The 54,081-nt window shown below is 35.0% G+C and overlaps 3 protein-coding genes across 5 annotated transcripts; 2 read left to right on the forward strand and 1 right to left on the reverse strand.

Moving 5' to 3' along the window:
• The first annotated feature begins 2,003 nt into the window (after window positions 1–2,003).
• On the forward strand, window positions 2,004–23,921 carry LOC129242634 (uncharacterized). Of its 3 annotated transcripts, none has more exons than XM_054879390.1 (6): window positions 2,004–2,096; window positions 20,725–20,838; window positions 22,761–22,897; window positions 22,962–23,039; window positions 23,118–23,347; window positions 23,566–23,921. In XM_054879390.1, exons 2-6 carry the CDS (start codon window positions 20,726–20,728, stop codon window positions 23,806–23,808), a joined length of 801 nt encoding a protein of 266 aa, XP_054735365.1. In that variant the 5' UTR covers window positions 2,004–2,096; window position 20,725; the 3' UTR covers window positions 23,809–23,921. The 3 variants fall into 3 exon arrangements, with proteins under 3 accessions (XP_054735365.1, XP_054735366.1, XP_054735364.1); XM_054879391.1 differs by having other exon boundaries at window positions 2,093–2,111; XM_054879389.1 differs by lacking the exon at window positions 2,004–2,096 and adding an exon at window positions 2,130–2,321.
• Window positions 23,922–26,717: 2,796 nt separating this feature from the next.
• LOC129241609 (4-aminobutyrate aminotransferase, mitochondrial) lies at window positions 26,718–41,687 on the reverse strand. Its single transcript, XM_054878042.1, has 5 exons — window positions 41,452–41,687; window positions 41,186–41,304; window positions 32,349–32,520; window positions 29,388–29,550; window positions 26,718–28,046 (listed from the first exon to the last, which is right to left on the reverse strand). The coding sequence occupies exons 1-5, from the start codon at window positions 41,501–41,503 to the stop codon at window positions 27,077–27,079; spliced, it is 1,476 nt and encodes a 491-aa protein (XP_054734017.1). The 5' UTR covers window positions 41,504–41,687; the 3' UTR covers window positions 26,718–27,076.
• Window positions 41,688–49,545: 7,858 nt separating this feature from the next.
• On the forward strand, window positions 49,546–52,678 carry LOC129242790 (armadillo repeat-containing protein 8-like). The gene is made up of 8 exons (XM_054879637.1): window positions 49,546–49,855; window positions 50,370–50,579; window positions 50,646–50,877; window positions 50,945–51,182; window positions 51,242–51,457; window positions 51,524–51,595; window positions 51,646–52,200; window positions 52,270–52,678. Exons 1-8 carry the CDS (start codon window positions 49,627–49,629, stop codon window positions 52,510–52,512), a joined length of 1,995 nt encoding a protein of 664 aa, XP_054735612.1. The 5' UTR covers window positions 49,546–49,626; the 3' UTR covers window positions 52,513–52,678.
• Window positions 52,679–54,081: the final 1,403 nt, after the last annotated feature.

Genomic DNA, 54,081 nt, shown 5'->3' on the forward strand with positions numbered 1-54,081 from the left:
TCCAAATATTGCATTTACTCTTACAAAATTTATTTCAACTGATCTCAATTGTTTGCATATGAGGAGAAATATGTGGAAAATAATTTTTTCTATTGAGCATTAAGTAGGCAGCCTTAAGGTGAATTAGCTAATTATAGTCCCATGCGTATGCTCTGCATATACATACATTTACATATGCATATGTGCATTATTACACCTATACGAAATTTGTTTAACGCTACGAAGAAAATCTGGGAGAAGATACTCGCATGTGCAACAAGAGTATTTTTTTTTTTGTGAGATACGCAAGGTTCCTTTTGATACATGATTTTTTTGTAAAGCTTTGAACAATACCTCATTATTTTTTCATGACCAAATACATCAAATCTTAATGGAGTTTTCTTTTCTCGCCTTAGTGTTTTTTACGCCCTGTGAAAGCATTTCTATTTTATTGTAAATTTTTTCCATAACTATTTCGACGAACTTATGTATTCGGATAAAATTAAGATAAATTAGATTAACTGAACAACGCTCACCCTCACTTTTTGTGTAGGGTAGAAAATGTTCCACTTTAGTCCCCTGTTAGTGTACAAAAGTTTGTTGAATATGAATGAATATTGCATATATCGCACCCTAAATACAAAAGGGTCACAACTCAAAATGTACTTCTGCTCAAATATGAATGAGACGTTATCAATAAAACGATAGATAGAGAAGTACTCACGTATGGCTATAATGTACGTACAAGTAGATATTTGCAGAGGGCTTAACACTTTCCGTAAGGTTTACAAATTTCCAAATGTGTTTTGTTTTCAAAGCTGAAAGCTACAAAAAATTAGCATCGCATTAATATGGTGAACAAAATGGATCTGCCGTTAAGCGTATTTAAGATTTGTTCTCATCAGTTCATAAAGAATGTCACTACAACGCTTTTAGGTCAGAGCCTAAGCCATAATTTTACAGATCGAGTTCAAGCCAGCAAGTCACTTTGGATGCTTAAAATGCAATTCTAACGAACCTCTGGAATAAAAGTGATATGACCATCATGTCCCGCGCCCTGTGCAATATTTTATGTAATGTAATATGTTATGTAATTTAGAGATGAGTTTGATAGACTGACTCTCTTCAATATGCAGATTTTTGATGTACTATATAATTTCTGTGATTTGAGCAATATAACCGCAGTAACATTTTTTAGAAGGCTATGAAGAGTAAAATTATTAGATGTTTTTGAGAGAACTACTTACATGGAAAATACTTCTTTCATGAGCATCACGATGGAGCTATGCGTGCTTCGAGGGATATTTTCGCAGAAAACTCCGACCTAATCTAATATAAACTTACCTAACTTTACTCAATATTTATTTATTTGTAAAAATTTTACATGTTTTGAGATAACTACGGCTACAATATAGAAAATGTTACTTTCAAGAGCATAACAGTGAACTTTGTGTGCTTCGAATGATTATTCACACAAAAGTGCGCCCTCATCTAATACAAACTTACTTAGCTAAACTTAAAAATGTTTTTGAGATAACTACGACTACAATATGAAAAATGCTTTTTTCAGGGCCATCAGAATGGAACTTTTTGTGCTTCGAGTGTTTTTTTCACAGAAAAGTCGGACCTAACCTAACTTAATATTTATTTAATTAATTTGCATCCAGATTCTAGATGAAATGTTGAGTGCGATTATTTCATTTTACTTTAATACATATTTATTAATTTTTAAAACCTGTCTCAAATTCTGTAGGTACATACTTAACTACTCCTCGACATTTACCTAGGGTGTCTCAAGAATTCACGCACCCCAACAATTTCTGGTTTATTTATACAATATTAATGAATAAAAGAGGAAAAACGAATAGTGAAATTTTGTGTGTTACGCTTTAAATACGTGCGAAAATTCTATTACATATATACGTATGTATGTATGTATGTATTTTTGTACGTATGAATGTATACAAATATATAAGATGTGTGATGTGTGATTAATAAGAGTACGTTGTGATCTATTTTTGAAAGTTCTTCTCAGCTTTTCGAAACATATTGTATTGTATTTTTAAAATTAGTGTGTGATAAGTAACAGAAGAACTGTGAGGTGCAAATATTCTCAAGTAAGTTCAGGCAAGGCAAGTGTAGTTAGTGGAAAAAGAACTAATAGATCACTTGAAAGTGAAAAAATTACAATTTTGAAAGTGTGTTTTAGTTTTTGAAATTAACTACAAAAATTTCACACTTTAAAGTCATTCAACTGCAGAGGGTGTACCTGTAAAATTATTATATAATAGTGAAAGAGGAATTAAAAGATTTAACAAAAGTGTTGACGGAGGAAGTGTCAAGTAATTATATACAGATATTTTGAATTGGTTTGATTGATTTTTTCCAAAATTTTAGAATTTTTTAGAATTTAAGCGAATGGAAAGTAAAAAGTGTTGTAAGCACAAACATATGTATGTATGCATGTACATATGTATGTATCTCGATTCGTATTTGAAAAAAGAGGGCATTGTAATAATTTGAATCAAAAATATATGCATTTGTGTACACATTCTATATTCTAAGCGCATAAGTGGCATACATACGCACACACAAACGTACATATGTACCTTTATTACCGTGGGTAAATACGGTCTGAATACAAATCTGGATATTTGAGTGTATTTGTGGATGTGTGCATGTTTGTGTGTAAAATCATTAACTACAAATGGATTATGGCTGACATTTTTAAACTAATTATCATGCAAAGCATGTACTTGTTTTGCAAAAAACATAAAAGAAGACTAAAAAAAGAAAATAACGGACACATTCACCTTTTGTCAGCGAAACGAATTAAAATCATTCCGGTTTTTCACGTCAAGGAATATTTTCATACATATATACATATGTATGTATGTACATATATGTATATGTAGGTCGGTATGTGGACATATATGTCGGCATATGCAATTGTATACATACGCGCATATTTATATAGGTATGTATGTAAGTGTATGTATATTTTTGTGACCTCATAGTCATGCTGATTGAAAAAAAAAATGGCGTATGGAAAATTTAAAATTTTTGTTTTTCAAAATTCCTACGGTTTTCCCAAGACATATTGCTTTTAAACTAGCATGGCCATAAAGTCATAAAATGTACATACACATGTACATACATACTCGCACATACAAAAACTAGAAAATTAGTAATTGCATTCGTCTGCCAGTTTGTCTGCATGCGGGTACGAGTATAACAGTAGACTCAAAGCGGCGATACTTTGGTTACTAAATAAACCGTTAGCTATGTTTAGTAGGCGAAAATAATTGTAACAGGTGATTTTTTTTAGAAACAAACCTAAAGAAAAAAACAAAAAACTAGTCAGTTTTTTGGGATAATTAAACTACAATTTTTTAACATTTTAGGTTTCCTAATAAATTAGGACTTTTGGGTACATTGACTGCGTCTTGTGAAGACCGTCCGGGCATTTCAAATGTGTACTCGAAACACTTTTTCCAGCATAATATATATTATCTGATTTCTAAGTCTTCAACGATAGGCCGGTAGCTTAGCGCACCCCGACAAAAAAGTACTCCTAGACATAGTAGCCTAATAGAAAAGGTTATTTCAGGTAATTTCAATAAAGAAAGTAGTTTTTTCAGGTGATTCATTTGGCCGCCGTAGCCGAATTGGTTGATGCGGGACTATCGCATCTCCGTGCATGAAACAGCAAAATGATAGAAAAAGTTTTTTTGAAAAAAAAAAACGGTTGCCCCTCAGCAGGCAATGACAAACCTCCGAGTGTGTTTCTGCCATGAAAAAGTTCCTCATAAAAATCTCTGCCGTTCGGAGTCGGCTTGAAACTGTAGGTCCCTTCATTTGCGAAATTGCATCAAGACGTACGCCACAAATAGGAAGAGGAGCTCGGCCAAACTCCTGAAAGGAGTGTACACGCCAAGTATTTTTGATTCATTCACCAAAACTTCGTCCCAAAAGAGTGATCGTTGAACCGGTGTTTGCAGGGCACTACACCAAACAGTGGCTTTTACGGGATGAATGTAAGGTTTTTTCGAATGTTGCGTGAGGATTATCATATTATTTGTTGGCTGGACAACTCTGATCGGATCTTCTTCTGCTGCAGCATATGCCAATAATTGTCTCGGTTTCGTGCCTGCGTGCTCCATGTCCGAAATCCCAAACAACTTGCGTCTTCATCTACACCGTCAATCCATCCGAGCGGCGGGCGGCCCCTTCTTCCTTGTCTGTGGTACTTTCCAAACCGTATTTGTTAGTATGGGTAATCAGTATTAGCCCGTAATATATTCAGTCGGTTGAACATTTTTTTTTTCGAGATCATAGATCTTTCAAAGATCAGCACTTTCTGTTTATCCGCATCACTACTGTATAGCAAGGTTTGTAATAATAATTGAGCAGAGGAATCTTCGTTGTTCTGTCTAAAATTCAGCTCTTTAGGTGATTTCTCAAAGAGAAATAGCAGCGGTGCGCAATAAGGATACTGAGGCGAAATGCAGCAATTTCCCTATTAAAAATGTCTCTTCAATGAATACAATTTCATTTAAACCAAGCGTTTTGCGAAATTATTGCTCGCTTATAACAGCTCTGTTAGTCAAAACTTAAGGTTGAATTAGAGGTAACATATCATAACCACATAAATCTGCTGATCGAAGCAACCTATGGGCAACACTGTAATCGATTAGAAGAGGCATGCCATAATGCCGTAGTCATAACTATAACCGTACAGACCAATTGAGTTTTGGTTTTTTACCGTAACCATAACCAGCTGATTGTTGATTTGCTGCATTGTGGTATACAGTAGGTTCTGTTTTTATGCGACTTTTTTTTATGCGGTTTTGAAATAGTGCGGTTTTTTTTTTTAATTACAAAATGCATGTCGACCTATCGGGAATTGTACATATAAACAAGATTCTAAACCAGCTAAGCAAAAACTCATCACAGATTACATCAGAAATGCTAACCCTACAAGTATGGTACCGCCTGCATCACCATCCAGATCAGACGTGTACATTTCCTCAAGTGACGAAAGTGATTTTACGCCAAATCCTAAACGAACGCGCAACATGTGGGTATTGTCTGATTCTATTTCTGACTTAAATTTATTTTTCGATTCTGACGTTTCTTAAATAAAGATATAATTTTCAAAAATACAATATTTTGTTTATGCGATTTTATTTAATTATTTCAGATTCATGCGGTCTATGGAACGTATCTATAGTTATATATTAATATGGGACTAGTGCCCTTTTTTATGCGATTTTATTAAATTATTTCAGATTCATGCGGTTTTAGCACTTTTGAAACGTATCTATAGTTTTACTATAGAACTAGTATCTTTTTTTATGCTGTTTTTTTATGCTGTTTCTTGCGGAACGTATCTACCGCATAAAAGCAGAACCTACTGTATAGTGCAATTATATATTATTAATGAATGAACAATTACTTTCCTCGTCACTGCTGTTAACTTTTCCAGTTTCTGCAGTTTCGAAATAAACAAATAAATGACAAATTATGTAAATCTCAGCTGCTTATGGCTATGGTACTAATAATAGATAACAGTAAATATCGTTGTGATTAAGACTACGGTTAAGGTTATGCTGTTATGGTATGACACCGCTAGTCAAAGTAGGTGAGAAAGTTATATGGAGAAGAATTTAAAACCCACAGGTCTTTATACTTTCTAAGTTAAATACAATTTAGGTTAACCAGAAAAATGTGAGGCTGGTGTGTTATGTAAAATTATTCTTTATTAGAATAGCTAACAGAACTCTTGGTATTCACATGATAAACAGTTTGATAACGTAGTTGACATGTTGAGATAGTTGTGGTAGCGTTCACGTACCTAAAAAACTTGCAAATTAGGGGAAATTGAAAGAATAAATGGGGCATTTAATTAATTATATAATAACAATAATTTAAGCAGATAACCATGTTGTGTTTGCGTACTGTAAAATGCTACTCTTTGTGAGCGACAATGTGAATTACAATGTGTCAGAATTAAAAAATAATAATAATTGGCGCGGACACTTCTATTCGGTATTTGGCGGGGTTTCTCCTCATATTTGAGGTATGCGACTTGATTTTGTTCCACAAATGGAGAGACCTACAGTTTTAAGCTGACTCCGAACGGCAAATGGTTTTTTATGAGGCCTTAGGGGAAGCTTTGTCCCTCGGCAAGCTATGACAAACCTCACGTTGGTGTTCCATATACGGGGTTTTTAACCTGGTAGTCACGCACCAACCCATTCGGCTACGGCGGCCACACACTGTGTTAAAAAGTTTTCTTTTTGAGAGCGACAATAGGTCTGTTCATGTAAAAATGATCCAGTAACTTGCCAGTAACTTAATTTCCGAGAATTCGCTCTCAAAGAGAGGAATATCAAAGAAAGTACGCATAATCAGTAACAATTTACGTACAGCTGATTAAATTGTTGGCGGGCAAAATCACAAAAGTAAAAAAATTTCAGTTGTATTCAGTATTGAATAAAAAATATAAATATAAAGTAAATAAAATGCAAAATAATGACCCCCCATCGCATGATTCTCTTTTGTCCACAATAATTTGTTCCGCCGCAACATCGCTGTCATATGAAGACCATTCCATTAGCAATTGTATCGTTGTGGCCATCGCAGCTTTCTTCATATTTTTCTTTCTTCCTTGCTACATACGAGTATATTGCCAATAACCAAGAAGCACAAACCTAAAACTCAAAAGATACCTTCAATTCTTCCGATTTGTATTTCGGAAACTGCAGCAACGGTGACTAGAGGCTGTGATTGAGAAGCACATACCTCTATATCAATGGCCGATTCCTATTTAATATATGACTTCAAATAAGCTTTATAAATTTTATCTAAAATATATTTATTTATATTCTCCATTTTAATCACCATTTTTATTTAAATCTAGAACTTAGACTCAATTCGCAAATTTTAGTTCGTATTCATTTTTACATTGCGATCAGCTGTTTTTCTCACTTGCAAATTTTTACAAGTAAAAATGTATCCAGTAAAAAACTTGCAATTTCACCTACAAATGAAATGTCTTTTTGCTCTCTCACTTTCGCCTACTTTGCAGGTTTTTTAGATACATGAACACCAAAACGTGTTATTTTGTAATATTTTGTTATTTGTTACCAACTATTTGCATTAACAGCAATCGTGATGTGTACAAATTTTGCTGCTGGATGATTTTTATTGGGAAACTTAAAAGCGAGCAAATTTAATTAACGAAGTATAATGACAAAAATGCCAAAAACGTATGTTTCCATGGAAAAGCTGAATTGACAGATATTCCTAACGTGTGTTCTATAGGTATACAACAAAACACCCGATATGTATGTATATTATACATAAATGTGCCAGAGCCATTGCCCACAAATAAAGGTACACAAACACACTCTCTGCATACCGTGCATACCGTAAGATATGCACATACATACTATGTATGTACGTATAGTATTTTTGTAAATTGAGACATTTTTTTGAAACGCAACCAACAATCATTTTCTATTTTTATGCCCTTTTCATAAACGAAAATAAGTAAGATAAACCTTTTTTTGACGAGATTCTAGAAACACACATATCTATGTACATACATACGTACATACTAAATAAATATGCCAAGAGCGATTACGCGTACTAAACCTAAATGTGTATCTAAAATGTGTGCTTATGTTTTAATATATTATTTATAAGCAGACGTGTACACACACATACATACATATGTATATGTGTTTCACACTCTCTACAAAAAAATTTCAAAAATCTTAACTAAGTTGCTTATGATCATACGAGTGCATTAATACGTTACGTGACAGGTGTGTGATTGCCACAACCTCTGGGGAGGGCTGTAAGTCTTGTGGAATGCTATTACTCATATTTCTGAAACATGGGTTTGGACCCACTTGGAAACTCTAGCAAACTGTCAATAGATACATTTTCGATAGTTTCGTGCTCTATTGCGCTCATAAAAGTTCGATTAGTGTAGGCTTGACTTAGCTTAATTTAACTTAAATTTACTTAAATTTTACTTAACTTAACAAATTATCACCGTTTACCGTTTCATAAATTTCGAAGATACGGCAGGCCCAATTTCTCATGGCATTTATATTACGTAATGCCAAAACTTAAAAATCTAAAATTACAACTTCTTAAATTTATTGAGTTAAGTTATGTCTTAACTACCCCCTAAGATTTCCATCAACAGGTTGGGCAAAATATTAAGTTAAGTTACGTAAATTAAGTTTAGACTAACTGAGCTCTTAAGAATCTAAAATCCACAGATTCTTTAATTTCTTTAGTTAAGTTATGTTTTAACTAACCCCTAGCACGGGACAGCTAACATATTAAGTAAAGTTAAGTTAGGTAAATTAAGTCTACCTCTAGCAATGTTGCGTTCACAGATTTCAACCACTTTTACCCGGTATTCTAATTGTGTTTTCTTTCCTCGCATTAACCCATCTTCGGCCGCTACAAGAATTCGACATAATTTTTCCATTTCCTTTTTAGTCAGTGCTTATAGGCCAAAAACTGTCAAATATATTTAAAAAAAAATACAACATTTATGAAAAAAATTTAGCACACGAAGTCAATTTATTTCATTTTATTTCAAATACAAGTATTTTTTTGTTGTTTTATTGATAGAAAAGTCAGCTTACAAATTTTTAAGATAATCATCAAAACATTTAGTATGTAAATGAATATTGCATTTTTTGCAAGTAAAAATAGTATGTTTCTTGCAAAATTTACACCGCCGAAATTTGTTTTCAATGCTTTTCATGACGGCGTGTACCCTTTCATTGAGCCGAGGAAGGTTCGATGGACCTTCATCTCCATGTTCGTTTTCATACTCGTCCTCGTCCTTGTCATAATTCAATAATTCTGTTGTGACTTTGTAACGAAAATCAAATTGTGAGAGTGGTTTTATCTTTTCAATTTTTGCCATCATACAATGAAGCTTCCATGCATTGACCATTGCGTTACCAAGAGCATTTGCCCATATTGCCACCGCATTATCATGGAGATCCACATCACCCATTATACTCTTGAATAACTGTTGGCTGCGGGATAGTGATAGTTTGTTTTTTCTTCCGACAATATCTTTTAGTGCTAATAATTGGATTGACTGTGGAGTTATTATTTATAACATTGACTACAGCATTATCATTCCACCGAACAGTCAATATTTCTTGCTGATGATCAAGTAGTTGGTCAAATGTTCCTCGTATTTCTTTTTTTAAATTTCTCAAAGGAGAATCGCCCATTCTATTTTCGCGTATAGTACCAGTTGCAAGAAATCGACGTTCGTTCAGAAGGCACATTAGATGGTATGAAGAGAAAAAATTATCAAAGAAAATGATGTGGCACTCACGTTCAGATACGTTGGCAAGCAAGTCTAAGACTGTTTGTGCGCCTAGACCAATAGTTATATCGTGAGGGGTTGCTGCTCCCCCATACAATGAACTAGAAAATAAGTACCCACTTTCAGAGCATAAGCACCATGTTTTAAACCCAAATCGGATTGGCTTTCCCACATTTTGCAGGAGTGGCGTCCAAAGTATGGAATCATCTGTTCGACTATAGAGAGATTATGGCTAAAGACTTCAAGCTGCATAAACTTTTTGTTGAGAGCGTCAGTAATAGGACGAACCTTCGCAAAACGGTCTGCTGCGTTTAAATTCGTGTTATCAGCGAGATGGAAAAACTGCTTAATTTTTTTTAAACCGATTACGACTCACAGCCTGCTTCACAATTGGGGCCCCCATGTCCGGTCGAACAGACCAGTAGTGGTCCATGTGTGGCAAAGTATGGTAACCCGATAGGTACAATATTCCAATAAACCTACGTATTTCGATTGGCGTGATATTAATTGGAGCATTGTGTTGGTTTGCATACTCATTTGTGAAAGTGGTAATATTTGTGATAATATTATTATCAAAAAACAATGTAAAGAGATCATAGGGGGATTTTGAGCCTACAAAATGGTGCAATTATACCTATATACGTACACAAAAAGGATTGATTGCTTACCAATTTCAGAAAACATTTCTTCCAATTTCAGAAAACATTTCTTCCACAAAGATACTCACTTCCATCTCTTTCAATAAGAAAAAAATATTGCTAGATTTTGTTCTATCCTACATGACAGTTCCTGGCCAGCGGTCGATTTCTCGACCAGTAAAGTTTACGTCCATGAAACAGTAAAAATTATTGCAATATCGATATGTTATTTTTTGATTCTCTTAATTTCATCTTTTCTCTTCACAATAAATTAGTAACAATTATTTGTTTTTTTTTCATTATTTTTTCATCTGCACAAAAAACACGTAAAAATAGTGATAATTTCATTCTTTTACAAAAATCTGCCCTGAACCTTTTTTTCTTAAAAAATTATGCTCTAGAAATTAACTAAATTCCAAATTTAAAACTTGTACAATAAAAACTGATCATTAAATTGACATTTAGTTTCTGAGATATTGGAGTCCGAAGTTGGTGGTCGAAAAATCGACCAGCTGCCGAAAATGGGTTAATGTTGTATTCATTCTGCTCTGCGCCAGAGTTGTCAAATTTTCGTTGTTCTCTTCTGAAGTTGTTATACTCTCTGACCAGACAAATGTTTAGCATTTTCTCCCGTCTACAAAAAGTGAGGGTGGGCGTTGCTCAGATGATTTTTGTTTTCTATGTATTTACAAGAATTCGTTAAAATAGTAGTACGAAAGTTTTAATTGCTACAAAAAATGGAAATAAATGCTACAATAAATGTATACATATGTATTTTATTATAATATAAATATGTATAAAAGAATTAAGAAAAACATTTTTCTAATAGCGGTCAGCTCTCGGCACGCCATGGCAAACCTCCGAGTGTATTTCTGCCATGAAAAAGCTCCTCATAAAAATATCTGTCGTTCGGAGTCGGCTTGAAACTGTAGGTCCCTCCATTTGTGGTACAACATCAACACGCACACCACAAATAGGAGGAGGAGCTCGGCCAAATACCCAAAAAGGGTGTACGCGCCAATTATATATATATAAATATAAATATGTATAAAAAGTGGTAGTGTTGCACATTTCCGGTCCCATTTAATATGAAATACAAAACATTTACACAGGATGTATGGCAATATTTTCGTACTGTCGAGATATAATGAGGTGACATTTTTTTCGAGAAAAGAAAACACATTACAACGAAGACTTATACATAATTTATGTATCAGCGGACTGAGTAGACGTGTTTTTGAGTAGTTGCAGTTTAATCCGTATTTTTATTTAATCCACCGAGTGTTAGTTTGCTAAAAAACCACGTAAATCCTTTAAAAGCGGTTCTTTGTCCGGGTAAATCAAAATCTTAATAAAGTTTACATAACTACTTGAAATACTGCGAAAAAAAACCTTATTGTTTCACCTGTTAAATTGTTTGAATTTGCTAACATGCCAAAAATGTCAACACGAACAACGGCAGTGAACAAATTGTCACCATCCCCGCAAACGCCTTCAGTACAAAGTAAGTACCTTAGTACCGATGCATCAAGCTCTACTCTCAATGCGTGGTTTGCGAAAATTGAGAGTCGCCTAGAATCACAAAAGCAGAGCATCATTGAAGAGCTAACATTACGACTAAGAGAATCGGAAGAGCGAGTAATGGAGCGATTCAGTGAGTTGTCAGCGGATGTTATGAACTTGAAGTCGGCAGTTAAGCACATGGAAGAGCGCGTAAAAAAAACTGAACTGAAATGTGCCAATGTAGACAAATTGCGCAGCGAGGTATATGCACTCACCGAACAACTAAATGTATATGAGAATAACGCAATATCAACAGATGTGATTGTTAGTGGGTTGCCTATAAGGAAAGATGAGGACATAATAAATGATTTCTCCAAGCTGTGCCAAACGCTTCAAGTAAGACTAGCGCCCGTACGTTCTGCTTTCCGGTTACGACCAAACAATAAAAGCGTAGCTCCAATAATAATCAAATTGAGCTCTGCTGCAGATCGCTCTCAGCTGCTGAAAGCTGTTGCTAAATTCTGCAAAGATAAGAGACGAGCACTTTCTCTTAGTGATGTCGGTGTCGGTATTGAAGGGAAGCTATTTATCCACGAATGTCTTACGAGAAAAAATCGTGAACTAATGCGTTTGGCTATGCAATATAAAAAGCAAAAGCGTCTAACGTCAGTTTTCTCTGTTCGTGGGCAAGTGTTTATTAGAGCTCGACCCCAAACTGATGCTGTAATTATAACTGAAAAAACGAGTATAGAGAGCATTGCAACTGCTAATATGTAAAAACAAAAACATTTATGCGTTATATTATTAATGTTATGTATGCGTTAAATTTATTCTCTTATGTATCATTTATGTTTTCCAAACTCTTTGCTTTGCATTGTAATCATTGTTATTTTAGTATCATTTCTATTTTGTTCATCTCATTTGTACTTTTCATATTCCTGGCTTTACAATGTAATCTTTTTTATTTTGATCTCATTCCTATCTACCTCATTATCCCCTTGCCCTATTTAAATTCCTCCACCTTGCGTATACTCCCTACCATAAACTGTCAATGTGTAATGAAATAGCAAAACAAGTAGACAAAGAACATGCAAGAGGATTGCTTAAACTTATTTCTAATCGCTACAATGGGTTTAATGTCTGTCAGTTGAATGCGCGAAGTTTGAATGCTGAAAAAATTGACTATCTAAATTTTGTTTTTGATAATTTGAGCATTGACTTAATATGTATTACAGAGACATGGTTTAAAGACTATATTGATAATAATGTATATTCCCTGTGCGACTACACTATTATTAGATGTGATAGGACTACGAAGACTCGAGGAGGTGGCATTGCTTTATATTTTAAAAATAATTTTAAATGGAAAGAGATCTGTAGATCAAATCATTTTCAAGAAGTCGAATACATTTTTGTTGAATTTTATGATAACAATACCAAATGTCTTGTTGCATGCATTTACAACCCTAGCAATAGAAATGACCTCTCAGTGATATTTGATAAATTAGCGGAATTCCACATCTCCTATGAACATATTATTGTGTGTGGTGATTTAAATGTAGACCTTCTTTGTGATAATTTTTCTTCCAGGAGCTTGATAGATAGTTTCCAATCATTAGGAATTTCCTTAATCAATGAATATGCTACTCGCTTTGCACCCCACTGCAAGCCAAGTCTTTTGGATGTATTTTGCGTCAGTGACAGAGATTACGTCAGTCATATTGATCAGCTTCCTATGGCTGGAGTTTCCGACCACGAGTTGATATTCTTATCTTACAACATCCAGTTCAACAGACACAATCAAGTAAAGGAGATATTTTTTAGAGACTTTAAGCTTATTCAGCATGATCTCTTAAATAAGGAGGCTGCGGAGCTTAATTGGAATATGTGTCGGTTATTCACAACAGTGGATGAAAAACTGCAACATTTCAATGCTTTAGTCAGCCATCTATTTAATAGGTTTGTTCCGTTGCGTAAAGTTAAAGTCCACGGAAATAGGAAACCATGGTTTACGCGTGAGATATTGTCTTTAATTAGAGAGCGTAGTAAAGCATATAAGAAATGGAAAAATGATAGAAACACTCACTTGTGGCAAAAATATCGTGTAGCAAGAAATAAAGTAACTGCAATCACTAGAGATGCCAAAAGGGCATATCTACAATGGAAGCTCAATGATAGTTTACCTCCGAAAGTCCTATGGAAAAACCTTAAAACCTTAGGTGTCTCAGGAGAGAATAAGCACGTGTGCAGTTTGGACCCAGAAATCTTAAATACTCACTTTCTAGCATCTAACAGGGCTCCACTCGACATACCTGTAAAAGTTCCTCTACGAGAGCATGTTGATGACGGTGAGTTTGAATTTGTGTCTGCAACAGAGATGGATTTGATACAGTGTGTACATACTGTCAAATCTAATGCTATAGGGACCGACGGCATTTGCCTTAAATTTCTTAAAATTATTCTACCATTTGTAATACCATCACTTACGCACATAATTAACTTTTCAATCACCTCATCTACTTTTCCATATCTTTGGAAGACAGCAAATATAATACCTGTGCCAAAAACAAAATGCTCTACCGCTCCTCAGCACTTCAGACCAATAAGCATTTTACCTGCCCTATCGAAAGTATTTGAAAAATTTTTGGCGCGACAAATTACCTGCTACTTGGACAAGAATAATCTGCTGAGTAATTTCCAGTCGGGCTTCAGAAGTCTGCATAGTTGCTCCACAGCTATGCTTAAAATTTTTGAAGATGTTCGCTCTGCTTATGATAAAAACTACCTGACAGTGCTAGTATTACTCGATTTTTCAAAAGCATTTGATACTATTGATCACAATATCTTATTGCAAAAATTGTGCTATAGCTATAAGTTTGGAGCATTTTCTCTGCAACTAATAAAAAGTTACCTTTCGAATCGGCTACAACAAGTTAAGTGTGGTGATAACTACTCAAGTCTAAATCCAATTACGTCAGGTGTGCCGCAGGGCTCTATTTTAGGTCCAATTTTATTTTGCATTTTCATTAATGATATTGTTGAGTGTTGCCAAAATTCGTCGATTCATCTCTATGCTGATGACACCCAGATCTACCTGTCAAGGCCAATAGGTCTTATTGAAGATTTGATAGCAAGGCTTAATGAAGACCTCACACGTATTTCTAACTGGTCCAAATCTAACAACTTGAAATTAAATGAGTCAAAGACGAAGGCGATTGCTATTTCTCATTCAAAGTATGACCTTAACTCTTTGCCGCCAATATTACTTAATGAAGTAAATATTAACTTTGATGACATAGTAACTAACCTGGGTTTCAGAATAAATTCAAGACTATCATGCGTTGACCATGTAAACTTTGTTGTAAACAAGGTATATAATATTCTTAGAAAGCTATATTGTACTGCCTACTTACTGCCACGGCAAACTAAATTAAAACTTGTTAGATCACTCATTGTTCCTCATGTATCATACGCTGAATTAGTATATTGCAGGCTTGATAATAATTCGAAACAAAAATTGCAAATCGCTTTAAATAATGCAGCGCGTTTCGTGTTTGAAAAAAGGAAATATGACCATATATCTATCTACTCAAAACAGATTCTCGATCATAACCTCGACTCGTATCTCAAAATACGCTCTGTTTTGTTCCTGCATAAACTAATATACACACAAAAACCATTGTACCTGTATAAAAACATTAAACAATGCCAGTGCACCCGAACATTGAATCTAATTGTTCCGACTTACACTTACTTGGAATCAGAACGCATGTTCTTTGTCAGTGCCATTAAACTATGGAATTCTATACCAACTAGAATAAAGCTTATAAAACAAGCAAGGTGTTTTAAAACTGCAGTTTCTAATTACTTCTAACCTTTAATACCCCTTTCCTTCTCCCATTCCCACCATCTTTCTCTTCTTCTTACTTACTACTCTAAGTTTTAGTCTATAAGTTTAATAGTTAAAATAGTTTTAAATCTAAGTAGAATTTCTATGTATACCATCCTCGTATTCTAGAATTATAAGAAGATGTACTACCACAAGACTCTGTCTTACTATGTACAAAACAAATCAAATAAATTGAAATTGAAATAAATTGAAATTGAAAATAATTAAGAAATATGCGAAATATACCTATATGTATATGTATATATTATTCATATATACAATCGGCGTATACATCTTTCCGGGTTCTCCTTTAATCCGTGGTGAATGTCTTGATGTTGTTTCGCATCTCCAAACAGCAGTTTTGGTTTTTTAAAATATTCGATGAGGTTAACCGAGAGGTGAGCGCTATTAAAAAATATCTTTTCTATTATTTGTTGTTACATTAATCGCAATGACCCGTTAAACGGATATTTTTCTATTAAAAAAGGTAATAGAATATAGAATATAATATTGAGCATGGAAAATACTAACAAAGTCTTTGTTACTCTAGAATGACTTTGGCTTAAAAAATTTAAACTCTTTGTGTGACTCAAGAAGAGTTTTTTATGAAATTTTAAGGTGAAAAATTCCTTTTTTTCACGGTATGTTCTAAAAATTATTTTCTATTGTGCACTTTTGGTAGTTAGTGTGCAGTATAAGTATGTATGTAGGTATGTATATGTACATATATGTTACTTTATTTAAGAGGCTGACATTGTAATTACTCATACACACTTAAAATAAATTGCTTATCAGAACTTAACTAACGCCATATGTACATATGTATGTAAGAACTGCTTACGTCGGTATTTATGAATGGGGCAATATACTTGTACTATTTGTGTGCAAATATTTGCTCAAATGTGAATTAAAACAGAAAGGGTTTTCACAGGACCCAGATTAAAAAACAAACGAGTAAAGTGTAAGGCGCCTATCAGACGTTCAATATTCACTGAGAGTATTTTTGGATTGCAATAATTACACAGCCCCACAAAAAAAAAAAATTTAAGTCCCAGAAACTTGACCTCGGTTACTATATGTTTTTGGGGTCGCTGAATCCGAATCCGGGGTCAGTTTCACCCCATCAGGTCAATTTCAAGGTCAGTTCAAGGTCAAATCATCAAAATCTGTAAAAATGGACTCTAACCATACTGTCTTGGGGTTTTTGGGGTCGCTGAATCCGAATCCGGGGTCAGTTTCACCACACCAGGTCAATTTCACATATTGAACGTGTTGCATGGAATATTGATGGATAGTGATCCATATCGCCAAATTGAATTGCAGTACTGCCAATAAATATTTAGCGTGTTGCGAACTAAAATCCATCAATACGGATCGCGATCCAAATGTCACAATGTATGTATATTGAACGTCTGGCGTGCGCCTAAGATTTTATTAACAATTCCCATGAACAAAAAACAGTGACATATATATTGCTGCGACAGCAGCTTTGATGATGCATTAGGCATTTCAAACCCCCTCATCCGCAAACAAACAAAAAAAAAACAAAATACTTGAACCAAACAACTGTCATAAAAAGTGTAAAAACATTTGTAGCCTTTACGACAATCTCAGACAACTCAGACCATTTACAGTTTTTTCGCGCTTGTATTTGCAGATTATGGACACTATAGGGAATGAAATAATTACATATGTATGTAAAGGGTGTTTTTTTAGAGGTTAGGTTTTCAAGTTGGCACTACTTTTTTCGTAGATAGTCTTTTTGACAGCTGTCACTTGATTTATGCTCAGTTTGGTTTGCCATTTCATAATGAATAGACTTACACCTGAACAACGTTTGCAAATCGTGCAAATTTATTACGAAAATAATGGTTCGGTTCGCGCGGTTCGAAAATAATGGTTTTTGTTCAGCGATGAAGCTCACTTTTGGTTGAATGGGTATGTCAATAAGCAAAATTGTCGCATTTGGAGTGAACATAATCCACAAGCCATTGCTGAGACGCCGTTACATCCTCAAAAAGTCACTGTTTGGTGTGCTCTATGGGCAGAGGGAATCATTGGTCCATATTTCTTTAAAAATGAAGCCGGCCATAATGTTACAGTCAATGGAGAGCGCTATAGAGCCATGATTAATGACTTTTTCGTGCCTGAATTGGACGATGTTGATGTGGACGACCTTTGGTTCCATGAAGACGGCGCTACATGCCATACAGCCAACGCAACAATCGATTTATTGAAGGAAACTTTTGGTGAGCGCATTTTCTCGCGCCGTGGACCTGTGGCGTGGCCTCCAAGATCGTGCGATATAACACCGCTGGACTATTTCTTGTGCGGCTATGTGAAGTCGCTTGTCTACGCAGATAAGCCCGAGACGATTGACGTCTTGGAAGAGAATATTCGGCGCGTTATTGCTGACATACGGCCCCAATTGCTGCAAAAGGTGGTCGAAAATTGGGCCTCTCGGCTGGAATTTATTCGAGCCAGCCGCGGCGGCCACTTGCCCGAAATCATTTTTAAAACATAATGGCAAACCCTTACCTTTATAATAAAGTTAAATTCTTGGACATAACATTAAATTATATACGTTTTATTTCATCTTGAAAACCTAACCTCTAAAAAAAACACCCTTTATTTATGTAATAATAACCGTGTTTTTTCCACGCACATATGTATGGATCTACGCCTACTGCAAAAAAAACAAAAATTAAATATAAAAAAGGCACATCAACGATTGTCTATAATCCGTTCAATAAACCAAATTAATTTTTATTACGATCTGAAAAATGCAAGCGATAAGCGAAGTTTATATCTTAATTTCAGAATTCTCTAAGTGTGTTGCACGATACCAAAAATTGCAAAAATTCTAATAAATAAATACTTAATAATAAAATTTGGAAGCACCCATTTCAACCGCAACTATTTCATAAGCTTATTTAAAACTGGTCGCTTATTGTTTTAAAAAATAAGGTTCATATGCGCTTAAAAAACACAGTACAATCCTGGTAGAGTGAACTAATTCCAGCAAGGCATGTTCGCTCAATCAAAGTTGTTCATAGAACTCAAATCAGGAATTTAAAGGCGCTCAAATTCAATAAATACATTTTATTTAAAATCTCATATCATACTCGATTCAAAAATATTTATAACTAGCTTTAACCCGCGGCCCCGCACGCGTAGGAGTAGTTTTGAAGGATTTAGGATATGTATATACAAGAATTACAAACAATAATTTCATAGAAAATAATTTTTTATTAATAACCATAATATTACAATACCCGGCATCCGTTGCTATGCCTCGTTGATTAAAATCAAAACAGCCAATCACAAAAATATCAAGCAAAATTATTTTTATTAATTTTCTATCTCAAACCGTTTTTGAACTTTGCATTTGGGTCATAGTTGAACAGCTTATGCGGATTATGAAGTCTAGAGTGTTCTATAAATAGTGGGAAATAGGAAAAACTAAGATTTTTTAGATTAAATTTAAGCAAATATTCGATTATTAGTGACGAATGAGAGTGGTGGCGCGGCCTGGGGGCTGTGGGTAGGGAGTTCCATCATAAAAACATGCCTATAACCGTCATTGGGTGAAAATATGAATGTATAAAAATTGTTATGTCATTTGGTGTTGACGTTTCGTAGTGATGCGCAGACAACATACAGACATTCACCTTTATAGTATAGGTTTAAAATTTTTTTTTTCCCCAAAAAAGTCTTTGAAATGGGAATGTTTCCTTATTCTTTAAGATACTCATTTACACTTTTATCTCTAAAATTTCAAAGCGCAAGCACATTTTTCAGGAGAAATTGTGTCTCCTTCAACCCATTCGACAGCTTTGTCAAAAGCTATGACAGAATCTGTCGCCATTACTTGTTTTAAATGTTTCAATTGAATTATCGATGCTTGGTCATTCTACTCAGTACAAAATAAATTATGACTTCACTCTACAGAATACTCAATGAAAGAAATTTGGCAAATAATAAATTACAATTTGTGTACATACATACACATTTTATACGCGTAGTTCTAGACACAAATGTCCCTCTTATAGTTTTTGGATCCAATTAATATTCCATTCAGTTTTAGAGAATTTTCGTTTTCAAATTTTTTAATCAATCAGACTTTAGAATAGGCCTGATCAATTTCTAATGTTTTGTGTTAGGAGTTGTAAAGCCATTTGGGTTAAAAATTGGGAATTTTTAGCACAAGTTGTTTTCTTTTACAATTATACAGTAAATACCATACATAAATAATTGAAAAGTGACAAACTTTTTCCGCAGTCATCCTTTTTTACTGTATCTTTAAGACATTTTCCAGTTCTTGAATTCGTTTTTGCCTTAAGGGGGTCTTCTGGTCTCCAGCGAAAAAAAAATCGATTTTTTTTTGCATAATTTTGTTGTATGTGTATGCGAGAATACGCCACATTTTTTGGAAATCGCATTTTTTCACATTTTTCTGGGCACCGAAGTGTACCCTCCTCCGGCCGTTTTCATCATAAACTTTATCTTTAAACGCGTTTCCCCGAAAATCGTGTTTTTTAAGCATTTTGGTCACACTTTTCATAGTAGTTATACTCCGATTTCAATGGTTTTGGTCTTAAAAGGTTCAGAAAACTTACCGCTAAGTTTCCCCGTGTACGATTTTTGAAATTTTTTTTCATTACATTTTTATAACCTTTTAAAGTTCAAAAAATGAGCAAAAAAAAATTTTTTTTGCAAATTGTTGCATAACTTTTGAAAAAAATTAAAAAAAAAATCTGTCACGGGAAAACTTAACCAGGGCAACTCTGAAGACAACGCATATCTAATTTTTGCTTTCTGATTACCCAGGTGGAAAAACCGTGACCAAAATGGAGACCTGTTTCGTTTGGAGGTGGACGTCTTCAGCGCCATTTCAAGGTCGCGGGTGTTAATTTTTTTCAAAGTCAAAACCATTTTTTAAAAGCCAAGACATGTACCTTTAAAATAAAAAAAAAAATTTTTTTAATATTCACAGGCTTTGTCACAATCAATCCCCAAAAAAACCCTTCATTTCAGGGCCTCGAGACCAGAAGACCCCCTTAAACACTTTTTGATTCCCTATAAAGCTCAAGAGTTTTTTAACATCTTCCAAATTGTACCAAATATTCAATATCTTTGAAAATTGAAATAAACAAATGTTCGGAAAAAGTGCATTAAATCGTAGGAGCGATATTGACGGGCGAAAAGCTCGAAAAACAACTTAGCTGTTCTATATAACCTCAAAATAATATTAGAAATATTAAAATTAAGTATTCAAAACTTTTCAAGAAAGAAAAAGAAGAAAATTTTGATTGCTATTTTATAATGTTTTTCAGAATGTCCAGTTATCGCCCACGACGAACTCGCATTTATGGTGCCAACTACGATATCGGCGAAAGCTCTTACAAAAAATTGCTGGAAAGTTTAGATAGTAAAAGAGGAATCAGCAGGTAAATACGTCTATAAATTTATGCTAGTATGTATATATGTGCAGATTTAAAATTTGTAAGGCTAAAGCTCAAATAAAAAATCCCAATCCGAACAAGTCACTGGCAGACCAGACGGCAAACGAAGAGGCTTCGCGTTTTTGTACCTCAACACTCTACTTAACAAATCGTGCAAAGTATTTTGAAAGTTTCAATAGTAGCCGAATGTGTTGGTGTGTGACTATCATTCAGTAGGGCTCAGGTTCGATATCCCGTGCATGAAACACCAAATGATAAAAAACGTTTTTTCTAATAGCGGTCATCCCTCGGCAGGCAATGACAAACCTCCGAATATACAGGGTCCACCATATAACTTTAGGGAATTAAAAATACTATAAAAAAGAAACTACTCAATATTTTTCCAAACTGTTTTCTTTATTTTGAAGTACAATCCTTCCGGTTAATGATGGAACGCAACTTCATTCATATGGCTGCCTCGGCTAGCCATGCACCATCCCATACGATCGGTCCAATTTTTCAACACATTTATTACGATTGTATGCGGCAGTGCATCAATTGTTGCTGGTTTGTTGGCATAACACTGGTCTTTGACGGCACCCCAAAGATAATAATCCAACGGCGTCAAATCGCAGCTCCGAGGCGGCCAAACGATATCAGAATTTCGGCTGGTAATGCGATCTTCGAAGACAGTGCGCAAAAGATTGATCGTAGCATTCGCTGTGTGGCAAGTAGCGCCATCTTGTTGGAACCAAATGCCACCAATATCCTCCTCTTCAATTTCTCGGAACAAAAATTCGTTCAACATGGCGCGGTAACGCTCTCCATTGACGGTTACGGCCACTTCTCGCTCATTTTCGAAGAAAAATGGACCAATGATGCCTCTCGACCAAAATCCGCACCAAACAGTGACTCGTTGTGAATGCATCGGCTTTTCTTCGAGTGCGTGCGGGTTTTCTGAGCCCCAAATGCGGCAATTTTGCTTGTTAACATACCCGCCGAGATGGTGCTTTTCTTCTTCCCACATAAGAATAAAACTAATTTTCTGTCAAATCAGATGACAGCTAAGTGTTACCATTCTTCAAATAATACCTAGTTCAAATCCGTAACGATAGATGGCGGGCCCTGTATTTTTGCCAAATAAAAAAGCTCCTAATAAAAAACCATCTGCCATTCGGAGGCGGCATAAAACTGTAGGTCCTTCTATTTATGCAAAAACCTCAATACGCATACCGCAAAACAGGAGAAGAAGTTCGGTCAAAACACCCACCAAAGGGTTCTGGCGCCAATTATATATTTATATTTTAAATATCTCGCTGCAAACTTCTCAGAACAGATAACTACAAGAAGATGAAAAGAATGTAAATACAAAACAGCTGATAAAATATCGAATTCGTATCAGCTTTGCCACTCACTAACTCGGTTTATTCGGTATTCGAAATTGCGGGAAAAAACAAAGCATTTCAAAAATTAGAAAATATCGATCAAGACCCACTGAATTTTGGAAAAAAGCTCAGTGTGGATTTTATTTTGATAGTACTGATATTTTTATTGTAAAAAGGAGTAGAAATTCAAATTAAACAAATGACACAATTGTCGATAAATGGCCCTTTTGACGAAATTTTCGATGACATTTTGGCGCTTAGATTCTCGTCTTTTAGTTTAGGAACTGTTTTTGGATTCTTGACACACGATTATACCTTTCTCTTTCTACAAAAACCCACAAACGACAAAATTCAATGGCGTCAAATCGCATGATATTTGATCTGAGTTAATTTTTACTTCTCATACAGTTTGTTTTCCAATTTGAAGACGACAATAGACTGTAGTTTTCATTTTTATTTCCTCCTCGCCCTAAGTCTATCAAGGTTACATAATTCAATCTTAATCAATGTTTACTACAAATATAAGTTTTTCTCTTCTGCTAGGAGCACAGACATCCACGTTCCTTTAGCACGTGAAACGAGTTTGCCACCAAAAGTGACATTTTCCCAGGATGAAGACGATTTTGACCGTGAGAAATATAGAGCCTCACTAAGAGCCAAACTGCATTTGGACGATGACGGTAATATTACGGGAATACTGAACTATTTGTTTATGCTTATTTAAAAACGGAATGCTTATTTTAGATGCCGATGTTTTTGGCTCCACACTCAAACAATCGAAGCAGCGACTTTTGGCTAGAAATAGATTCTTAGAAGATGAAGGTATTTTTCAATTACTAAACATACGCACAATTTATTTTCTATACCTACATATATTTATTGACTAAAACTATTTTATAGATGAGGATATTTTAGGTTCCACCTACAAGCCATTGAAATTCAAAGGTTTAGACGAGTCTGCTGTAGAATCTTCGTTGAAATCCTCATTGAAATTCAGAGCTTCTGCAGAACCATTCGAATCGTCTTTCAAATCACTGAAATTGAATGGATCCGATGAGCCAGCATTCGGTGAGAGCATAAAACATAAAGCACTGAAAGCGAGGTCTATCTTGAATGACACGGATGATCAGGTATGACAAAGCCGTTATGGCTGTTATGGATTAATTTCATTGCACCTTGTATACACATTTAGAATAAATATTAAACTGGCGAAATTAGAATATAAATAATAATATATATGTGTGTCTATATGTAGCTATATGTAATATTTGTGAAAATGCATACATTTACATTAATTATAATTTTTTTATAAGAGCATTCACATGTTTGTTTCCCCATTATTTTTTAGGAGGCTAGCACATTCTCCTCAAGACGTATAAAGATTAGAAGTGAAAATGTCATAATGGGTGATACCAGTACCACAACTGAAGCTTCTTCACGCATGAAAGCAACCAAAGCTCGCCTCGCTGACCTCGACGCGGAAATGTCTTCGATAAATCAAAAACAAAGCGAACGGGAAAAGCGTAAACATAATTTAAGAAAATTATTAAATGAAAGCGAATCTGATACCTTTAAGGCCATAGAAATGTAATTGTTGTAATGTTGTGTTATATGAGTACGTACTAAAAAAAAAATAATTGTGGAAAATAAAGTGTTTAAGTAAATGTTAAAAAGATACCTATAACGAGGAAAGAAAAATAAAAACCGTTGTTTTTGTAGAGATTCATTTGGGAAAACTAAAAACGAATTAATAGCAAAATTAAAACTTAAAATGAAATCTATTTTACTCTATTATATTTTTAAAACTCGAAGCAAAACAAACGAATCAGGCCGATTCTGATAAAAACTCACTTTTTATGATGAGTGAAAATAATCTGCCCATTCTGTTGTATGGCGTAAAGACTTCAGGCGGCCCTTGGAATGTTCAAGAGAAAGTTTCTACGGAAGATGTTTGGATATTCGCAACAGATAAAACAATAAGCTTTATGGGCCTCACGGCGACATAGTCTTACGCGCCTCCGCTAGCTAGGTCATGTTGCCGAAAATGGATATGATACAAGCGGTCTGGCTCTGAAAGTACTCCAATGAAAGATAAACCTTTGTGTCAAAAAGATCAAGTGCAAACGGACTTGGTTTCATTTGGCGTGTTCAACTGGTGCCGAAGAAAAGACTGATGCGCTGTGTGAAACTCGGCCAAAAATTGCTTAGCAGTTATGGTACCAATCAAGAAAAAAACAATCTGCGTACGTATTTTAAAAGACAAATAGGGGACGATTTATATTAAAAAGTGATTCTTTCCTATTATATACCGTTGCCGACCAGTTTTCCCAATCCATTCTTCCCAAATTTTTTTTTCCAATGGTTACTTTTCCCAAACTTTTTCAGCCAAACTGTTTTTCCCAAGACTTTTTTCCCAAATACATTTTTTTCCAAAGAGCAAAAAATTATTTATTAATGATATAAAAATTATAAAATGTGTAAAAATTCTTTAGAGGAGTTCTACGCAAAAATACTGTGGATTGCGTAGCCGGAGTTGGACTGATGAGGGTTATTTTGTTGAAGCGCGGCCGAAGGCCGCCCACGCGAAAAGGAGTTCTACGCAAAAATACGGTTTGGGAAAAATAGGATTTTAATTGAATTGGGGAAAATGGTTTTGGGAAAATTGGTTTGGGAATTATTTAATTGGGAACAAAAGTTTTGGGAAAAATGACTTTTGGGAAAAATGGATTGGGAAAAGTGTACGGTAAGCCAAATATGATTGACGTACGATGTTATTTGCAAAAATTATAAATCTTCCAATAGGGTGATTATTATTTAGAAACTATTTTCATTCCATTACGCATGGATTTTTTTTTTTTTGTCATAATCAAGTCAGGGTGTATCATACATATCCTTGAGAGGTCCTTCAGTAAAGCTTCTTCTCCAGTTTGTGACTTACGTCTGGATGTCATGCTATGAATTGAAAACCCTTCACCTTTTTGCCGGCCCCGAATGGCAATTGGTTTTATATGAGAAGCACATATTGTCGTTATTGCAACAATAGTTGTTGGAATCTATCATATTGAGGTGTTTTCGTGCCCGTGTCCGTTAAAACAAAAGCAAAATTATGGAAAAATAAAATTATAATTAAGTCTGTTCATGTAAAAATTATCCAGTAACTTGCCAGAAACATAATTTCCGAGAATTCGCTCTCAAAGAGAAAAATATCAAAATAACTGCATGGCCGCAAAGTCAGTAACAAAATCACAAAAAAATATTTTTTTTTATTTGAGTTACCTCGTACTAAATTAAAAAAAAAAAATGATGCTGTCAGATGAAGAGCATTCCATCAATTGTATTGTTGCGGCAATCAGAGTTTTCTTCATATTTTCCTTGCTTCCGCCGATCATGTAATGCCATAAATTGTGTTACAAGTTAAGTCCGTTATAAATTTTAGCATAGATTTTGCTTATTAAAAACTTCTTCAACAGCGAAAATTGTCTGTGAAAAGAATATATTCATGGCCGTTGACCGCGTGCCACCGAAGAAGGGGATTCTGCGAATTCTTTTTCGAACGGTTTTATGGCTGCACTGATTCGAACGACGCGGGACGACCACTTCTTTCACTTCTGTCACTTCAGACGTTTAGAAAGAACGATTGATCGTGCGCTAAGCAAACATTCTCGAAATATTCAGTTTTTTCAGCAATTCCTAAATCTCGTCTACACTTTTACCACACTTAGACAAAGAGTAGACAATGCATACGAACAAAAGCAAAAATAACGGAACTTTTTTCTGCAAATTTATTCTCGCCGTATGCATTGTAAAATTTGTCACAGAATTTTTGGCAAGACTAAGTATATATGTATGTACATACTATATGCCAAATTAATTAATAACCAAGAGGCACAAACATAAAACACAAAAAGTTCCTGGAATGATTTCGATTTGTATTTTGGAAACTGCAGCAATTGCGATTGGAGGCTGTGGTTCAGAAATACAAACCTCTATATCATTGGCCGATTCCTATTTAATATATGACTTCAAATAAGCTTTAAAAATTTTACCTAAAATATATTTACTTATATTCTCCATTTTAATCACAATCTTTTTTTAAATTTATAACTTAAACTCAATTCGCAAATTTTAATTCGTGTTTATTTTTACTTTGCGCTCTGCTGTTTTTCTCACTTACAAATTCCTACAACTAAAAATTTATGCAGTAAAAACTGACAACTTCCCCTGAAAATGAAATGTTTTTTTTTGCTCTCTCACTTTCCCCTACTTTGTAAGTTTTTTGGATACATGAATACCAAAACTTGAACAGCCCTTTGGATTGCGCGAATAACTAAATTATAGAAAGGGAAAGTAAAATCAGCAAATCTGTTTTTCTTTTTCATTATGCCTAACTATTTGACTAATGCAGAAAGTCAATTTAGACTTGAGGTTTTGAATATGACGCCAGCTGCCTCGATATATCAAAAGCTGATTCAAAATGATTAAAAATAAAATAGAAACGAATTTACTCTGTTTTTTGTGTTTGAACATAAGGTTCGTTATTTATTGGAAGCAAAGTTTCAGAGCACAACTCAAGTGCTGTCTTTTAGTTACATATGATCCATTCTTTACCTTCACATTACGCCACTGAAATCACTTTTTTTTAATTAATATGACAACTTTCCTCAAACTCATCATATCGATTCATTCGAGATGATAAATTGCATCATGCTATCAAATACAAATTCATTTAAATATTTATCTTATTTTAAATTACTTTTGCGCAAATTTCTCTTGCTCGCTACAATTTGACTCGCGTCTAATATATTTACTCAATACTAAATGCAAAGAGAGGCAGCTTACAGCTAACATCGCTAATCAAATTACAATTCTCTCAATACGCTTCGGAATCCATCCAAAACGATATTTGCATGTTTTTCTTGGAATGTTAATGCTGGTCGGAAACGAATTGAGATCTCGCCACACCCACCAGTTTGTATGCCCTTCATTCTGAGTCTATTCACGATATAATCTCGTGCTTTACCATTCTGGCAGTTCACCGCCAAGAAGGTACCGCGTCCTCTTGTTGAATTTAGGATATGTGAATATTCTTTTTCCAAATCCAATAGTCCATCTTTCAATACTTTTCCAGCAATGTTAACATTTTTTAATAAGTTCTCTTCCTGTATGACATTAATGACTTCTTGCAAAAGCAGTAGCTTGCTTGGATCACCCATCCATGTATTGAATACTCGATAACCTTGTTGCGGCTTGAATTCCTCCTTGTGAAAGTAACCGCCTAATTGCATTTTTTTGCTGAATGTCACCACATCAGGTGGGCCATCCAAGTTAAAGTGTTCGTGGCACCAAATTTTACCGGTACAACCGCCGCCAGTTTGTACCTCATCAATCAACAAAGCGACACCGCGTTGTTTGCCAATTTTCTGCAGACCCTGAAAGAATTCAGGTGATGCCTCATTGTCACCACCCTCGCTCTGAATGGGCTCAACAATAATGCCTGCCACTGGAATGCCTTTTTTATTGTACTTTTCAATCAGTTCTTCGACTTCAGCCAAGCATCGTTGATCCTGCTCTTTGTTGTGGCGTTCATTTTCAGCCAATGGATATTGATATTGAGGAAATGAAGCAATTGGCCAATCGAATGAAGGCACATCGATTTTATGTATATATTTGGAGTGTGTGGTAGAGAGTGCGCCCAAAGTGCGCCCATGGAATGCGCCATTGAACGACAGAATACTCAATTTGGGTGCGCCTGGTGGTTGATTAATCATGCACGACTGCATTTCGGCATCTGTGAAGTCAACGTTTTCACCACGCTGATTGCGACGGTACCTTAAAAGAGGTATAATTGAATAAATTTGTTGATAAAGAATTGTAAAATTAAGAGTTTTTATTAATCATACTGAAAAGAATATTAAATTTTAGATATTTATAAAATAGGCAATACTGCTGTTTCCGTGGCGCCGCAATCTGACGACGGATTCTTATAGAACTCGACAAAAGAAAACGAAATGAAGAAGTAAAATTTTTTGATATCTCGCTTAGTTTTCAAGTAATTTAATGTTAAAGTTCCCTAATTTAGCGCAAAGTTGGTGTTGCCATACACCTGAAATAAAAACGAAGTTCGTATGCAGAGATGTTCAGTAGAAGGTTCATTGTAAAACTGCAGTATTTTTTGCTCTAATTTTAAGTTGAGAAATAATTTTGAAAATAAAAACATACAACTCATTCAAACTTAAAAACAATGATATTAAGCGTATCTCAAAAAATAATAAAGTAATTAAAATTAAATTAATTAACACAGTATTTTTGTGTAAAACTCCGTTTCGCGTGGGCGGCCTTCGGCCGCGCTTCAAAAAAATAGCCCTCATCAGTCCAACTCCGGCTACGCAATCCACAGTATTTTTGCGTAGAACACCTTTCCACGTGGGCGGCCTTCGGCCGCGCTCCAAAAAAATAACCCTCATCAGTCCAACTCCGGCTACGCAATCCACAGTATTTTTGCGTAGAACACCTTTCCATATTAAAACCATTGAACCCAAAATTAAAACATCATATGCATGTATGTAGTAAGGAGGCACAATAACCCCCATCCCCAACATTAACACTAAACTTAAATACTTAATTTTTGTTCATATTTTTATTTTATTTGCAGGCATCCGGCAACACCATACTGTTGTCATTCCAATCTTCTTCTTATTCGCGTTTAAAATTGGAAAGTGACTGCATGGACAAATGCATTTGCATTTTATTTTAATAAAAATAATTCGAATATAAGGATAAAAATAAGTAAAAACACGCGTGTGAGTGTATATTTCGTGAATTTTAGTGAAGTGTTAAAAAATATATAGTGTAATAGGCAAATTATAGTGAAGTTCCAAAGGGCATTTTGAGACCTTTTTTATTCAATATCTCGAAAACTAAGCGAAATATCAAAAAATTTTACGCCTTCATTTCATTTTCTTTTGTCGAGTTCTATAAGAATCCGTCGTCAGATTGCGGCGCCACGGAAACAGCAGAATCCCCATAAAATACAATATTTCTTTCGGTTTTTACGGGGCCCTAAAAATTATTTTAAATTTATTTTTTACTAAACATTTTTAACAGCGAAAAATTCTATACATAGAAAATTAGAGTAAAAACTAGTAATATTTTGCATCTGTTAAATCTTACCAAATAAAAATATTTTTGTAGGCATTTTCGTTTGAGCAGGATCCACACATCATTGTTGTCAAATTACTCAGACCTTTGGGTGCAATTTTAGTAAGAATTGAATTCAACTGTTCTGGCCATTCTTTTCCAGGAAATACACCCAGGGCAGGACGGTTGATTAAAGCTGGAAATAGCAATAATATGAGGTTTTATGGTTATCAAAATTTATTTGCTCTTTTATTAACACATGGCTAAACACTGACAAAGTGAAATAAGCGGTGAAAAAACATTATGTAATAAACTTGTGACGCACTCTACCTTAATACATTTAATTCAAGCACCTCTTTCTGGTAAGCAAATCAATTCCGCTTTGGGCTAGCTCCTACTCGTCATGTCGTTATGTATGTGCATAAACTTGATCTCAAAGAGAGAGTATCAACCAACATAAACAAATATTTGAGATCGAATACAAAACTCTCACATTTTCTACTATTCATCAAATATGACGTTGTCAAGATAGAATACGATGCCCTTTATTGTTAATAAAATTCTTAAGTTCACTTCGTCCACTGTATGTTTCGTAACCAACGAGGCAAATAATCAATTGCTATGGAAGTTCGGTCACTGTTACTTCACTGGCAGCCGCGCGTACATCTTCTTTTTGATGCAGTCTCTTTTCAGTCTCTTTCTCTAGCAATATTATGCGATGGTCTTCTCAATTTTTTGTATGACTTAATTCATTTTTTCGCTGATTGGTCTTCTAGAGTGACCTTCACTTCAACATCGAAATTTTCAGAACAAAAACGAGGAAGCATCAATATCGACCGTCAGCATCACAAAAATTGGGAAAAATATTCAGAATTTACAATAAAAGCAAATTACTTTTCCCTAAATTATAACATTACTCAATTTGATGGAAGAATTCATGAAGAATTTTTAATTTATTTTAATCTGGAAATATCTTCTATCAAACGCTCTTTCTGCTTACATACACATACACATACCGTGCGATATGTAATACGATATGGCTATACACCACACGAAAAAATTATAAGACCAACCAAATTTCTTATATTTTTTATTACCTACTTAGGACTAACAGTTTATGTTTTTAATATTTAAATTTTTAATGATAAATATTTTAAAAATTTTCAGAAATAAGCACACGTTTCAGGAAACTTAAATTAATTATTAAGAAAAGTAACAATAGTCGCACTTCTAAAGGTTTTAACGCTATCAAAATGGCTTCCAATTTTGCACATCAATTGAGATTGGGTTAAGGTCAAGGCTGCAGCCAGGCCATTCTAAAATTTGTATTTTTTTCGTTGCGAAAAACTCTTTTGTTGCTTTGGAAGCATGAGCGAATGCGTTGTCATGCGGGAAAATCGAATCATCATCGATATTAACGTAAAAAAAGTAATAAGAACTTAGTCTAGAAGTTCTATATACTGGACACTACTTTTTTTGTAAATATGAAACATATAGCTGTTTTGCCTTTGACCCTAATGGCCCAAAATATGACAGAACCCCCTCCGCAATTACGAGCCATTTTCTTCTTTTTCTTTCGTTTATCACGCTAATATATTTGGTCCATACAGATTGCATTTTTTTTTATCGGAAAAAATACTACTCTTTCAAAATTGGTAGATTTCTGCAAATGTCTCTGGCCTGTTGGTGCTGTGTTTAGGTATGCAAAACGCGTACCTAGACAAGAATCTGCTTGCAAAATTTGTTGCATACGAAGGGTAGTAACTTACAAATTAAAAATATGTTTAATTTCAGCAGGGCTATTTGATTTATTTATAGCTAAACGTTTGATTTCCCGAACATCTCTAGCGATAAATTTTGGGTTTCTACTAATTCTCTTGGTACATCTGTACTTTTCTTTCAAATGGAAGTAATGTAAAACTCCAGTTTTGCTTCTTTTTTATTTTGAAGCTATCTCTCGCATCGTAAGGCCTCTCTCTGCATGTTAAAATTTGTCTCTCCTCAAATTTAGACCAATCTTTTCCGCGCGGCACATTTTTTGTTTCTAAACCACAACAACCACATAAATATGAGAACGAGATAAAGCGATCAAAAGCACTTATAAAATAATAATTGACGTAATAACTTACATTGTAAACTTTTAAATTAAATGTAAACACTTTTGGTCTTATAATTATTTCGTTTTGCACAGAACAAGAATTAGCGCATTACAAAAATAGCAGCAATAAATGAGGAATAATTTCCGATATGAGATACCGTGTTAAACATACATTCAACAAAACGATATTGGAAGATTCTTTCTTAAATATCATCATAGATAATCATCTTGGTATTATAATTTTGTCGTGCGGTATCCTAGCAGATTCTGAATTTGCATAATATAATATTATAAAATAAAAGCCCACTACGGCATAGCTCTAATACTAATTTCGAGAACTCAAAATTTTTCAGAGAATCTGTATTTCATTAATAGAAAGTTAATATAATATATAGTTTAATATTGATACAAGTATAATGAATGTTATTTTTTGTTTATAAATACTTGAACTTGGGAATTTTTTGGTATAAAGAATTTATTTCCGATATCTTTTTTTATTTAAAGAACCCCATGATGACGCTACAAACAAAATGAATATAATTTTCTGTATGTAGTTTTTGTTTACATGCAAATTTTACCATTTTTTCTAATCAATAATTTTTTTTAATATTTATCTTGGTTTTAGGTCTTTATTATTTTCACCAAGAGGTGTATTTTTGGTTTACTATTAATTACCTAATTTTTATATTAATTAAAAACACCATTTTTTAAATTTAAGGGGGCTCAAAATTGCCTTAAAAGCTATGGTCTAATGAATCCGAGTCCAGAAAAGCCGTTCCATACAAATTGACCCACCGTGACGTATAAGTATAAGTACATACATACAAGTATGTTATACACAGTTCCCAATCGTGATTATTTTCAAAACCAATTCTAGCATTTGAATTTGTACTCACTTTTTAAATTTTTTTCGTTCTGGAAGACATTTAAGAGGCGTGGATGGTTATAGCCTAATGGTATTGAGGAAATTTGTGTATAAACATCAAGTAAGACATTTCCATCGACGTCAACCAAGTAGTTTCCAATTGACTTTTCATAGTCAGCGAAAAGTTGAACTGGCACAACGTTCTGAAAGATACATAGACATACGTTTTTTATGCTTTAATATGGAGGAATATGTCATGATTTTATATACATATATTATACATATATGGTAGTATTATACATACATATTGTAAAGGGTGACTAGGAAAAACTATCATTGCTGTTTTTCCAATTATTATATTATGTTTCAGCAGCTGTCAAAGTTTCCAATGACAAACAGCCATTAAACTATTCTGTAATGTTTCTCATTATTTCATCATGTATAGTTTCACCTGTTGGAAAGTAGCTTCCACATAAAGCCAGTATCAATTTAATAATGTATACCGTTCTTGTTTTATTTAAATTTCTCTTTCTATCGTTTTCATCCAGTCAGTTTTAGTTTTTTGTTTTAAAGTCTACTTGTATGTAATCAAATTGCTATACATCAGGTGATGCGAAAGAGCATTACCAAACTAACAGAAATAATTCAAAAAGGTCGCTCACAGCAAAACACATTTTCGAATTGCCAACTAAGGAAATTGGGTTGCAGTACATACATATATAGATAATTAAAATGTTGAAATACCAGTCTGGTGCTCTCCAAGTAGCACTACAGCGTCATTTTGATACTGTTATGAGACCTCCAACGAGCAGATATATAGCCATCCAGAGAAGTTGATGTAATGGAGAAGGCTGATGGGATTTAGGTTGGAGCACTGCCTTTTGCTGTGGAAGAAAGGAGCACCCAGTGACCTTAATCGTCTAGCTGGAAACTCGGACATTTACAGAGGAAGTGCTCAATAGTCTTCTTCTCTGGAAGGCCCCCACAACTTCTGTAATGGGGATTGGGTAGTAAACCTAGCTTTTATGCGTGTGTGCCGATCGTCCAATGACTGAGGTGACCAGCTACGAGTTTGGAAATTAAATGACGTGGAATCACTAGGACTTAGGTAGGTAGGGTGGTTATCGTAAGACACACTTAGACCTTCGGCAGGTCCATTGTGATACCACTGGAGCTTATCCTTACTCTACGTGTTCCCTTTCAAACCATCCGGTTGCTTTAATAAACGAGCAGAGCTTCGTTAGCTTTAGATGGGCTATATCCGCTACATCGGTTAGAAATGCTGTATCAAGAGTGCGCAGCCTTCTCATAGCTAGGCTTTCACACTCACATAAAAGGTGTCTGACTGTTTCCTCTTCTTCTGTATTTAGACAGCTTCTACAGAAATCGAAGTAAGGTAGTCCTAACCTTCTAGCGTGGCTGCCTATTAAACAATGACCTGTTAAAACACCTATCATTTTTCTTATAGATTCCCTGTTGAATCTTAGCAAGATCTTCCATCGACCGCTGTTCCAGTTCGGCCATGTCTGTCTACTTAGTTCGCATGTTGTGAGGTTTTGCCAGATTGTATTTACCTTTTTGATGGTTTCCCTGTCTATAAGTAATTTACAAGTGGCTATAGGTATGGGTAGCAGCGCCTTATCCGGTTCGAGATCGAGCGTTGTACCGGCTCTTGCAAGTTCATCCGCCTTACAATTTCCTGGAATGTCCCTGTGGCCCGGTACCCAGATAAGGTGCACCTTGTAGCACTTAGATACGTCATCTAGTAGTTTAAAACATTCTAGAACTGTTTTTGACGAGTGTGTTTTTGATTCCAGCGCTTTTATTGCTGCTTGACTGTCCGAGTAAATGAAGACTTCATTTGTGGATAATACTCTCGTTTTTATCTCTTTAAGCCCCTCTTTTATGGCAGTGACTTCCGCCTGAAATACACTGCAATGATCAGGTAAGCGAAATGATTGGCGTACTCCGAGTTTGTCGGAGTAGACCCCTCCACCTACTTTGTTATCCAGTTTTGAGCCATCTGTGTAGATGTTTACTTTATTTATCTTAACAATGAGCCCGTTATCCCATTCCTCTTTGGAAGGAAATACTGTGACGAAGGATTTATACAAATTGATGTCCTTGGTCCTACAGAAATCCGTTGTGTTGGGAATGCAGGGGAATTGTTCTAAAATTGAGGAGTGTCCTCTTTGGTTCGTTCTGAGTAGGCCGATTTCTCTTAGTCTGAGAGTTGCTTTGGCAGCTGTTTGCTTACCGTACTGCTCTATTGGTAAAATGTTAAGCATGATATTTAGTGCATCTGTGGGTGTGGTTCTGAGGGCCCCGCAAATGCAAAGACTGGCCATTCTTTGTACGTGTGCCATGGTTTTTTTAATGTACAATTTATCTAAAGCTGGCCACCATACTAACATGCCGTATGTTAGGATAGGTCTGACAATTGCCGTGTAAAGCCAATATACGATAGATGGGGAGAGACCCCAACTTAGTCCTATCAGCTGTTTACAAGAGTATAGTGCTATTGTCGCTCCCTATCTTCGACATTTGCCTTCCATGTTAGCTTTCGGTCTAGTATTAGACCTAAGTAGCGGGCCTCATCACTAAATGACAGTGCCGTTCCTCCTAGAGTCGGAGGTGTTATATTCGGTATTTTGTGTTTCCTGGTAAATAGGATTAGTTCAGTTTTATTGGGGTTGACGCTTAGCCCATTTGCTTTTGACCAGTTTTCAACCATATTTAGTAAATCCTGCATGATTTCTATGAGTGTATTGGGGAATTTCCCCCTTACTACCATTGCAACATCGTCCGCATATGCTACTACGTGTTGTCCTCTCTCCTCTAGGCTCTTTAGCAATGAGTTTAGTGCCAGCACCCATAGGAGAGGGGACAGCACGCCGCCTTGAGGTGTTCCTCTGCTAACTTTTTTCTTGATCTCTGAGGCCCCTAGGGTTGCGATCACAAATCTGCTCAAGAGCATGTTTTTGATGAACTCAACCAGAGCTCCAGAGATCCCGAAATCCGTCAGTGCCTTTATTATGGTATCCGGTAGGATGTTGTTGAATGCGCCCTCGATATCTAGGAAAGCTACCAGTGTGAATTCTTTGTTATACATTGACTTCTCGATTTCTGTAACAAGTGAGTTAAGTGCTGTTTCAGTTGATTTCCCTTTACAGTACGCATGTTGTGAGATGCTGAGCTTATTAGGGCTGATGTTAGCCCTAATGTGTTCTTCTAGAATTCTTTCTAATGTCTTTAGCAGAAAGGAGGATAGGCTTATTGGCCTGAAATCCTTAGGTGTTGTGTGTGAACTTTTTCCCGCTTTAGGGATAAAGACCACTTTTACCTCTTTCCATGTTGATGGAACACTTTTCAGTCTCAGAGCGGCCTTAAATATGGCCGTCACCCACTCCATGATGTAGTTGAGTGAATGTTGTATTTGGGCCGGGAATAATCCATCTGGGCCCGGTGATTTAAATGGTTTGAACGTGTTCACTGCCCAGGTTATCCTAGTTTCAGTGATTATTTTTTCAATGTCAGAATTTGATCTTTCCGTACCATTGTCGATTACTACGTTAGATGATTCGTTGCAGGGAAAGTGCGTGTCCACTAGCAACTTCAACGTTTCGTCACTCGAAGTAGTCCAACTCCTGTCCGGTTTTTGGAGGTATCCGGTGGGATTGTGTTTTTTTGAGAGGATTTTGCGCAGTCTGGAGGCCTCTGTGGTTCCTTCGATTTCTCCACAGAACTTTCTCCAACCAGACCTTTTCGCTTTCCTAACTTTCCTCTTTTTTGTAAATTTTTAGTTTACTGTAGTAGCAGTCCCAGTCTGGACTAGGACTTTCTGACCCCTTCGTGTATTGTACTACAGTCAAAGGGATTTCAAATTAGCACACCAAAGTTGTAACCCTTATGCTTGCAACCCCTATGCATGCAACCCTTATGCTTCTTCTGTGCTGCTTGACTCTAAGCACACAAAAAAAAGAAAATCAAGAACGAGACAGCCCTGCGTACTATAAAAGCTCAGAGATGATGGGATATATTATAAGATTGAAGAAATCTGCATAATTTAATTTAGATAATAATCATCAATAACACCAACAATACTCTTGATCTTTGTTGGTCCAGCGAGTACAGGTCAAAATAAAAAGTTTTCATTGGCCTAAATTTAACTAAAATATCCCATAATAAAACACAAAATAGCATAATTGGCAAAATTCGTCCGTCAATTTATTATAAATAAAAAAAATTGTTTAGTTTTCTAAACTCCGCTTAATATTCGTGGTACAGAACATTTTCTCTATTCTTTGAGATCCTTTTGAAATAGTTCATCCATTAACAAGATTTTCTTGCGAACTTGCTAACTTGCTAACGGTACTCTACAAATCCAATGTGGATAAAAGCCGATCTACATAATAGGTATGAAAAGTAGTTTACAGTTCAATTAATTTATATACAAGGTGGCGCAAAATAAATCACCCACTTTGCAAAGAGACATGCAATGGAGCGGTCAAAGGGCAAAACAAAGATTTCCATCACTAAAAATATTTATTTTTTTGTTTATTTAGTAAAAAAATATTCATAAACAAAATTGGATGATTAATTTTGCACCACCGTGTATAATATTATTTCATTCACAGCCACATAAAAGTATATGTTATATGCAAGTAAGTATGTATGTATGTATGTATGCAATATACGCATTCATTTTATCTATGTGAGTGCGTAGATAGGTACTAATTTCCAATCGAAAGCTTTTAGGCGAATTTATGACTCCTTATCCACGCACATTTTAGAAGTGCTTGCTTGTAGTGATATTATAGGTACGTGTGTATGTATGAGTACTTCAATATTTTAAATTTGACGAAGTCAGTAGTTGTTCTTTGTATTTGGAAATATTTTCTTTATCACGATGGTGGAACTCTTTACCAAATAAAATAAAATTGGAATGTAATCCAAAGCGTTTCAAATTTACGGTTAACTCTCTTTTTACATTCAAACTCTAATTACGAATATCTGGGCCCTTTCCACTCAATACGTTTGCTTCTTCGCCTTCATTGAAGTCTATTCCTAGGTTTAATCATTTTAATTTAGATTCAAATATGCACTGCATGCATTGTAAAAGAGCACACCTTATTTATGTATACTAATAAATGAAATGGAATAAGGTCCTTTTTAATCAAGGCAAACTCAATCGTAGCTTTCAACAATGAGTAGCTTTATAAAAAAGCGCTGTCAATATATAGTATTTCTATTCGGTTTGTTTTTGAATAACCGATTTTACTAAATAAAAAAAAAATGATTTTAAGTGATCGAAATCTTTATATTGACCTTTACACGCTCCACTGCTTGTATGTTTGTATTCTGCACCTGATAGTAGTTCACAAGTGTCAAATATGATTGACGCACGACGCCATTTACAAATATTTATTTTTTTTATTTATTATGATTAGGTACAATAATACAATTATTATACTTAATAACTAACAGGAGTGCTAGCAGCCAAGGCCTTCGACTCTCTTTTAAAATTGCGTTTTTGTTAATCCTGTAAAATGTACATGTACATGTACATATATTGTGTTTAATATCTAAGTGTAAAGTTTAATATTATTTAGATTTTATGTAGTATATTACAAGCTTTAAGATAGTTTATGAATTTAGACATGTTTTCAAGGTTTATAGTAGTTAGAAGTGTGCTGGGTGAAATAGTTCCGAAAAATTTTAGTCGAAAGGCATTTAGTTGACTGCAGTCGTTTAAAATATGTTCTGTGGACAGTGTGCTGTTGCAAAAGGGGCACGCTGTACGTTGTGAATTTTGTAGTAAGTGTTCATGTGTGAGGTGAGTATGGCCAATGCGAAGGCGAATGAATGTTTGTGTTTGCTGTCGAGTAGATGTGCTTGGAAAAATAGCTTTTTCTCCATGTTTATTGATCAATGTGTACTTATTATTATAATTAAGCCATTTACTTTGTTTATCAAGGGCTAATGTTCTGTAAATTGCGTTTAAAATGTCATTGTCATTTAATATCCGATAGGATGATTAATTTTGCGCCACTACGTATATAAAACACAAGGAACGTCCCGTGTAAGAGACTTCGTTTATCTAAGAACCAGCATTAACATATGTAGATAATAACGCCAGCCTTGAAATCCAACGGAGAATCTCTCTTGCCAACAAGTGCTACTCTGGACTAAGTAGGCAATTGCTTACAAACGCTCCGACTCTAAAAGTATTCGATGCGGTACCAGCTGGTGGTAGCGGAGGAAGAGGAAGGCCTCCTCTGCGTTGAAAAGATCAGATGGGGAAGGACTTGACTTCACTTGGTATGCCCAAGTGACACCGGTTAGCATGAGAAAGAAACGACTGGCGTACTTTGTAAGACTCGGCCAAAATCGCATAAGTGGTTATCCCGCCAATCTTGAAAAAGAAGAATACTGAAGCATAACTTTCCGCAAATCTCATTTATTTGGCATGAAAATGACCACGAAGTTTTGCGTTTTGTGAAATATTTTAATATCAAGGTTGCTCAATGGTGACAAAAGTCCAACCTAAATATAAAAGCAGCCAGCTCCACACATACATAATCAGCTACATGTATGTATATGTAAACCGTTAACAAAAAACTATTATGTGTCAAACCCGGTAATTTAGTTGCTAGTAGCGGCTACGCTGGCTGGGTCATGTCGTCCGAATGGATACAAACGGCTCTGAAAGTATTTGATGCGGTACCAGCTGGTAGTAGTAGAGGAAGAGGAAGGCCTCCTTTGCGTTGGAAACATCAGGTGGAGAAGGACTTGACTTCACTTGGTCTGTCCAACTGGCCCCGGTTAGCACGAGAAAAAAACGACTGGCGCTTTGTTAAACTCGGCCAAAATCGCGTAAGCGGTTATCGCGCCAATTAAGAAAAAGAAGTACCTAGTAGGTGTCATCCTTACATAGTATTTCCTTGATGAACTGTCGTCATTTAAGGGGGTCTTCTGGTCTCGAGGCCCTGAAATGAAGGGTTTTTTTGGGGATTGATTGTGACAAAGCCTGTGAATATTTAAAAAAAATTTTTTTTTTTTATTTTAAAGGTACATGTCTTGGCTTTTAAAAAATGGTTTTGACTTTGAAAAAAATTAACACCCGCGACCTTGAAATGGCACTGAAGACGTCCACCTCCAAACGAAACAGGTCTCCATTTTGGTCACGGTTTTTCCACCTGGGTAATCAGAAAGCAAAAATTAGATATGCGTTGTCTTCAGAGTTGCCCTGGTTAAGTTTTCCCGTGACAGATTTTTTTTTTTAAATTTTTTTCAAAAGTTATGCAACAATTTGCAAAAAAAATTTTTTTTGCTCATTTTTTGAACTTTAAAAGGTTATAAAAATGGAATGAAAAAAAATTTCAAAAATCGTACACGGGGAAACTTAGCGGTAAGTTTTCCGAACCTTTTAAGACCAAAACCATTGAAATCGGAGTATAACTACTATGAAACGTGTGACCAAAATGCTTAAAAAACACGATTTTCGGGGAAACGCGTTTAAAGATAAAGTTTATGATGAAAACGGCCGGAGGAGGGTACACTTCGGTGCCCAGAAAAATGTGAAAAAATGCGATTTTCAAAAAATCCTTTCTGTAGCGTATTCTCGCATACACATACAACAAAATTATGCAAAAAAAAATCGATTTTTTTTTCGCTGGAGACCAGAAGACCCCCTTAAACACTCGTACCCACAAATGTGCATACAAGGGTCGTTTGAAAAATCGATACAAAAATAAAAACTACTTAATTGTTTTATTTTTTATTTTTCGACATAGTCTCCTTTTAGGCTTCGTCCAACGCTGTTCGGGTTTGTTGATCCCTTCCGAATATTAGAAATGTGGAATAGAGCAATAACAGTACGGACAGAGTATACCATAAAGAGCCGGACCATAGCGTAGGTCAAAGTTATTTTAAAGGTGACTTAGAAAAATTTTAGATTTCATGGATATTTAAAGTCAGAAGTAATTGCATTATGCTTAATGCCCTTTGCAATGAAAACCGCTCTTTATGTATCTTAAATGAGAAGGAAACAATCCAACATTTTCTTGGACGATGTCCAATATTATAACAACACTGCTATACTTTTTTTGGAAATACTGTCCGAAATAGTTCATATTCTAAATAGTGTAAATGATTTTCAATGGAAAAAATTAATCAATTTTTTTACTGGCGCTTTCAAGTGCAGACAATTTATTATATATTAGTTGAAAAGTTTTGTAAATAAATAGCTATCTAATTTTTCCGGCAGACGGCTTTTAAAGCCATTGCCGTATGTTAGTTTTAATGAAGTAAAAAATATTGTCAATATTTTTGTGAAAAATAAACGAATCTATTTATCCATATATCTATTAGGATTTGTCCAAGTCTAAAAAACGTCATTCGTTTCTGCAATCACCTTTTCCTTTGAATAAAATCGTTCCCGCCAGCAATTTCTTCGAATTGGGGAACAAATAGTAGTCCGAGGAAGCCGTGGGAGCCAAGTCTGGAGAACAGGAGGGCGAAGTACAAAGAGTTGGAACGATATTTCCATTAATTTTGCGACCACAACTGCTGAGGCGTGAGCTGGTGCATTGTCGCGATGGAAAAGGAAAAATCACTCGACTTCCTGGATTCAAACGAATGCCAAACACAAAAAAATAGACCGATCTGGCTGAAATTTGGTGTGTTCTTCAAAGATGCTACTAACCAAACATAACCTCGATACGTATCAGTTCAAACGACCCTCGTACATGCATATAGTTATGTATACGGACAAATACACAAACTAATAAATCACAGTTATAAATGGCAATTAAGTATCAACTTGAGCTGACGTTTCTTTTTTAATGTAAAATATTTCTCACTTACTTGTATTGCGCTTAATTTGCCCTTCAATGCCAATGATCTAGGACCTGGTATAGCTTGTGTTTTGACTGCAGGCGCTGCAGGTTCCGCTATTGTGGCATAATTTCTAGGATATGCCAAGCCTGCAAACACGAGGACACAGCAAATGCAAAGCAAAAACAAAAAATACATAATCCATATTAGGCCAATATGCACCAAGTGAGTTTCATCGATTTTGACATATGTATGTATGCAGGCACAACTTTTATTTTACTTCGACCACAATTTACCTTTTAAAGCGGCGCAGTGTCTCGACACTACGGTTGCTTGCAGGAAACGCATACTTATTTTTTATAAGTAAATAAGCACTCCAAAAAAGAAAATAAAAAAATATAAATTATTCTAGCTATTGTTGTGTCAATAGCCGTTGCTATCGCCGCACTTTCGGAATGAACGTTAAAAACTGCTGTGAAAGAGCAGCATCCAGGGCGAATGGTCTTGCACTGGCCGTACTGGATTGTGCGCAGAATGTCAATGCGGAAATTTTGCGCTCCCTAAAAGTGTTTATCATTAGGGGGTATACGAGTAAATGTTTGCGCGCTACACATGTAGACATACATACGTGCGTATGAATTTATACAAGTGATAGTTAGCGACGTCGACGATACCGCCGTCATACGACTACGAGCATTCCCTCCTAAACGACAACCTGTTTGTTGTTTGTAAGTTTATTATCAACAAAAAAAAAGAACTCTTCTGTGAGAATTCACAAAATTAGAGCTGAGTATAAGTATATAAATACGTATGTACATACATACATATATGCATACGTGCTTAAGTGCTGAAATTTTGGAAGATTTGGTGAGAACGGCGTATGAGCCGCTCCAAATGTAAAATTGAAATGAAAACTTATAAAAATACTTATCATGCGAATAACGAATAAAAACTATAAAATTTATTAAATCACATGTGAGCTAACATATGGTCTGGTATGGAGGGAAATCTACTGGTACCGAAGTGGTCGTTACTAGTGAAATTAAAACCGTAACTAGTTTGCCTTCATTTTCCTTCCATGTTAGCAACAGGCTATGTTACTTATGTAGTATCATAGTTGTAGCGATGAGGAAGAGGAAGAAACAATTGAGCACTTCCTTAGGTTTTTTAGGAAATTATTTTTTCAATTATCTTACGGAACTGTCTGGCGTAGGGATGGAACCAAAGCGGCGCTTGATAGGAGCGACAAAATGGTTTCTCGAAGAAAAATAAATGAGGTTGCCGTATCGCACAGTGGTATCACAACTAAGTGAGTTGGTCGTATAGACCACTACCACCTTAACCTAACCTAACCTAGCAACTGGTGGATTTTACTTAAGGGGGTGGTAGGGTTTAGCGCTAAAAAAAAACACTTTTTTTTTTAATTTTTTACAGAAATATGGCTTAAGATACTTTAATAAAATCAGTTGCATGTTATTGTACATCTTTTCAATAAGTTTTTAAAAAATATTAATAATAAAATATTGACAAATAAGCCCATGACAGAGTTTTTTTGGAGATATGTTTTTCGAGAGGTGCTCTGCGGTGCCAATCGGCATTCGTCTAGAATCATCTGAAACCAAAAAAGTCGAATTTTTCAGTTAAAGTATGACGTAATGCTCCCCCCCACATGAATAAAAAATTTTTTTTTTCATTTTGGTGGCAAAAAAACGTAAAACGAGCATTTTTGGCGAAAAATTTCGCCATATTTGTAAGTGAAAAACAACCTTAAAAAAAAAAAAAATAAAAAAAAAACAGTGTGGGGGGAGGTATTTTTGATTTAGAAAACGTGTGCCAAATTTGAAAAGAATCGGTTGAATAGTTTCGGAGTTGTGACTGGCACCGACTTTTAAGAAGTCGTTTCGGGAAAAACGCGTTCGAAAAAATGACTCTGAAAAATTATCTATGCTCCGCATTCGAGGTAGAGTGCCTACAAAGGCTATAACTTTGAGAGTTCTGCTCCGATCCACTTAAAATTTTGACACAACATTCTTGAAATGATTTACTAAAAGATGAGTGAAGAAAAAAATTTCGATTTTGTGATCATGTGAAATGATCGTGCTGAATTCGGCTGAAACCCCCAAGAGACGTGACAGCCACTCACAACTTTCTTTTTCATCATAATTAAAGAGCAAACCTGGTAAATCTATCTTACATGTGGTGGGAATTTGGCTGATAAAAGTTTTGGTCTGTGTCTTGATGTTGTTCTACAAATAGAGGGACCTACAGTTTTATACAGTCTTCGAACGGCAAATGAGAAGTTTTTTTCTGGGCAGAGGTTTGCCATTACCTGTTGATGAGTGACCACTAGTTAAAACCCTTTCTATCATTTGGTAGAATTACACCAGTTCTTTTGACGACTTTACCTAATTCGCTGTCACGGCTAAACGCGACTTTCTGTGCGCTTACCGATTCTGAATGAATTTAACAGAATCAGGTATATGTTTAGCGCATTGCTTAGACATTTTTGTTTATGAATAACGTATTTCTGTATTGGCGAAAAATCATCCATTTTTGGTTTTGAATAACTTTTGAACTAAATAAAAGCAAAAATTACTTCGAATGATGGAAATTTTTCTGTTTATGTTTATACGCAGTTGTCTAGTTCTGATTTTTGCAAACAGGCGTTTGTTCGCGTCAAAAAATTATCCATCACTCAAAAATTGAAAGAGCGAAGCGCTGAAGAAATTTTAGCCAGTAAAAATTATCCATCACGAAAACGTGTGATCTCAAAATATATGGCTAAACTTTTTGTAAGTTTACTTTTGGTAAAATTTGGCCTTTTATGCACTTCTGTCCTTGTGACGATTTGTCATTAGCAGTTTATGTTCAGACATGATCAAATGTAATATTTAACAACAAAAAACGTAAGTATATAAGCACTGTCTCTACTGCATCATCGTCACCGTTTATCTATTATGCATAAACCTTCCTTTCGTGGTACTCTAAGTGCCTCCCCATCAATTATTGCTATCGTCTATGCTTTTGCGCCATACCATACCATATCATAGAAAAGACATGATGAGTGAAGTTTTTGCTCAATGAAAAAGAATTTACTGCTCAATGCCAACTTCGGCCAAAGTGGCACTTGTTAGCATGAGTGACTTCCTATTGGATTTCCAGTGTGGTTTAGTTTTATTACTATTACAACTGGTTGCTAAGGAAGCACTTTCCGTTATACCAGAAATAAATATATTGGGCAACAGTAACGTAGACACCAACACATGAGAGTGTTGCTCTCTTTATTTAATAGTAGAAGATACTCCGTTCCAACTCTATCAGGTATAAAAATTGCATAGAAGTGAGAAATGGCCCCCTTTAGTATTAAACGCTTCTGAGAACTTTTTCGAATTCTCATTGAACTAAGTGCTGAGGTTGTTTTACTCAACATCATTTTACAGAGTCGTATAAGTTTTACGGGACAGCAAATTCACACATAGCCTCAAAATCAACTCTTTTTAGTTTGCACGAGCTAGTATATGGCCAATAATAACTGAGCTTTATAGAGCCACTTAGTAGTACATTTACTGATTACAAGGAATCTTTCACAAAATATAATGGATAGAACCGGATACCCCATATTAAGATTAACTCGGCTAAAGCGAGTTATTTCTCACTTTGCTCAATAAAATGTTTTTAATAGCCTAAAACAGAATTAACCTTTGAATTTCTATGGTGCCGATACAGTAACAGCTAATTAAGTGCTATTTTAGTTTCGTCGATTAAGAAAATGTCGGTAAAATCACAAAAATAATCGAATTCGGTCGGTATGTTAGTAGTAGTTGCAGCATCGGCCAGAAGCTACTTAATATCGACCATAAAAGAGTTTTAAACCATTTGCGCAATAATTTTACGCTAAAATAATAGATTTCTCTTACCCCAAGCTAAAATAATATACCGCCTGCGCGGTATAGCCTTGAAGAAAATATGGGCGTTTTTTAACTCACGACAGTCGGTTCTACGTTACCGGGACGAACCTGATTTATATCCGGCCAAGGACTGTCCCTACAGCAGCATTCCCCGTACACATATGCATAATGTTTATGCTGCTACAACAACATCAACAAGATCATTTAGCCTTCGCTAGATATTTTTTGTTCTTGAACGACAGAACTCTCTTTTGATTTGATGATTTGTCATTGAAGGCAGTTACTCGGCCGCCTCGGCTCTCGCTCTCATTTCAAAATTTCCCAAATCAAAGCTACAAAAACTCGCGGTTTAAACTACCCGTTACTCCAAGTTAAACTCGCCCTTATTTAAATGTTTAGGTATGTTCCAAGGCACGTCTTCAAGGTAGCTGCAGTAGAGCATAGCCAAGAATGGCGTGTATTTAGAATGTCTGTGGGATCAAGTCCGTAATCTTCTTTAAATTTTGTGTCTCTTTTAAAAATCCGATTTTGTGGTATAAGTGCGTGACTGCTGACAGATTTCATTTTAAATCACGATGTACAGAATGCAAAGGTGTGGCCAGCACCAACAGTTAATCGGCTCTCAGAGAATTTGAAGGAATCAGCTGATTTACTGGCATAACAAGGGATATGGCAGCGGTTTGTTTGCAACAGAGGTCGGCAAAATCTGAGAAGGCGTGTGAAATGAGCGGGCACGATTGTGCTGTCCAGTCTCCTACGACGTAGCAGCCAAAGTTACTCTAACAATTTTGCTTCGGTTGGTCAAATCTTATAATCTATCATTCCTGACTTTTAATCATGCATTAATGAGACCAAACTTGTATATCACGCAGTTTCATTCAGTTCCTTTAATGCTTTAAGTGTTGGCGTGAACATATCGCACCCTAAATACAAAAGGGTCACAACTCAAAATTTTGCACACTCGAGCTTGACTTGTTTACAGTAGCACAGAAAACAAACTATGTGACATATCATGCTGAAATTTGCCATGTAAGCTTATAACAGTCCTACCAAAAAACAAAAAATTTATTTTTGCCATATGTCATCCACGGTCCGTTTTATTGATAACGTCTCGTTCATATTTGAGCAGAAGGGACATTTTGAGTTGTGACCCTTTTGTATTTAGGGTGCGATATCTTAATTAGAAGACCTCAAGTAACCTGCTACTCAAATTTTACTTATAGTGCAAACCGAAAAATAATATTATAACAAAATTAAATATGTCACGGAATTCATTTGGTTTTTAGCCCCTACTTTGTAATGTCATCAAGCACATCCACTTTTTATTATTTTTTATAATCAATTCAACTGCAATCGTATTAACATAAAAGGCTTGACAAACCAGATTAAACCAAATTTGGGTGTCGATATTCTTAGAAATACAGTGAAGCTATCAAAATGAGTTTTCATAAGTTAACAAAAAACCAAATAATATCAACTAATATGTATAACAAATTCGTATAAAAACCACGCATCTCTTGCTTTATCTATGCACCTTGATAATTTTGTTATTTTGATAAAGCTTTCAGGTTCAAATTGAAAACAGTAAAAGTACGTAAGTATGTACATATTTATGTATACATATGGTAAAGTTAAAAGCTCAAAAACATTTATGAACACTTATCATCAGCTCTTAATTTCACTCATAAATAACAAAAGCGTTCATGCACACACACACATACGTATGTATTTATTAGGTGTATGAGGACGTACATATGTACATACGTATACTCCAATTTAGATCGTGAGAAAATATATAAACGGTGTTCCTATAAAACGCCTACTTTGGAATTTGAATGTGTTTTTTTAAAGAATGTAAAAGTAGAAATTGGGTATGGAACAGAGCAACTGATAAATGTACAACCAGAGGTCCCAATGGGGTCCCATAGAGAATTGCTACGATTACGATACCGGAAGGCTTATAATTTTTGTTGTCTCACAATGAAGAGTGTTTGCTGGGCTGGTATATTCCCTACAATTTCGGAAAAACATATAATTATTTGCCGATTTTTCTCACGCTTGGACAGTATACGTATGCATATACATATGTTTTTTACGAAGTTAGACCCATAAAATATAAATATAATATAAATTTATAATTTTAAATAATTATGTTTTTACCTCAGGAATTGGTTGGTTTTTTTTTTTGTTGCAATTTGCTGGTTTGGATTTAAATTTTTAATTTTTTTTCACATTTTCTTATTTTACATATTTTTTTTACATTTTCATTGAAACTGTGACAGTCAACCCACCAAATTACAAAAAGAAAATACATGTAAATTTTGTTGTTTCACTAACGAAGTCAGCTTCTTTGAATTCATCTTGGGAAATACCCTCATTTGATAGTTTTGTTTCTAAACTGTATTCATGTCGCTCTCAAAACACGAAGCGTTTTTTTTTTCTTATATTAATTTTTGTAATTCACGTGGAAGTTAAGATAATCTGGAAGGCAAGTACTACAACAAGACAAAAACATGGATATATACTTATACTTTAAGATACGGCTGTAAATGCCGAAGATATAACGAAAAAATTAAAAAATTACCCCCATGTTCGTCCAAAGAAAATTGTTACTTCGAAGTTGCCTTTCAAAAATACTTTAAAGTAAATGTAAAAATGCCTTTTTCCCCTTTATACAATTTATTTAGTAAAATAGAATAATTCAAGACTTGCACTTTGACTTAATAGCCTTTTGTGTTTCCCAAGTAAACCTAAGATGGAGATGGGTGGGGTTGAACGTACATGACTGTTTTCTGGCCGTACCAGGCCGAGTTTTCGTTCTGCTCGGTATGACATCGCAAGCAAGATGAAAGTGTGTTGGAGTTTCCGGGTATTGATAGCAAAAACGGCAGAAGTCGGTGGACCATATCCCGAGAATATACAGATGACTGCGCATTCTGCAGCGTTACCGGTGAGCATCCTCAGATTGACCTTAGACAGGCTTCTGAGATGCCTAAATCTCTTTCGATTGTACCTTCCTAATAAGAACTTAGCTTAACGTAGGCTCATCATTTGATGCCAGCTTATATGCGTCTCTTAGCCTTAGATCTCTTCGCTTTTAACCTACATATGTTATGCAATGCATGGTATGCTGTCCCATGGCAAGGAAGGGCTCGAGTTTTATTAGTAGTGAGACCTCAGCCTCTTTAGCCAATGCATAAGGAAACTTATTTTCAGGTATTGACATGAGTGACATGAGGGACATGAAAATGATGCTATAGTGTACTCTCAATACATTAAGTTTCTCTACGCACTCAATGACTAGGATGATAAAGTATTGAGTGTAACCAGACCGTCGGTCAGAATGCAAGTCGTTGATTAATTTATTTAGTAAAAATACATTTTTTTTTTAATTTATACAAAAATTCATTAAAGAAGTCAAAAATGCAACATTCTGTCTAAACCATCTTAATTTGCAAAGAAGAAGGAAATTGGGAGCACAACAAGGATGATAGATTACCAGGTTTACTATTAAGCTATGGTGAAAAAGAAAATTGTGAAGGGAACTTTGGCTGCCACGTCGCAAATTTTGTACGATCATTTCACGGATATTCACACACTTGTCCAATCAGCCATTGTTCAGACGGCAACGCAGTGTCATTGGTTAATTTTTTTTTTTTATATAACCAACACAATCTCAATTTTTTTGTAAACACACCTCAAGTGACATCAGCTGACTCTGTCATATCCGTCCAGAGCCAAATAACGGTCTGCTATATACACCACCTCCAAAAATCTTTTCACCAAGATAAAAAGCAGAATTTTGGAAAATTTAAAGTGAAAAAGTTAGAAACGTGTATCTTAATTTACTTACTGATTCAAGCAAGACGGTTGGGAGATCACGGCAGGATACATCAGATGGAAGGTACTTGGAGGACAAAGAATTTTGAAGGGTAAATTACCTCATCGAAAGTAGTTTATGAAAACCCACTTCAGCAATAATGAGAATCTTCGACGAATTACAACTGTAAACAGCAGATTTGTTAATTTGTATTCACTTCTTCGAGTGACAATTTTTGCAGGGGCTGCACACACTTCAAACCGGATGAAGTTATGCATTATTTAAATGAATTATAGGGTATTGAATTAAATATTTTGATCAATTTTTATTAATTTAATTTACTCGACAGTATTTTGTATAATCCTTGCTCAACCTTCAACACAACGCAAACAGAATTCGTGATTGTTGTTGTATCAGTATAAATATTCCCCATACATATACGACGAATACTGCTAAAATGACAGTCGGATAATTCGTGGGAAAGAATTCGTCAGCTGCTTTTTGCTTAAAAATGAAGGTTGCGAGGTACCGTGATATTTAACAGTTCCTTCATGAAATTTTCTCACATCACTACATTGTAAATGACGGAGTCTCCATTATGCATTCAAACTAAATTTGTTGTCATTATGCGATTATTGTAAATAAATATCTAGAAAGAAGAAGCATTGACATGTTAAATAGTTTCATCTCACACACTTCGGGATGGTATTTGGGATAACAATTTTTATTAAATAATACTTAAAATGTGGACGATTTCTCAGGAAACAAATTGGGATGAATTGAGATATATTATTTCGAATGGTGATGGTGTTGATTGTCGAGAGGCCTTGATAAAAATCAAAGATGCAGTCATTGGAAGCAACAAACAGAAGGGTGCCCTCATCTCGCACGAACTGGTTCCTGCCATACTCAACACTTGCATTGATCAAGATCAAAGCCCAGACCGAAAAATGGATGCACTCGTCATTTTAGGTGATTTAAAAATTAAACAAATTCTTTCCAACCAAATTCCGGAAAATGGTACGCACGTAAAGTGCAAAACCCTTACGCATTACAGATACATAGGTGCCTCTGTAATAGTAACGAGACGACGCTGTTGCTTAGTCATGAGACACTGGCTATATTTATTTAAAAATTTTCATTTCTTAACTTATTCAAATCATTTTGCTACGAAATGCTTAGGATTCTAAAACAAATCCAGATTTATGGATTTTTATTCGTGGATGCATTTAACACATTTCTTTTCGTAACAAAAATAGCTGTATTAGATATTATAAATGATCGCAGCGAGCCATAAAATACTTGTTTCCCAATACACCAGCCTCGCATTATCCCATCGCAGCGTTTTACATTGTTATAACACCAGCCGCTCTGTCGAGATATATTCATCTTCTATGTGCTATAAATTATATTTATAAAAATTATCTTATATATTTAATTATATCTACTAATGGCTTGTAAATAATTTGACTTATTTTCACTATAGGTTCCTTGGCGAAAGGTTCAGAGGAGCAGGTTGAAATGCTGGTGAAGCAATACAATGTTGTACCATATTTGCTAAAGGAAATTGCTTCAAATAATAATAGTAAAAAATGTGTTGAAATATGCTTGAGTACATTAAGGTCAATATTTGAACATCCATGCGCTCCCAAGGAAAACTTTCTAGCCGATTCGGACGTGTTGAAACACTTTTTGCGTAAGCTAATTATTTTAAACAACCACTTTATCATCTATATGTATTTATTATAATTTTTATTTTTAGGGCTAGCTTCAGCCAGCAGTTCCTTAAAAACTCAAATATGTATAACAAGCATACTTGTGTCCGTGTGTCAGACAAATGAAGATCAACTTCGGCTCTTGCAAGCTGGAACATTGCATATATTATCTCGAATGATTTGCTATGACAATGAGGATATACAAATACCGGCGCTTCGTTGCTTGTCCTGCATGTGCTACACAAATCGATCTGTAGCGGACAATATTTGTGTTATTAGGTACTTCTTTTTTTTTTTTTGACAAACCAATATAACACATGCTAATACGTCTTTCATTGTTCCACAGTTTTCAAGGTAGATCTTTACCAGATATCCTAAATTCCCTAATGTCGAGACTGTTTTGTCCAGAAATACAGTTGTCTGCGGCTAGATGCCTAACCTATGTTTACAGGTCGGGTACTCTGCCATCAACGGATAACAGGATATCCCAAAAAGCGCTCCCCACCTTAGCCCGCTTATGCGCCGAAAGTTTTGACCATTCAATAAGAGCCTCTGCCTCGGAGACGCTAGCATATCTGATAGAGGTGGTGCTGAATTAAAAAAAAAAATACATTCTTCTAATTAAATTACGGTTTCAATTTAGATTGATTCGGAATTGCAGCGCACGGCGGCCATAACAAATCATCTGCTTAAGTCACTATCCGATTTACTGCAAAGTCGAGATCCCTCAGTTAAACAGTCTGCGCTATGTTGTTTTGCGTCATTAGGGGCAAATGATGAGGCAATCAGAAAACGATTAATGGATACATATGGTCTAATCAATGCCATATTGAATGGCTTAAAAGATAATAACTCACAGGTATGCAAATTTGCCTTGTAACATATATACACATCTCATGTATTTTCACATTATTTTTTATTGTAGGTGAAACTAGCTGGGATTAGATGTTTGCATTCGCTCTCGAGATCTGTTCAGCAATTACGAACAACATTTCAAGTATGAAACTAAAGCATTTTCTCTAATACATAACAACAATTTTATTATAGGATTACACAATTTGGGAACCACTGATGGGAATATTTGCAACCGAAACCTCTATTGAATATCTGGTTGCTGTAACCTCAACCATTTGCAATCTACTATTAGAATTTTCACCATCCAAGGAACCCGTTATTAATGCTGGCATTATTGACAGATTGTGCCAATACACTACGCATGCAGATGCCTCCCTAAGGTTGAATTGTGTATGGGCTTTAATGAACGTGTCATTTCAGTCTGAGTTATACGTTAAAACTGATATTATCAATACTCTTGGAACAAAACGAATATTGGAGCTGTTGAATGATACTGATATCAGGATTGTGATGAAAACATTAGGATTGTTAAGAAATCTTTTGAGTAAAACTTATCATGTTGAAGTAATTATGAGTGTGCATTCGACTCAAGTGCTCGAAGCTATAAATAAGTTACTAGAATCCGAACAATCAGCGGAAGTTAAAGAACAAGCATTATGCATTATTGGTAATATTGCTGCTGAAGCTCAAGATGGAGATTACATCATAATGGATAAAAAAATTATGGGTCACTTAGCTGCCTTTTTGGTATGTTGTACAATCAAAATTTTTTTGAAATATTTGTATGAAATATTTTATTTTATTTGCTGTTTCCAGTTCCATACAGAGAAAAAACTTCAAGCAGGCGCACTTTTTGCAATCTATAATCTCGTTCATCGGAAGGACTCATGGTCAATGGAAAAGTATTCTCGACTAAGTGAATTAAATATTATAAAAAATATTTATGAATTAAATAAGAAAACTATACGAAACAAAGCACAATGTGAAGATTATATAGGCAGAACTTTAAAGCAAATTGTTATACAATGTAAACATTTCTACCCGGAGATTTTGCAGTAATTATTAAACAAAAATATACACAATACTGTACATATGATTAATAATATTATATTATTACAACAATAGTTTTATGTTTTCAAACAGTTTTTCTTGTTGAAATATACTGTAGCGTTTTGAACGTAAGTTGTTTTGATAATTAAAAACGTAAAAATATAACTCAAATTTACATTACAGTATTTTATATGGAATATAGAACCTTATAAATTATAGGTCGAACCAAGATTAATAGGGAAATCGTATGTCAGTTCGACTACAGCCATACAAAAATTAAGTATCTTTGAAGTTTAAATTTACCAAAAAAAAAGTCACTATATTGCAAACGATGGGAATAGCATTTTTTGTGGCAAAAAATACATCATTTTCTCAAAATTTCTCAGTCTCCCTAATAAAGTCTAAAATGTATGGCTTGTAAACATTCATTTGATTTTCAATCAGACCAGAATCGAATTGAAAAAGGAACTACATCGAATAAGCCCAAAAACAATGACAATAAAAAACTACGTATTGTGACCAGCAACACTGAAATACCAACAAAAAAAAAACAACAAAAATTATAAAACATCTGTTTTGCGGAAGAGAATCAAAACAGTTTGAGATGTGTAAATATTAGCTTCGAGAGTTAATCGACTTTTTTATTTGTTAAATAATCGTTTCCACGTAGCAGTTACGGGATCATTCTGCCGAGGCTTATACACTACATTTATTAGCACGCCCATTTTTAAAACTTGCTTGTACTCTCAAGATTTGTAGATTTGAAGGAAAATTTTATTTTCAAAGGGCTGTTGTCACGAAAACAAGTAAAAATTCTCGCCTCGCCGCAAGTGTTGCTTGCCACAGTTGTGATCAAAAAGCGAAGATTCGTAAACAAAACAGGAAAGCTGGGCTAGGTTAATGCCACATGGAACGGTATACAAGAAAAAAAGTTTTGCGTGAACAAAAAACTAAACGCGCACAAGTGCGTGTGTGTTGGTAAATCATGCCAGTGTGTTGGAAATTTGAAAATAAGTTGCGAGAGAGTATTCATGAATTTATTTTAATATATAAAAAATATTAACAAAATTACATTATTATGACATAAGTAATTATCGATATCGATATCAAAAACAATTAGTATAAATGGTTAAAAAATTAATATCTCTGTGTAAAAAATAATTATCACAGCTTTGACGCCTTATGGTATTTTTTAGTGCTTGTTTAAGGCAGTAGTCTGCTTTAAAGGCTTCAAAAAATCGATTTTTTTGTTTTGTTTTAAATCTCTTCCAAAACTATCCAAGAATATGTCTTTAAAATTCCAGAGGCCAATTCGACATATTTTCGAAGCTAGAGCAGTTTTGGTGGCCGAGCGTCGAGCAGGTGCGAATGCTCAGGCAGAACTTTAAAGCGCGTTTTCTCGAGTTTTCATTTTCACAAGTGTTAGAAAACGGTGCCGGCGATAGCAAAAAGAATATATGTCCGATGGAAAAAAACCAAAGTGATCTAGCTTCAGTATTAAATTATCTTCTATTTGAACTAAAAAAGTTGGACAAAAGTATTATTTAAACTACTTGTTTTGCAACTTAAAGTCAATTT

This window comes from Anastrepha obliqua, chromosome 3 (assembly GCF_027943255.1).
Source record: "Anastrepha obliqua isolate idAnaObli1 chromosome 3, idAnaObli1_1.0, whole genome shotgun sequence".
Lineage (NCBI taxonomy): Eukaryota > Metazoa > Arthropoda > Insecta > Diptera > Tephritidae > Anastrepha > Anastrepha obliqua.

Excerpts from the sequence above, each read along its gene's own strand:
- LOC129242634 (XM_054879390.1), top strand. The coding sequence starts at position 20,726 with ATGTCCAGTTATCGCCCACGACGAACTCGCATTTATGGTGCCAACTAC. Across the intron at positions 23,040-23,117 it reads TAGATTCTTAGAAGATGAAG|ATGAGGATATTTTAGGTTCC; the intron begins GTATTTTTCAAT and ends ACTATTTTATAG. Across the intron at positions 23,348-23,565 it reads TGAATGACACGGATGATCAG|GAGGCTAGCACATTCTCCTC; the intron begins GTATGACAAAGC and ends ATTATTTTTTAG.
- LOC129241609 (XM_054878042.1), bottom strand. The coding sequence starts at position 41,503 with ATGCGTTTCCTGCAAGCAACCGTAGTGTCGAGACACTGCGCCGCTTTA. Across the intron at positions 32,521-41,185 it reads GCAAATTAAGCGCAATACAA|AACGTTGTGCCAGTTCAACT; the intron begins GTAAGTGAGAAA and ends TGTATCTTTCAG. Across the intron at positions 29,551-32,348 it reads GAACGAAAAAAATTTAAAAA|CTTTAATCAACCGTCCTGCC; the intron begins GTGAGTACAAAT and ends TGCTATTTCCAG.
- LOC129242790 (XM_054879637.1), top strand. The coding sequence starts at position 49,627 with ATGTGGACGATTTCTCAGGAAACAAATTGGGATGAATTGAGATATATT. Across the intron at positions 50,878-50,944 it reads GACAATATTTGTGTTATTAG|TTTTCAAGGTAGATCTTTAC; the intron begins GTACTTCTTTTT and ends ATTGTTCCACAG. Across the intron at positions 52,201-52,269 it reads GTCACTTAGCTGCCTTTTTG|TTCCATACAGAGAAAAAACT; the intron begins GTATGTTGTACA and ends TGCTGTTTCCAG.